The sequence below is a fragment of the Arachis stenosperma genome, chromosome 4, assembly GCF_014773155.1.
Source record: "Arachis stenosperma cultivar V10309 chromosome 4, arast.V10309.gnm1.PFL2, whole genome shotgun sequence".
Classification (NCBI taxonomy): domain Eukaryota; kingdom Viridiplantae; phylum Streptophyta; class Magnoliopsida; order Fabales; family Fabaceae; genus Arachis; species Arachis stenosperma.
The window spans coordinates 146338920-146395748 of record NC_080380.1 but is presented as its reverse complement, the minus strand read 5'-3'; the positions used below and the strand labels follow the sequence as shown (position 1 = coordinate 146395748).

General features: G+C 35.3%; 4 protein-coding genes, 1 long non-coding RNA gene and 3 pseudogenes across 6 annotated transcripts; 2 read left to right on the top strand and 6 right to left on the bottom strand.

Annotated features, from left to right (window-relative positions):
- Positions 1 to 275: 275 nt before the first annotated feature.
- On the bottom strand, positions 276 to 3636 carry LOC130975853 (C-type lectin receptor-like tyrosine-protein kinase At1g52310; annotated as a pseudogene).
- A 1288-nt stretch (positions 3637 to 4924) lies between these two features.
- On the top strand, positions 4925 to 8320 carry LOC130976745 (uncharacterized). The gene is made up of 3 exons (XR_009084744.1): positions 4925 to 5390; positions 7814 to 7970; positions 8089 to 8320. It is a non-coding gene; the product is annotated as an uncharacterized LOC130976745 (long non-coding RNA).
- Positions 8321 to 24153: 15833 nt separating this feature from the next.
- Positions 24154 to 26156, top strand: LOC130976743 (F-box/kelch-repeat protein At3g23880-like). Of its 2 annotated transcripts, XR_009084743.1 has the most exons (3): positions 24154 to 25441; positions 25570 to 25645; positions 25902 to 26144. XR_009084743.1 is itself a non-coding variant. In XM_057901670.1 (2 exons), the coding sequence occupies exons 1-2, from the start codon at positions 24372 to 24374 to the stop codon at positions 25942 to 25944; spliced, it is 1317 nt and encodes a 438-aa protein (XP_057757653.1). In that variant the 5' UTR covers positions 24154 to 24371; the 3' UTR covers positions 25945 to 26156. The 2 variants fall into 2 exon arrangements, 1 of the variants encoding a protein (XP_057757653.1); XM_057901670.1 differs by having other exon boundaries at positions 24154 to 25645; positions 25902 to 26156.
- LOC130976744 (receptor-like protein kinase ANXUR2) lies at positions 26087 to 28647 on the bottom strand (annotated as a pseudogene).
- A 2065-nt stretch (positions 28648 to 30712) lies between these two features.
- LOC130976731 (receptor-like protein kinase ANXUR1) lies at positions 30713 to 32289 on the bottom strand. Its single transcript, XM_057901650.1, has 2 exons — positions 32037 to 32289; positions 30713 to 31741 (listed from the first exon to the last, which is right to left on the bottom strand). The coding sequence occupies exons 1-2, from the start codon at positions 32116 to 32118 to the stop codon at positions 30840 to 30842; spliced, it is 984 nt and encodes a 327-aa protein (XP_057757633.1). The 5' UTR covers positions 32119 to 32289; the 3' UTR covers positions 30713 to 30839.
- Positions 32290 to 34748: 2459 nt separating this feature from the next.
- On the bottom strand, positions 34749 to 35884 carry LOC130975852 (receptor-like protein kinase THESEUS 1). Its single transcript, XM_057900578.1, has 2 exons — positions 35251 to 35884; positions 34749 to 35164 (listed from the first exon to the last, which is right to left on the bottom strand). The coding sequence occupies exons 1-2, from the start codon at positions 35882 to 35884 to the stop codon at positions 34749 to 34751; spliced, it is 1050 nt and encodes a 349-aa protein (XP_057756561.1).
- A 915-nt stretch (positions 35885 to 36799) lies between these two features.
- LOC130975850 (putative receptor-like protein kinase At5g39000) lies at positions 36800 to 38966 on the bottom strand (annotated as a pseudogene).
- An 863-nt stretch (positions 38967 to 39829) lies between these two features.
- LOC130975849 (receptor-like protein kinase FERONIA) lies at positions 39830 to 41301 on the bottom strand. Its single transcript, XM_057900577.1, has one exon. It carries the CDS (start codon positions 40832 to 40834, stop codon positions 39830 to 39832), a length of 1005 nt encoding a protein of 334 aa, XP_057756560.1. The 5' UTR covers positions 40835 to 41301.
- Between the last annotated feature and the right edge of the window lie 15528 nt (positions 41302 to 56829).

Here is a 56829-nt window from a genome sequence, read left to right as displayed (position 1 = left end):
TGTTGGTAACCATTAATAATAGTGTTTTTATACTTTTATATTTGTTACCTCTTCCTTATTTATTTATTTAGTTATTTTACAACAATAACCATATAAGCAGTTCACATTATTACATGCTATTCATATAATATTTAGCTTTTAATATTTACTTTTTCAATTCTCAATCCCTTCTCACACTTGCAATGTTCTTAATAATATATGTTTCCTCCAACCCGAGGATCAAAGGTCACAGATAACAAGTTGTAATCACCACTTGTGTTGGAATCTGCCTCCTCTTATAGTGCCAGGGCATGTTGAAGTTGAGCTATCACTTCATTCATTGTTGGTCTCTCATTTGCTTCAAACTTCAAACAGCATTTTATGACATTCAAGGATACTTCCCAACACTGTGCTGCAATCTTTCCCTTTAGATTGAGATAAATAACCCCTTCAACAATCGGTAGCTTGTTTGTTAATACCATTTTTAAGAGAATTATACCAAAGGAATAAACATCACATTTATCTGTGAAATCATGTCCTTGTAACAACTCCGGAGCAGCATAATCTTCTGTAATAAGCCACCGAATTGGCGACTGGTTAATAACAACAAATGATTAAATAAGTAGTTTTGCTTTGAGAAGATAAAAGTGAAAATAAAAAGTCACCTGAATGAATTTTCTTGGACCAGGGGAGCCCAAAATCTGAGAGTTTGGGCACCATATCATAATCCAAAAGGATGTTGCTGAGTTTTATGTTATGGTGAAAAATTGATGCTGTGTGAAGGTAGCTCAATCCTTCTGCTACTCCAATGCATATTTCTAGTCTTTTCTTCCATGTTAGAGCTTCTTCATTCCAATTTAAGTGATAATGGAGAGATCCATTGGGAATATACATGTATACAAGAATCTTCTCATCAAATTCATCACAGAATCCAAAAAGAGAGACCAAATTCGGATGGCGAAGTTGGGAAATATTCTCAATATCTTTTAAATTCCACTGTAGATCATTATCAGAAATAAATAATCAATCTAAGTTCTTTATTGCAATTGAATGATAAGCAGCTCCATTTAGTAAGATACGACCTCTGTATGCTGTACCAAAGCTTCCTCTACCGACGACTCTGTGTTCAAAGTCAGGTTGTTCGCCTAAGATCGGCTAGAGAAAACTAATGGAATATCACCTTTTCTAAATGAATATCATGCATACAAATGACTTCACTTAAGTTTATAATGGTGGTGGACGATAAGGAATAACAACCATTGTTCTTTTTGATATCTGCTTGGACCTGCAATAACAAAGCATGCTCAAGCAACACTTCTACTTCCCCCATTGTTGGTCATTCATCAGGTTCATGCTTCAAGCATCTTTGTGTAACATCCATGAACACTTCCCAGCACTCTGGTGCAATCTTTCCCCTGAGGGTTGGATCAATGATCTCTTCGATTGGGAATCACTGCATAAAGGCTATTACATTCCATGGTTGAACTTGATCATCAATGAACTTCTCTAAGTATTTGATTTCACTCTTCCCCTCCAAATGTTGGTTACCTAACAGGTTGGCCTTGTTAAGAAACAAATCCTTCTCCTTCATGCATACCATTACAAGTAGAACCATACCAAAGGAGTAAACGTCACATTTATCTGTAACGGTCGGGCGTTGGAAACACTTAGGGGCTAAGTATCCAAATGTACCTATAAGTAAGAGTATTATTTGAGTTATTTAATTACATGTTTGCAATAGGCTATAAAAGAATTACCTGCAACATAATCTACTGCAATTGGTTTTGGCTTGGAAGTAGATAGTGGTCCCTACAATGAAAGCCCAAAGTCTAAGAGCTTAGGCACCATATTGCTATCCAAAAGGATGTTACTAGGTTTTATGTCACAATGAAAGATAGAGCGCTCGGCACCAGCACGAAGGCAGTGTAGTCCACGCGCCACTCCTTTACATATCTCTAACGAGTAAATGTTTAGAATGGTTCCTGAAATTCAAATCGTTACTCAATTTAGTCCTTAACTTTTAAAAATGACCAATTAAATCCCTGAAATTCGAAAAAGTGCATCTCCGTTAGTCTCTCAGAGAACTGCCATCTAAACGTTGATGATGTGGAGCGTAAACTGACATGTGAGCATTCCAATTGTATGCTGATGTGTACCAAGCTTGAATTTGATTCAAATTGGAATCTGAAATTGCTTAATAATACCAAAATTAGTCTATCTTCCATTATAAAACCCTAATCCTCAAATTCTTGTCTTCTCTTCTTCAATCTCTCTTCTGTCTTCTTCTCTTCTTCGACCTCTCCACTATATTTCAGTTCATCTTGTTTTCTCATTTGTGTGAGTGATGATGGGTGGTGGGGAGAGAAGTCAAAGTAGCTCAAGTTGGAACAACTCTACAGGAGACCTTATGGCAGCAAAAGAATGTGCAACAGGGGAGGTAAGAAAGTTGTTTTCTGCAACTGCGGGCTTCAGATGGTGATGAAGTACTCAACGACGACAGAGAATTCTGGTAGACCATTTTATAGTTTTCTAAACTCTGGGGTAAGGTTATGGCTCTAAAGAAAATGTTAAGATGGTTTCACTTTGAGTTTGGATTCACCTGCATTTTTTACTTTGCAGTATGAAACCATTGTAATTTTTTTTGCTGGGCTGATTGATGTGAAGAACCAGTTTGTATAACACCCATTCCGCTAGAAGTTTTGCATGAGTTCAACTGGAGGATGACAAGTTTAGAGAGTGATGTTAAGACCTTAAAGATGATGACAATGGTGCTGCTGGTTTTTGTAGTTACTTTTGATGTGTGTTTAGATTTTATCTTGTTAAGTTTTATAGTCAATGAATGATGATTATGTTATGAAGTTTAAAATTCCTAAGTGTTATGTAATGTCTTGATGAAGATGCCATGAAATGAAATACTAATCTTGCATAAGTTCAACTCTTGATGCTGCACTTGTTCTGCTAAACTTGTGATCAATTAAACAAAAAAGAGATAAATCAAAACATGTAATGAAGCTAAATATGAATTTAATTTAACATAACATAACATTTTTCGGGGCATTAAACAAGTGTTATTTGTGCTAAAACACATTGTACATAATATACTATCACAACCCAAAACATCATAGGCCATAACAACATCAAAGGCCATACATACAGGTTTCAAAAGTTACATTATAAAAAGAGTAAACTACCATTTTTACCCACGAAAGTTTTAAACACTGACAAATCTACCCACAAAAAAAAGAAATTACCATTTATATCCATAAAAGGTGGTTCCATATAACAAAATTATCCAAACACTAAAAAATTATTTTAAAACCCCAAATTATCTTTTTTCTAACCCTAATCTCAACCCCCTTCTTCCAAATCTCATCCCTTCCTTTATTCTTTTCCGAAATTTCACTACCTCCTTCACCAACACCACTACCATCTCCACTGCCACCAACCGTTAACCTCACCTTTCTCTTTCTCCACAGTCATAAACAACAACGATAATGATGATCCTTTGCTTTTTGCAACCTTTGCTTCTTGCAACTGCTCCTCTGCTCTTCTATTACAAACACGCCGCCACTCATTCCTCTTCTTAACCACCTCCACTTCGATGACCACCACTCTTTTACTATCTCTTACCTCATCACTAAGTGCGGTTTCTTCCATGAAAACGCTCTCAGAGCACACAAGCGCGTTCTCTTTGACACCCCATCAAGCCAGATTTCATCATCTCTTTTTCAAAGCCCACGGTTTCTCACTCTCCCATGTGCAAGATTCCTGTGTTACTTACATGCGACCCCACCAAAGCGATCTTGCCAAAGTTTCAATTTTTAGCATCTAAATGTGCTTCTCCTTCTGACATTGTATTGCAAGTGATGGAGGAAGGGTGGTGATGGTAATGGTGGTAATAGAGTGTTGATAGGATTTAGGATTGGAGAAGTGATAATGAGAAGTAAAATTAAAAGTTAGAGTGAAGTTGTTGTTGTTTATGGCTGTGACAGTGGAGAAGGAAAAAGATGAGGCTGACTGTTGGTGACGGTAGCGGTGATGATGGTGTTGGTGAAGGAGATGGTAAAATTGATGAAAAAAATAAAAAGAGGGTTAAAATTTGCGAGAGGAGTATTGAGATTAGAGTTAAGAAAAGGATAATTTGGGATTTTTAGGTTATTTTTTAACGTTTGGATAATTTTGTCATATAGAATCTATCTTTCATGGATAAAAATGGTAATTTCTTTTTTTTTTTGTAGGTAGATTTGTCAGTGTTTAAAACTTTCGTGAGTAGAAATGGTAATTTACTCTTACAAAAAACATAACATTGTTTAACCATAGCATTCAACCACAATGGCATGAACTCAAAAGGTGACTACACATTGTGCTAACTAGACATTTTTTTTCAGTGGGTTGAATCCTAGAGTTGGAACAAACTTTAAGAAGGAGGCCAGTTTTTCAGAGGTTGTTGCACTAGCTCCCTGAATAGTCTTTCTTGAAATCTTAGTTGGATGTGGAGCAGCCGCAGAAGTAGCAGCAGTGGATGCAGTTGTCCTCTTGATAGGGAGTTCGTTATGCCTTTCACTTTTAGTCCTCAAAAGTCCTTTCTTGGCATTTTTCTGTAGTCTTTGCAGCCTGTGATAGTAATAACAACAATAACATCCATAATGCTAATAATAATAACTAGAATGAGACCCGCGCAATGCGCGGATATAACACTCCGATTCTCCACAGAGTTAATCTCAGAAATTCTGTGATGAGAAATTCGATAAATATCTAAGAATCACCTCACTATAAAATAATAAGGTAGACTTAGACTTAATAAGTAAAAAGAACAGTATAGATATATCATTAAGATTAGTCAAATATAAACCAACACACATTAAATCGTTTTTTTTCGGTTCAACCAGACCATAAACATATGCATCGTCAGAAATCTAACCATGATTAAAGCCCTAATCTTCTTCATTCTTTCTCTGATAACCGAAACAGAGAGAAGCCTCCTCCCAACCAAGGTTACACCTCTTGGTTTCCTCATATGATAATGGGCTTTGGTTAGGTATTCTCTGGAGGAAGAACCACATAACTCTCTTCACCACCTTACTCCACTTCTTTTTCTCCTATTTATACGCCCACCGCTTCTATTGGGTCTCCCTTTTTCAACGTAAGAAACAGAAGGCAGCAAAGATAGGGAGAGAGAGAGCAGAACCAAGACGGAAAGAAGGAGAGACAGGACAAGTTCCTCCACTTCTTCTTCTACTTATATGAGTGCTTGCTTCATCTGGGTCATCACAGACACGCACAAATAGAAGAAAGAAAAGAATGAAACGGAGTGAGGGAGAAGGGAGGAGTGACTGAAACTTCAATTTTGTGTGGCTAAGGATTTTTAATTCAAGGAAGAAGCACAAACAGAATTTTGAACTTCAAAAGAGGTAAGGGTTTGAGTGTTTAGAAGGATATGTTTGTGACTGATTGATGGTGCTGTTGGTGAATTGTAGGTTTGATAATGTTATTTGGGGTTTTAAGTTGCTATGTGTAGAATTTACTTGAAGGCTAAAGGCCATGTTTTATGATTGAATTAGTTGGTAGTATAAGTTGTTGTGCTTGAGATGGGTTCTGTTATAACTAAACCCAGTTGGATGATGATGAATGATGATTTATTATGTGAATGAATGATAGAAAGTACATGTGGAAATTCTGTTTTTAACATGATGCAGAAAAATGAATGTTCACTTGTGTATAAGCACTGGAAAACTTGGAAAATATTGAATCTGGATTTTTGGGGCTGTGCTAATTACTCTAGCAACTTTGGTTAGTCACAAGAAAGTTGGAATTATGGTTTTAGAGGAATTTTAGGCTTAAATATAATATTTGGTATGTGAGGTTGTTGGAAATACTTTGTGCAGAATTTCTGCAGAAATCTGCATAATCGGCAGCAGAACAAACGATTTTCTGGGAGCGGTCCAGACCTAATTTTTAAATGAAGTTATTTTTCTATAAAACTTCAGTATGTCTTGAATATTCCATAAAAATTTCCGGGAATTTGGCCAAGCGGTTTGGAAAATATGAATTTTTGAAGTTTAGTGGTTGCTGCAGATTTTTATGGTTTTCTGGTTCTGCAGTACCAACTTCCAGACGCTATAACTTTTAATTTAAACAAAATTTTGAGTTGATTTTAAAAGGATTTTAAAGATCTATCAGTCTATTTTAAGTGAGTACAAGTTTCATGTTCATATCTATTTTATAGATTTAGATAAGTCACTTGGAAGGTCGGTTATTTGCTGGAAACTCTGAACTGGTTTATGAAAACAGGGCTCCACTTCCAATTGATAATTAATTAATCAAATGAAGTGATATGAATCTGAAACTTGTGGATTCTGAAACTTACAGACATTGACTGCAATCTCACCAAAATTTAGAAGCAACGAATTAGAATCGATATTATTATGAATTTTATAAAAACGCTGCTGCTTGCTGTTTTTCTGAATCTTTACAAGTGCAGTAGCAGAATTTTAAAACCTTGAATAAATTTCAATTCTAATCCAAATGTAGTAAAATATAATTCAAAGTAAATATTAGGATCTCTAGAATTACTTTGATAAGAGAGATAGTCCGTGCGTAAGCTTTCACAACATAAAAATCACATAACAAGACAGCAAGGTGCTGTTCCTACAAACCTAGAATAACAGTCTCGGTTTTTCCTCAATAGCTGGAGATAGACTGCCCAGAAAAATATGATTTCTAGACCCTTATAAATTTGAGTTCAATACGAACATGTGGACATAAAGTTTGCGTGAATCTGAGTCCGTTTTTGATATTAATCGTTAGATAGAAAACCGGTCGCCAAAAAGGTATTAGGCTAAACAAGCTAAGAAGTGAATAAGAATGCAAGTTACCCCTAGGAAGGTTAAAGTTAAAAGGGTGATGCGGAGGTATGCTTAGTAATATGGTGATGTGGAGGTATGCTTAGTTATGTAGTGATGTGGAGGTATGTATATTTATAAGGTGATGCGGAGGCATGATGAAAAGACAGGAAATAAGAAACAATGAATGAAAAGGATAGTTGAATGTTATTTGTTTGACTGGGTCTTTGTGCCAAACTGCTAATGCAGAAGTGCCCGCCTAACTGATAGCCTAAGATTGCTAATGCGGGAATGTCTGCCTAATTGATAGTATATTGTGTGTTGAATGGGTCTTTGTGCCAAATTACTAATGCGAAAGTGTCCGCCTAACTGATAGCCTGAGATTGCTAATGCGGAAATGTTCGCCTAACTGATAGCACTGTTTCTTACTGTGATACACATTAAAATGTTATTATGATGAGGCCTAACTGACACGGGTAACCGTGATGCCAAGGTGTCTAACTGACACAGTAAAGGAACCATATTCGGGGTTCACCCCGAGTAACGTCGGGTTGCGGGTAGACAACCGACGCATGAGCTCATGGCCTGCACTAGGAACAGGCATGCATCATAAATTGTTTGCACATTTGATTGTGATTGTTTACTGTTCATTCTTTCTGCGATGTGCCATCTGCTTCTTGTTAATTCTCTATTTTCTAATTCTTGTCTATATATTAAGATTATGACGTAACTTTCTCAAAGCTTAGAATAAGGTAATAGAGTTAGGAATAATAATCATAGAGAATAGCGTGAGAACGGCATTCATCCCAAAGAAAGATGCCAAGAAAGAGTTATGTCAGAGCCCACGATACGGAAGTAGCCGAGAGACTTAGTAAACGAGTTATTACGATAGAGCCAAAACTCTAGGTTTCACGAGAGAGATGTGCTTTCACAATGTCACCTTACTGGGAACCATATAGGTTCTCACCCCTTCCTTTTTCCTTCCCCTACAGATGGAAGATCCAGACTTGATCGCCGTCACAGGAGTTATATTCAGAGAGGTACCAGAGGAGCACGTGTTGTCGGAACTTGCAGGAGATGCTCGAAACTAGTCTTGAGCTGATGGTTGCAAACTTGTGCCTCGACGGTGGAAAGAATGTACGATAGATGGTATTCATTCCTTAGACTTTGCTTTTCCTCACTTCTGTAGCATTTTTTAGGGATAGAACTTGATATTTCCTTTTCTTTTAACCCGGGTACCAGCTTAAGGGTTTTCTATATGAACCAGGTATTTGGAAAGCTGTCAGTTATATGGAGCATGCATTAGGCGGCAAGAAACTGCTTCATGCGAAGGGGCGAAGCGCTGGTTCCTCAATCGCTGTTCTCACGCGCGAAGTGCAGCAAGCAATTACGCGTTGCTTTCAAGGTTGCTTTAGTGATATCGTATTCTTCCTCAAGCTTTGAGTGGCTCTTAGCTGGTCGGGTTGCCGGCCCGCAGACCCCGTTTCGGTGCCAATACCTTAGACGAGGAGTGGAAACAATACCACTAGAGATAGCTATATATATATATATATAAGCGTGTCAAGTTTGTATGAACTAACGTAAGACGTATATATGTATGAATGCTTTTCTGTGATCTTATTGCTAAATTTAACTTTGCTGTTAGTCTGGTATTTATTTTATATTGTATATCTCTGAAGATGTTCATGGTTTTGTTAATAGGTTTGTTAAAACAACTATATGATAAAAATAAGTTAACATATGCGATCCCGTTAGTACGAAATGCTCATATGTAGTAAATATTATCGAGTCTAGAGTTTTATAGGGCTATCGGGAAGTAACACTCGACGACTGGCAGTGATCCGGACCTGTCAGAAATTGGGTTGTTACACGCGGAGCAGTAAATTAATGATAATATATAATAAATATTAAAAATTGTTATGTTTTGTAGAATTAAATTTAATATGTGTAAACTAAAGTTAAATTTGAAAGGTATTTTATTTAAAATAATTTGTGGTACAAAAGATTTGGATGTTGGAGTTGTACAAAGTGACATTTTTATTTGGTAGTTTGATTTTTGCATTTGTTTTAGTTGATGGACTTAGTCTTCTTATGTGGCGTTCGTCCTCATTTTCTTTGTTGGTTGTTGTTAGAGTTGTTGCTTTCTTCTTTCTATCGTAGGTTCTTGTGAAGGTATGTTCTTTATGAATTATTTGATTACATGTGCCACAAATTTAGTTGTCTCCTTTTTTATATACTTTTTTCTGACACTTTTCACATTCAACATACTTCTATCCAAATTTGTCATCAATTTCGTTTATAGTTGTTAAAATTGTGAAGATCTTTTCCTATTTGAATATTCAATTCATTAGGTATATGGTATTTGAGTAAGTATGAATATATGATGTATGTTGTGAATTATTTTTTGTCATACCTGATCATGAGATTTCCATTATATGGCCATTAGATCTTGGATAGTTATTAATGTCTAATCATTCTACTCTGAAGATTTGTGTTGACATTGTCTTGCCTTGGTATCTCCATTACTTCTTCATGTTGATCAGTCCTGTTTAAAAAAAATTTATATTTGTAAAATTGAATAATTAAATAAATAAATTAATTTTTGAGAGACTTATTAATTATGAAATACCCAAAAGTCAACTGTGTGAATTCTTTAATTTGTAGGTTGATGCAAATTTTTGTACTTGAAGTTGTGCTAACCGAATAATCACCTAATATATTATAATATAATAGGTTATATAAAATATAATTCTTTGAGCCAAGAAAAATAATAAATTTAAAATTTTTTAAAAAGATCATATCTTTGTATTTACTAACCTATGATGTGAGTGTAACAATTTTTTGGCCATTTATTTGTATTGTAATTTTTTTGTTTATCTGGTTTGAGAGATTTCTCCGCAACGTGACTTTCAACACGATGTTCTCAAAATTATTAATATTTTATTAATAATTAATATGTAAATAAAAAATGAATTGATTGTATATTTTTTTACTCTTTAAGTATCAATTCCATTCTTTGTATTTTTCTTGGTTTTTCTTTAATATCTACTTGTTCTTCTTCTCCTAGGACATGTAATTTTCCAACGACATCTACAATAAAAAGAATAAAAATGTGTAAAGTTTTTTTTGAATAAGTTATTTTTAACAAGAATAATTGAAATAGTATAAAGTGAAATTACCTGTTAATATTTTTCTTTGACTTACTCTATCAGACAATGTTGCAAACAATACAAATTCAAAATAGTGTTGGAAAATGTTCAAAATTGGATCTTTAATTTCTTTTACAACAGTTGTGAGTAAAAAATTTGCTTTCATTATACCTTTAATTGATCTATACAAATCATTTGCATATTTTATTTTCAAATTTTTTATAGTATAGACTTTTTTTTGTAACAAATGTTTGAATTTGTTCATCATATTTTTTTCACAATTACATGAAGAAGTGTTTCCTGCAGTGTTAGTAAATCATAGTTAATAATTAGTTAAAAAAATGATTACGCTTATTTTTTAAAAATTTATTAAAAAAAGATCAATGAATAGCATATTGAAAGAAGTATAATTTTAACGATATTAAAATACAATTATATATAAAGCATTATAAAATAATATAAAAGTATAAAAAGCAAAAATAATTTAATTTTTTTCATAAATTCAATTTAAAAATACAATAAATATGTTTGTTTTGTACCTTCTCATCTAATATAATCATTTCTAAGCAAAGATGCTCCTCTTTATTTGTGGGTGTTAATATTTTTCATAGACGAACCACGCAAACTTTGATAAACTAATTGTCTTTTTGTTTGACGATATTGTCCAAAGAATGATGCTCCAATGAGTAAGTTTGAGATGTTGTGTAGTTCGGAAATAAATTTCTTGTGCTAAATTTGATGTTATTTGAAGGAATAATGATAAGAAACTTATATAAATAGTTCAAATACTATGAAATTTGAATATTTGTAACGTAAAATTTATTACAATTAATAATATTATTATGACATTTGTAATATGGATGTTTATTACATTTAATAAGTTATTTATAGAAATTAATAAATTAATTATTGGAGTTACAAATTTGATTTTTGTATATATATATATATATATATATATATATATTGTTGATTTGGAAATAATAATTGATTTGGCAAAAACTGAGTGGTTGATTCTAATATTTTGCCAAGTAAGCGATGTTGCTGACATGACACTAATAGGAAGAAAAAATTATTTTAAAAGTAATGTGAATAAACTTATGTATCTACTTTTATATATTAAGAATAAATGATAAAGGACTTGTGACAATATAAAGTGTCATTATATGGATGAGGACACTATCCAAAATCATAACATGAAACCAAAAACATATCCTCTCAAGGGACAAAAAAATGGATTTGTTTTTAAAGATTAATCTGCTCCACAACAACTCAATATTTTTTCTTTTATGATATTTTTTTAGTCTAGTAGAATAAAGATTAATTTGTTATAGACCTAAATTTTGTTTAAGATTTTGTTATTAGTCAATAAATTATTACATATATATAAAAAAAAATTCAAACTCCCAACAATTATTTAGGGGGACACAAGTCAATCCAAATTGATTAACTCAAACTTTAATTTTGATTAGTGTTTTTATTATTATTACCTGAGTTGCAGGTTCTTGTTCAGATCTTTAACCCCCTTTAGCAACAACTTCTGTTTGAATTTTAGTTTGTCTTCTTTCAATACCAACCTTACCTTCTGCACTAACAACCTCACCTTCCTTACCTTCAACATTAGCATCACTCTCAGTTGCAACATTTTCGACAGCTTTTACAGTAACTGCTAGCTCATCAGTCTTTTATTTTTTTGCTATTTTACAACCCCTTGTTGTGTGACCAACATCTCCACATGTTCCACAAGTGAATTTGCCATATTTTCTGTTCAATTTAGTTGTAGTGCGCTCTTGGCTTCCCCGAATAGGTGTCTCACGTGCATCTTTTTTTCTTGCATAATGTGATGGCCTTTCACAGGGTTTGCTCCTTACGGGTGGTAAGCAATGGAGGTATTGTAAAGTCTCCCACAACTCTTGGCCTCTTACCATTGATATGGTACTTATAAGTCTTATTATATGATCCCATTGTTAGCCATGTATGGACATAATTCTCGGGCCTACCATTCATGACTAAAATTGTAGCTATTGCATGACGACAAGGTAACCCTAGCAAATAACGAAATTGAGTAATTAAGTATTTATGATAGGTATGCTACCATACAATTACACACAAGAAAACAAAATATTGCTTACCCGATAACTGCCAAGACCTACAGCTACATATTTGGTTTCTCAAATCAACCACCACATTATATGATTCACCATGCACTTCAAACATGACCTCAGCCGCATCTCCAGACCACATTAGTGTATGATACCTGATGTGATACCTCTCTTTCGCAAGTCTACTTTGTTGAATCGGAGGTAAGTGTCCACATGGCTCGAGAGTTTCAGTTTGTTCCTTGCCATACTAGTCATGGCATACCTTCTAACTTCCTCCAGTAAAGTCAAGATAGGCTTGCATCTGTATGGTTTGGTGGCAGCATTGAACACCTCACACATGTTGTTACACATATTGTCGACCTTTGGAAAGTCCTTGTAGTGAGCCCTGGTCCATGCCTGCCTAGAAAATTTGTCTAAATACACCCACGCCTTCTCATTTACCCTCTTTATTGACTGCATATGTCCATTGAATTCCTGGACAGTCATTGCTCTAACACACTTCCATAGCAAGCTCTTCAAGTGTGAGTCCTTCCATTGTTTCTAGAAGTTTTGCCACAGGTGCCACGCACAAAAGCGGTGATACGCGCCTGGCATAACCTCATGCAATGTCGGGATCAGACTCTACAAGGTAACAAAATAGTCATTTAATATATGTTACATTCACCGATAACATAGACAACTTAATTCAGAATAGTCCTTCAATTTTTGGTTATTAATACAAAATAGTCCTTCGAATTGTATTCATTAATTCAAAATGGTCCTTAAAATCATATATCATACTTCTAATTGAACCATATAGATTACCTTCTACATGTCAAAGATGAAGCACCAACCATGCTCTGTCTGGTCTCCAATATCTTCATGCAAGAGCTCCAAGAACCACTTCCAATTGTCTTTGTTCTCAACCTGAACAATAACCCATGCAATTGGATATACATAATTATTCGCGTCTTGACCCATGATGCACAACAGCCAACTTTCATAATAGGTCTTCAAAAAAGCACCATGTAGTCCTACCAAGAGTGTACAGCCACCCACAAAACCTTTCTTGCATCCATCCAAACAGATATAAAACCTTTCAAATACACCGTCTCCATTAGGCATCGTACTAATACCTAACTTGATAGTTGAACCCAGATTAGATCTCAACAGATCCTCTGTATAATCTCTGAGTTTAGCATATTTTGTAACTTTATCACCCCTCACTATTTTCCTTGCATCACCCAAAGCTCTTGTAATTGTAGTCCTAGACAATTGTATTCCAGTTTTTGCCTTAAAGTAATTAAAAATCTCACAGTGTCTAAATGTGGGGAGCTTCTTAACATTCTTAACAAGTATATAAGTTACCCAAGACCTAGTTGCACATCTATTCTTAAAAATTCTCTCACATGTATGATCATCATTAAAAGTCTTAATTTACCAACATCCATTCCGTTTGTTATAAGAATAAAACACCATTCAAGGACAATCTTCATTCTTGCATACCACCCTACATCTAGTAGTGTCATTTTTCTTGTATCTAACACCCCTACTCTCTTGCATCGTATAATTTCTAACCCCTTTCTTAAAAGCATCCCTAGTGGTAAACTCCATACCTAGCTATAACCTTACATGTCCAAATTTGGCAGCATCATTGAAGATGAGATTCACAACTGGGTCTACATCGTCTTTAGAGTCTGGTGGAGTCTTCAATTTATCAGATTTTCAACTATCATAAAAAAAAGATACTACTATACAGATTCATGCATTACATCATCGGAAAAAAAAAGAATAAATTAGTAATTATACTTAAATGGAATTAATTATAATAAAAAAACATAATTTACATACATAGCAAGTTTTCTTCTTCTTCGTCATCATCTACCTCCTTCTCATAATCAAATGCATCCATTGAAGGGGGACGGAGAACATCTTCATCACCAGAAGTCTTTTTCTTGCCTTTATCATTGTCATTGTCAGCCTTCTTTTTCCTCCTATTTCTAGAAGGACCAACATCATCATCGTTATCATTGCTTGAGTCTACACATCCAAGTCGCATGTGTGGTTTGTATAAACTGTCATCTGCAGACTCATAAGAATCAGATGAGCTATCAACATTCAAGTGAACTGGCTCCTTGTTTATTTGTTTTCTTCAGCCTTGTGATCATATGATATACTTTCTAGAAATTTTTGTAGATGTATTAAATTTAAAGTTAATAGGCTTGGCTTATTTCTTTGATGTACTAGATTTTTTAATTTGTGCATTATTGGTTGCGGGGTTGGGTTCAGAGAAAATTTTGTGAGATATGACTTTGGAAGTAATGGGATTTGGTTGGGATAGAGATTTAGGAGACTTGGCTTGTGAGCAAGGTTTGGATACATTTATCTAGAGGGCAGTGGATTTTAGTGTAGTGGACTTGGAGGCAATGGGTTGGGAGGCAGTGGACTTTGGGGCAGTGGGCTGAGAGGAAGTGGGCTTGGGGTAGTGGGCAATGGATAATGGGCTTGGGTCAGTGGATTTCAGTTCAACTGGGATAAAGGTGATTGGTTCTTCAAGTTGGCTTAATATTATGCTGGCTTCTTTCGCAGATTCAACACCTACTACTCTAACTTTTTCCATGTCTTCCATTCCAACCTTCTAGCTTATAGCATGATCATCATCATCTTCAGTCTCAGACAACTCCATTACATCAATTATATCAGGAATCGAAAGTCTGTGCTCAAAATAGATGTGGATGACATTGTTATTCTCATGGTAGTTCCTGATCATATTAACATGGCCCTGGTCCACTTGCAATCTCCTGAGAACAAATTCCAACCCACCTTTAGGGTCCAAAAACCAATATGCTTTAGCCTTGTCATATCCCAATTTCTTATAATAACTTGTTACCATAAACACGTCAACATAGTCTTCATCAACTCCAACCCATTCATCATACACTTCCACCAGGATCTGTCTCAAACTTTCCATCATGGTGGAAAACAAGTTTCAATTGATCAGGCATATAAAGTTTACAGCACAATGCAAAAACAGAGAGCATTAGTCATTTTGTAGCAAAACAACCATGTTGCGTAGAACAAGAAATCAACACTATATTTGTAATAAGAATGCATACATTTACTTCCTAATGATTATAGCTTAAACCACACTATGATTACAAGGTTCATATCAAAAACCCTAAACCTTAACATTTGCGCCAGTAACAACCACAGCATTCTAAACCACTCATTTATGTATACAGTGACTCATTCACATATAAGTACCGAAAATCCTCAACAAAATACAAAAAATGGAAGAGAAGGATCAACATGAACCCTTACCTCTCACCGTTGATAGTGTGCGAAGTTGATACTTCATCGATAAGTCCTTTACAGACAGAAGAAAATAAATTTTAAAGATGATCGCCAGTGAAAAAATGTGAGTGGGAAGTATGGGAGAACGAACGGATAGAGATGAAGAGAATGCTTTTTTGAGGTTTTGGTGGAAAACGTTGAAAATGAAGGGGACTAGTGGGAATTGTTTATTCCAAGGGGAGAAGATGTTGAACGATGTCGTTTCACACAGTTAAGGCATCCCTCTCCCTCAACGACGTCGTTTAATGAAATGCCCACATGGAAATTCATACTCCACATCATCAACGTTTAGACGTTAGTTCTCTGAAGAACTAACGGAGATGCACTTTTTCAAAGTTTAAAGATTTAATTGGTTATTTTTAAAAATCAAGGATTAAATTGAGTAACGATTTAAATTTCATAGACCATTTTAAACATTTATTCTATCTCTAGCCTTTTCTACCATGATAATGGTTTCTAGTCTCTATTGTAAATTTTATTATTATTATTATTATTATTATTATTATTATTATTATTATTATTATTATTATTATTATTGCAACTTTTCACTTAGTTGTTTCTATGAATTTATTTTTAAATAGATTATTTAACTATAAATTAATCTTATACAAATGTGATAGTGTAAAAGATTTATTAAATGATTATAATCTAAAGAAAGGCTCTCAAATACTATGACAAAAACATTTGTTTCACAAAGTGATGTCCAATCAGAAATATCCTTATAATAAATCAAACAAGTATTAATACTAAATCATAACATTAAACTCTATGTTACAAATAAATACTCTTATTTAATATTTATATATTTTTTGACACTTACTAACAAAATTATATCCTATAAAAAAAAACTGAACTTACCAATACTAATATCATCTGATAAAGATCTATTATCAATAAACACATTAGGAAGGAAAAAACCAAAACACATCCAACAGCCAACAATAAAAACAAATGGATCAACAAATCGCAGCAACAAAAAAAAAACACAATCAACAGTACAAATTAAATGACATGCATATTTTACTCTAATCATTTAAGTAAAGAAAAACAAAATAAGCATCACCAACAAGTAGCAACTCAACAAAAAAAAAAAGACACCAAAAAAAATTATATTCAATAATTTTTTTAAATTTACTACTTAATATATTACAACTTTTGACAATTTCAAATATATTTATACATGATTAAATAAAAAATTCAATACTACATTATTTATTACAATTACTTGATTAAATTGTTCATATAAATATATACTATTTTATTTATAAAATTTTATAAAATCTAATAAAAAATAAATTATAAAAATTATTAATCTGTCAGTTGAATATAAAGGATCAGCGGGTAAAAGAAAAAATGATGAGTGGGCTAACAATGGAAGTGGAAAATGGGTGTAGAACACGTTTCTGGGAAGATAACTGGGTCCATGGTGGTCCTCTGAAAGCGAGTTTTCCAATGCTTTTCTCTGTTTCAAACCAACAAGGATCTATGATAGGGGATTGTGGGTTCTCGGATGGGTTAGAGTGGATTTGGAATTTCTATTGGAGGAGAGAGTTGTTTCAATGGGAGTTGGAATTAGTGGACCAACTACATGAGAGGTTAAGACCAGTGAAACTATCAGCTGACAGAGAGGATAATCTTATTTGGAAATTTGATAATAAAGGTATTTTTTTACTAACTCTGTTTTGCAGGTGTTGCAATCTGAGAATCTTTCGGAGGAGATTACGAGTTATAGCTTCACAAGTGCGATCTGGAAATGGTTGGTTCCGACTAGAGTCGAGCTGTTTGGTTGGTTTGTTTTAGTGGGAAGAGTGAATACTAAAGAAAGGTTGTATAGATTAGGCATATTTCAACAGCATGATAATATCTGTGTCCTGTGTAAAAAGGAAATTGAGTGTGTTCATCATTTGTTTGTGTTCTATGAGTTTACATGGCAGGTGTGGTGCGTCTGGTTGAGATGTTTTCATAGAGATTGAGCTGTCCCAGGAAGCATTAAAGGCTTGTTTGAGAGTTGGAATGGAACGACAAATAGAAAAGAGGAGCAGAAGAGGTGGCTGGCTGGGTTTTTTGCGGTTATTTGGAACATCTAGTTAAAACGCAATAACAGGATCTTCAACAATCAAGAGGTTAATGTTGGTGTCATACAAAACAGGACGTTTTTGAGCTATAAGGAGTGGACTGATATTGATCCTACTGGTTGTTGATGGCAATGCCGGAGATGACATAGGATTGTTACCTTTGTTTTTAGATTTTGTTATGTTTATGTCTATTTTATGCTCCACTCTCATGTGTTGAGCATCCTCTGTTTCAAAAAAAGAAAATATAAAAATTATATTTCAAATTCTTCGCGCATGGCGTGCCGCTCAAAACCCAGTTACTTAATTAGTAAATTAGATTGCAATAAAATTAGCATTTATTTTGCAGTTGGGATAATAAGGTAAAGGATTTGATGGTCCCAAAACGTTTGGACCATTAAATGGTCACATAACAAAACATGTTTTTTAAGTTTTTTAATAACTGCTAAATAGTTCTTATTTAATTTTAATTATAAATTAGTTCTTTATGTTTTATGTAATTGTAAAATCTATTTTTTATTTTATAAATTATTTTTTTGTCATTTATCTATCATGTTTATTGAGAATAAAAAACTAAAACAACAATAAATTAGATCTTCCATTAATCGTAATAAATATTTTGCAATCTTAATCGATTATAATTTTATCATTGATCCAATTACATACGTATTAGGTTAGAAAAATCGTGTTTGTTAGAAATTCAATCGATTGGATGTACAAACCAAATAACCAATCGATTGAATTTTGCAAAGCATGTGGGTTTTTTCTTATTCAATCCATTGGTCATATTACCCAATCGATTGAAATCATCAAAGCAATCTGGGTTTAGTTAATTCAATCGATTGATTCTGTTACCCCCTCATTAAATTATTATTTTTGAAAACCCCATTTTTCAACTTTAATTCCCCAAATACGAGTTTTTTTATGCAAAGCAAGTTCGCCGCATTATAATTTTTTTTTAATTTATAATGAGAAAAAATCCTTGTTAAATATGGCTTATTTCTGTGTATCTGTGTGTATTTATGGAGACGATGATAATGATTGCCATTAATGTTGAAAAAGTCATGCTGGTTTTCTGTGTATTTTTGTGTACTCCTATGTACTCTTGTAGATGATCATAAAGGCTTAAAAATTCGAGTTTCATTGATTTTGAAAAAAATTCATTCAAGTGAAATTCGCCGGGGTTAGGCGAGCTCTATAAAAAAATATAGAGTGCGGCTAACTTGCCCTAAATAAAAAATCGTATTTGAAAAATTAAAGTTGAAAAATGGGGTTTTGGAAGAGAGTTAAATATCAAATTCGTCCCTGAAAGATACCTCGATCTCCATATTAGTCCCCGAAAGATAAAGTTAATCAAAAGAGTCCCCGAAAGTTACACGAGTTAATCACGTTTGTCCTTCCGTTAACTCCCTTGGTGAGCTGGCTAACGATTGCTGACGTGTGTGGTTAGATTCCAACGTGGAAGAGGCCAACGTGTCATGACCTATTGCTGACAAGGTAAGTTTGGCAAAACAGTTCAAATAAGTCCCTAAGTGTTTGAAACCTAATCCTAAATTCCACGATAAATAGGTCGCCTTCATCAATCAGATGGCCATATGCCTGGGTTCGTGTTCAAATTGCTGGTTTGGGGCGACAATGGAGGCAGGAAATGGAGGCCGTGGTGGTGGTGTGTCGTTGTTCTCGAACGGCAGTAATGGTTCCAGCGCCTCAATGCGAACCAGGAGAAAAACCCATGAGGAATCATGTTTCTGTGGGTTGAAGGCTGCGATAAGAAAATTTGGGACAGCGGAGAACCCAGATAGACTATTCCGTGCATGTCCAAGGTACCGGGTGAGTGTTGTGTAAGACGTTAAGGGTTTTCGATGTTGTTTTGTGTGTTGGGATTTTGTTTAATTTTTTATTTTCTGATTTCTGAATTTTTAGAAGGGCAGTCACTGCAACTACTTTAAGTGGGTTGAGGATGATGAGTATGAAGGGGTGGGCCAAGGTGGAACAAAGAAAGATTATGGGGCTGAGCTGCAGGTTGATAGTGACTGTGATGAATGGAGGTTGAAGGTGACATGGAGACTGGGCAGCTTGGAAGCTAAAGTAAAAGCATTGAAAATGTTAATAGTTTTCCTGTTTGTGGTAGTTGTGCTTAATGTGATTGTTTGTAGTTCGTTGTCTCGTTCCAAGTAAAGTAAATTCCAAACACTTGATGGTGTAATGAGATGAATCCATTGAATGAGAATAGATGTTGCATTTGGTTTTTTTATATGAAGACAACACAATCCAATTCAAAGGTTCCAAACCAATTCGGATCACTATTAAAGTAAGATGTACTAAGGAATGGACATAATCAGTAGTCAAAGTAGTGTTAAACATTGAGTAGTCAAAGTACTCTTAAACATTGAGTTGCCATAGAAGGCTAGATGTCACATTTTCTTAAGGACCAAAAGAAAAAGGTTTAACATAGGATACAAACTACATCAAAGTCATAAGCTTTTACATGAGGATACAAAACCTAAAAAGTATCCTAGACCAAAATAAAAGGGCATAGTACAACTTTCAGTTACATAGATAACCAAAATGTAGATAATGGAACTTCAATTGCCCTGTGCAAAAAAACATAAAGTATCCTCACACAAAAACAAATTCAACCAGAATACATTTCAACACTAATCAAAGTCATTTATCAGTCTTTCTTGGGGGCTTGAAGGCTGGAGTAGGAACGAAGGTCATAAAGTCGGCCAGTTTTTTAGCAGTGGCTGAACTAGTCCCCTTGATTGTCTCAGCAGAGATAGCGACTGGTGCGGCTACAGTAGGTTTAGGAGAGGACTGAAGCCTGGCTTTCCCTTTAATGACCTTTAACTTGGATGGCCTAGCAGTGACTTGTTCCTACACAATTTAATGGTACATCTAGATTTAGATTTAGCTTATAAAAGAAATGAGATTTATGAAATAACAAATGTTTAAAATAAATCACATATGGCAAATTACCTGTTGTGTTTCTTGGGTTGGTGGTACACTGTCACACTGGCTAATATCAATTACTGTTGGAGTCTGTCTTGGTGATGGAGCTGGATTAGGTTCAGCTGGGACAGTGGTTGCTTAAGGGGCAGCCCCTTCTGCAGCAGGGGCAACCACAGCTAGTTGCAGCTGCAGCTGCCTAGCATGCTCCTCAGCTTCGGTAGCTTTCTTCTTTGCATAGCTTCGCTTGTTGTGTCCTATCTCACTGCAATACATGCATCTGATAGGGTTATACTTCCTCTTCATCTTTGTTTTTGAACCAGTAGGTTGTTCCTCTTTGTCCCTTCTCCTTTTCTTCGTTGGCCTTCCAGGCTTTGCCTTAAATGGTGGTGGGACGGGAGCTGGGTGTGGAGTTTTTCCCATAGATCCTGACCTTTCACTGGATTCACATTGAAGCAATAAGTCTTCCTGTACGCTTCCATCTTCAACCAGTCGTGACAATAGTCTTCATCTTCAGACCCCTCATAGTTGGAATCATCAATGTCTATCTCTTTATCAGCTAATCTTTTCTTAGGGGGCTTCTGCTTCTCTCTGACTTCATACCTGCTGTCCCTTTCTCCACTTCTTTTTCCCTTTCCAGAGTCACTGTCACTGTCACTGCTATAGAGGTTGTCTCCTACAACTTTTGGAGGCCTATACAATTCATCTTCAGTACTCTCATAAGAGTCATGAGAGTCAGTGTCATCTTCCTGGAGGGGAGCTTCCTTCACTTGTCTTCCAGATCTTGTGACTCTGCAGCCACTGCTATTTTGTTTGTCCTTTGCCCCTTGTGAGTTATTGGCTGCCTCTGATGATGAATTTGATTGAGGTGGGACTGATTTGGCCTGATAATTGGTCTTCTTGGCCTGAGGAACAGGCTTCATGGGCTGAGCAGTTGTCTTCTTGGGCTGAGATATTGTCTTCTTGGGCTGGTGGGCTGCTTTATTGGGCTGAGACATGGGCTTCACCTTTAGTTGGTTGGGCTCAGATATGGGCTTCATTGTTGGATTGGGCTGTGACTTGGGCTGTGAGGTTGTTCTGTTGGGGTGAGAGGTTTGCTTGTTGGACTGAGGATCAATTGGTGTGGGTTTCTTCACAGGTGGGGAACTGCACTTCTTAGCTTCGAAATACTTCCCCTGTTTCAACCTTTCTGCTTCCACATTCACTACTTCCTCCTCAATCTGGTCTACTATACAAGGCTGAGAAATACAATTCTCCAGATAGATATTGATCAGATTGTGGTTTCTCTTGCAATCCTTGCACATGGCAACCAAGTCTGCGTCTGTGACTAAGCTTCTCAACCCTGATGAAAGGGGAACTCCAGGATCTTTCCACCAACAGTTTCCAGCTTCAATGTAACCCAACTCCCTATAATAACCCCTTACAAAGAAGACGTCAAGCGTGTCTCCTTCAACCCCCATCAACACCTCTGTATTATCGGGTTCGTATACCATATCTCCTTCCGCATTCTTCTTAAACAATCCCCCATGGTGAAACACAAAGGTCATCGGAGGACCTTCCATCTACAATAAAAAAAAGAAAACATCCTTAGCCCACACAGATTGCAACTGGCTATTCTCAATCATAACATAACAAACCCTAACCCCAAAACAAACATGCAACAACGAAAACTAACCCTCATTAACATGAAAGACCCATAACTCAATATTATCACAACGGCAGTCAAAGCAATGCATTCTGACACTTAAACAATAGTCACACAAACCCTTAGGCTCCTCAAACCCCTACCCCTAATCAGACAGAGACATACAGAACGCCACCCCTAAGTTATCAGGCTACAAACTAACTTCAAAAAAGGGAAAAAACTTTAATGCTTACCTCTAACCGTCACGATTGCTTCTTCCACAATCAATGTTGCTAACAGAGCTGACGACCACTGTTCTCAGTAACAACACCTACTCGGCTTTGATCATCAACCAACAACGAGAAACGTGGATGGCGATGTTCGAATGCAAGGTGAAGGGGTTAGGGCATGGCTTGAGGGAGATGAAACATTTTCGAGCCAAACATGGAGATACTTGTTATGGAAGAGGGTGAATCCACTCTGCAACGTTTTGAATCCACGCTGCCCACAAAACAACGTCGAATCATGTCTATCTGGACATTCACTCAAAACGGTGTCGTTTTCCTTCTCTGCCAGCATGGCAGTTAACGTGCCACGTGAGCAGACGTTAGCCATGTCATCAAGTAAATTGACGGAAGGACGAACCTGATTCACTCGTGTAATTTTTGGAGACTCTTTTGATTAACTTTATCTTCCGGGGACTAATATAGAGATCGAGGTATCTTTCAGGGACGAATTTGAGTATTAACTCTTTTGGAAAATGATATTTTTTTAAATGATAAGTAAAAATTATTTTAGTGTTATAGGACATAGTGTACTAAACATTTTTTTCATTGGTAAATTTTTAAGATGTCAAAGTATATCTATGGACACTGAGATGGATGAGCAATACTACGAGGATGATGACATTAACCAACAAGAAGAGCTGGTATGTGACCAAGATATGATGGATGAATAATATGAATCCGAACAAAATTTTAGAAATGAATTTACTAAGGAAATAACAGAACCAATCGATTGAATTAACTAAACTTATATTGCTTTGATGATTTCAATCAATTGGGTAATATTACCAATCGATTGAATAAAAAAAACCCTATATACCTCGCAAAATTCAATCGATTGTGTATCAATTCCAAAACAATTATATTTATATTTTCTTTCAAAATTTTTTACGTTTAACATCATTTTAATTTAGACCAAAAATACTTTTCAAAGCTCAATTCTACGTTTCTACAAGTAATATATTTTTTAAGTATATATATTTTTTTCCTTTTAGATTAGTTCTAGAGCATTATTATTTTTATTTTTTATGGTCGATTATGAGTTTTTTTTAATTGTAGATTTTTTGTTTCTTTCCTTATTTCCATCCAATTGTAATAAGTTTCTTTTAGTTATGTATAATTGCAATAAAAAATATTGTATTTTTGTAAAATTATGAATATGGTTTGAGAGTTTTTTTTTTTAACCAAAAATAGGGAGACTCAAATTCGCAACCTCTTAGATGAGTATGGAGAGATTATGCCATTTAAACTATAGCTCATTGGCATGGTTTGAAAGCTTTTTAAGAATAAAAATCATACGAATTTTATTTTTGGACATATCTTTTATATAACTAACAAATATTTTTTATCTAAATAAAACTAAAAATACTTTTAACATTTAGAAAAAAATTTATTACTTTTTTAAAAAATAGAAAATAATTTTTTTTCCAATAGCCCATTCAAAACTGACTCTTAGGGGTGGCAACGGGGCGGGTAGGGGCGGACTTTTGCTCTACCCGACCCCGTCCCGCCGCCTGACATAAAACCCGCATGAAACCTGCCCCACCCAATCCACAGATAGTAAAATGTTAAAACCTAACCCGTCTCTGCAGATACCTGCTCCGCCCCTATCCACCTCTATAATTATTAAATCCAACAAATAAAATAAAATTTTAAAAATTATATAACCATCATTTATATACATAACATAAATTAAAATAAAAATTTATATATAATATAATATTATTAATCATTTTACTATTATATTATATATATATATATATATATATATATATATATATATATATACCAAAGCGTTCCATCCAAGAATTCGCCCGTTAAAACCCACTCCGATGCGGGAACGGGTAATTACCCACTCCGAACAGGTAGAAACGGAGTGGATACCCGCGGATTCAGGTAGTGTTGGCACTCCTACGGACTCTTTCCTTCCCTTTGGTCCTCTGTTTCCAACGCAGCTGAGAAAATCACAAAAGTGACAAAACCTCTGGCCCTAGCACTCCTCAATTTCGAAGCACTGCATTCCATTCCAAGCAATCAAGCATGGATAAGAAGAAGCAGCAGCAGAAGCACACGGGGAACAAACTAAAACAGCAATCGACCATGGAGAAGAAGCAACAGCAGAATGAGAATCACAAGAGCAAGAGCATTCACGACATTCTCCCTCTTGAACTGATCCACGGAATCCTACTGAGGGTTCCGATCAAACATCTCGCTAGCCTCAAGTGCGTTTCGAAGCTTTGGAACACTCTCATATCCGATCCTGACTTTGCGAAATCGCATGTTCACCTCTCTGCCGCACCCACCCATGTATGCCTCTTCATAGATGACTACTCCAAGGCTTGCTCCGTTGACATTGACGCAGTATTTCACCGCCACAAGAGTGCTACTGCAGTAAAAGAGGTATCTCTCCCTTTCAAGATGAAAACACGTTATGATTTTGAAGTTATGTGTTCCTGCAGAGGGTTTGTTCTCTTACACCGACCCCCGCATTTTTTTGTGGTATGGAATCCAGTGACTGGATCCAGCAAAAGAGTATCCTACTCTCACATTGTTTCTCGTTGTAATCAAAAGTACTTTAGGTTTCCCGGTAGTGCGATTTTGTATGGATTTGGTTACGATGCTTCACAGGATGACTACTTAGTTGTTGTAGCTTCTCAGGATAAGAATGGCCAAGACCACTTTGATTGCCTGTCTTTGAGAACCAATTCATGGATTAATCTTGATTTTGCACTCTCAAAACCCTTGGGTAGGAGCAGCTGGAAATCTCGTGGGTTCTTCTTGAATGGCGCTATTCATTGGTCGTCCTGCACTCTTAATGTTGGAGTTTATAGTATTCTTATATTTGATTTGAAGGAAAGGAGTTTCTCAACTATATCTATGCCTGAACAAGTGATGGGTTATCTCAATCCCACTCATCTTGTCCTACTAGGAGGGTGCCTGGCCTTGTATTCTTATGATCGCGATAAAACTAACATATGGGTGATGAAAGAATACAAAGTGCATTCATCTTGGACTTTCTATCAGATTTCTCGTGGACAGTCTGCGCCTCTATGCTTATCCAATGGTAGTGACATTGTTGCACTAGATATATCTACATATACCAACTTAAGGTTTGTCAAATATAATGCCAGAGGAGAGCTCCTCCGACTCAATTATTTTGATTATCCTCATCTCCAACATTTTAAATTTGGTTGTCATATATTTTCTAATTACGGCACAAGCTACACTGTATACACAGAGAGTCTTGTGCCACTCCCTAGTGACATTAAGGATAAGGATAAGGACAGGGATAAAGGACAAGAAGAAGAAAAACGGTATGTAACTATTCTCCTATGCATTGCAATATGTTATTCCTCATAGTTTTCCTTACGTTGTGATTAATCAAAAGTACCAAGCAAGATGCATTATGCTTCAAGTTGCAATCAAATGAAGGGTTTGGCTATTGTTAGAATTTGTCAATGCTTAGGGAAGCATTGATCACTGTCTTGCTTCCTAAAGCCTATTCTTGTGGTGAGGGGTTTTAAGTTATTTCTTTTTTCATGTCTAATGCGGTGGTTATCTTTTCTGTAGGCCATCCGAATCAGAAGGATGTCAAACAGGGAAAGAGAACTAGGAGCGAATGACTGAACAACAGAGACACTTGATTCTGTTGTAAATAAAGTGTAGGATTGGCAAGTTCAGCTGGAAGAAGCTTCTAAAGAATTTTGTTTTATTTTGCTTCTAAAGAATTCTAAAGTATGATTTCCCTTCCATATGAATGTGAAAAATTAGAACATTTGAAAGTGCAAATAGAGTTTCCTTTAGTTAAATGCAATCTCTTATATTATCTGCTTTATCTTTATTCAATATTGCCTTGGTTGAGTTATTATGTTTACACAGAATATCACACATCAGTGTGAGATTTAATTTGTCAATTCAGTTTTGTCTTTCGTAGTAAGTATTTTAGTATTTTGTTTGTTGGGATTACAGTTGGAATATTTGTGTTTGGAATATTTGTGTTTGCCACTTGAATTCTTCACTGGTCATAGAGCATGTGCTCCTAGGTCTTTCTTTCATGGTAGGTTAATTGAACCACGTTAAATTTTCTATTTTCACCTTATCTTTTGTTCTATCTGGTAATGAAACCTTGTAGCATGTTGATATAATTGCTATAGTCGTGTAAATTTTACATTTATATGCATGGCTTTCAACTTATTTTATTAAGTTACTTCCTAGTTTATTTAATTTCTGATGCTCTCGAGTTTTATTTAATATTGCAGTGATGTAAATCACTGTACAATTGCAATTATAAATAAATTCACAAACGAAAGTGGATAATTCATTGAATTAAGACCTGATTAAACTTTATTCTAAGCACAGCTTTAGTTTGCTTTGATTTCTGGGACATTGATCGTTGAAACAAAATGCAGGTTAAAGTTGCAAAGCAAAAGTTAATAACCTGTATTAGCAATAAGTTCCTCGTATTCTTTCTTTTCTTAATCTATTTGATATGTTACATATTGGTCGATAGATCACCACAAATCAAGTGCAACAGGATATGCCTCATTTAGTGCAAACCTATGTTAGATCTATAAGTACTGTGTTTTTAGAGAGAGAATAAAGAACAGAAAACAGAGCAGCCATAAAACCTGTTGATTAGGTGAGTGTAGCTGTTGAAGACTAATGATTGGAGTATAAAAAGATCCAGCACTATCTGGGTAGTGATTCATGATGATTATATCGCTGTCGACAATAACAAGGGGTAGTGGATGATAAGGTATAGCGAGCAGCATTCCTTATAATATCAGCTTGTTGCTGCAACGAGAGAGCATGCTCAAGCAATACCTCTACTTCCCCCATTGTTGGTCGCTCATCTGCTTTGTACTCCAAGCAACTTTGTATGACACTAGTGAATACTTGCCAACATTCTGGCGCAATCTTTCCTTTCAGAATTGGATCTAGTGTCTCCTCAAGAATGTGCTCTTCATATTGAATTAAGTAGTTCAACACATTATGGCCTACCATGTGTAGTAGAACCAAACCAAAGGAGTAAACATCACATTTATTAGTAACAATACCGTGATATAGCATACTCCGGAGCCATCAATGCAGATGTAACTTCAATCTTATCTACTTTAATTTGCTTTGGCTTCGATGTAGAGAGCCCTCCCTGCAATGATATCACAAAATTGGCAAGTTTGGGCATCATATTCCTATCCAAAAGAATATTAACTGGATTTATGTCACGATGAAAGATAGCACGCTTGACTCCGGAGTGAAGGTAGTGTAGAGCACGTGCTACTCCGATGCAGATGTCTAGTCTTTTCTTCCATGACAGTGGTTCTGTCCTTGTTACTCAAGTAATCATGGAGTGATCCATTGTCTGTGTACTGGTACACAGCAATCTTTTCCTTTCCATGGTGGCAGAAGCCTATAAGAGAGATTATATTTGGGTGACGAAGCTGACATAGCATCTCGATTTCCTTCTTGAATTCAAGGGGAACAGTCATCACCTTCAATGCCACCATATAATCAGTTGCAGCCATTATTATTATTATTATTATGGTTGAGACAACCTTTATAAACCTTACTAAGGGCTCCTTCTCCAATTATTAGTTTCTTGTCGAAGTGGTTGGTTGACTTTTTAAGTTCATCAAAGGAAAAGGGACGGCATAGCTCTTCTATTACTAATGGATATTTTTTCTTAGATGAACAACTTGCATTCCCCTTCTTCCAATCACCAAAGCATAAACATTTGAGAACCATTATAACAATTTGAGACACTGTCAATCATGTACAGATAGATTAGACTAAGCATAGTTACATGAAAAGCTATACGTTTTGGTACTGTACACAGTAACCACATGTAAAATATTTTATATGAAAAATATATTTATGACGTTCCAGTACACAAATGAACTGGGAATTGCCGAATTGGTATGCAGTACATCCCCGGTGAATTCATTTAATTGATTAGTTCTGTTCTATTGGGACTCACGCACATATAAATTTGATTTTTCTTTTCTAAAATCTAATATACTTTGTGCTTTGTGAAATCAGTGATAGAAATAATAAGGGAAATATATAGAAAGGTTTCAAAGTACCTTAGAGATGGAGAAGTGAAGTACCTCAAGGCTGAACTCTGAAGACGAATTTAGAGAGAAAAATCTTCGCTAGTTTGATTCTGCTTGTTCACTACTTATGTTTTCATCATAATTGCATCTCTTTTTCTTTGCTTAACGCGGTCCGTGTCGAAAATCAAAGTCAGAGAAGAGTAGAAGATAGGAATGGAGGGTCTTTTCTCTTGCTACTTGCTACCAAACCCTCATCCTCGGGGTTAAGAATTAATTAAAGTGGCAATGACCATATACTAGTTTATTCTAAAAATAAATTAAATAAAAGTAACATAAACAGCTTAACCTAACGCAAATGTCAATGCACAAGTGGAGAAAATTAGTGGGACAAAATTGTATTCTTTGAACTTTGAAGCAGCTGTTGTCATTGGAAGCAAAATTAAGGGCGTTCTAAAATCCTTAAATATCAAAAAAGGGTGGTCTTCTGTGAGAGGTTAAAGAAGAAATTTTTCACCATGTAGTTATACATAAAGATCAAAGATAAAAATTACTAAAGAGAAGAATTTAACGGCCAACAATTTTAATTTATATTGGTTAATATTTTTAGTCAATAATTTAATATAGATACAAATTGATATATATCATTGATTAAATTTGTTGAGCTTAATAAATAATAACAAAAATTGATGATGACAAACATATTGATGATTGAGTTAAAAGTCTAAATAGGGTTTAATGAAGTTGTTTAGTGTTACAGGCCACATATCATTAATCAGCCAAATAAACAAAACCAAACATATGAACCATAGCTTCTTGGACCAAAGCTGCCAAATGGAATTGAATTCATAACCCAACCCATTGCCATTCAAGCAAAAGGAAAGCAACCCTTAGCTTTCGTCTGATGTTCATTTCCAGTAATGCTCAAAAAAAGGGAGTTCAGTTTTTTCTTACCAAGAGCCAAAGAAAAGAAAGAAAAATTAATCAAGGAGGCTATGTCAAATCAATATCAACACAAATAAGTTAAGCTAAATTAAAAGTTAAAAGTAATTTGTTTTCATTTTACATGCAAGTTAATTGTTTGATGTTTTTTCCTTTCTTCCGCACCACGTTTCGAGCAATATAAAGAAAATGGTGGCTACTTCAATCTGCTATGAATCAATGGTCAAAATTATTTTTTAAAGCCAAAACACAAGATTAAGGGTTTGGATTTGGCAAATCCATTGAAAAATCTAAGATCTATGAAGCTGCCGCTGCTCGTCCTTCACTGCATTGCTTATTTCTGAATTCAAATCCCTGATTTTGGGACTGATTGAAGAAAAAAAGATAAGATCTCAGCTGGTTCAAGATTCAAGGAATTGACTTGTGAAGCTTAGTTGAGAAAACAGAGCTTATACGAAAAGAAAAATAATCTTCATTTTTACTCAAGGAGAGAGAACCAGAAATTTGAGATTCATTGAGAGCTTTCTGGTAAGAGTTTAATATTTTGGACAGTGTTTCTACATTAAAGTAACATTCTGTCAAAATGGAGAGCTTCATCAGAGAATGCTAAATCTGGTTCATCTTATAGCGTCAAAGCTGTTAAACATCATCTCCTTCATGGTTTATCTTTGAGTATTCTGTTTGTATGTTGTATATTTCTTTGTTTATATTCAGTAATAAAAAGCATATAAGTGAGATATTAAGAAAAAGCTATTGAGAGAAAAGGCAAAGAGAGAAACTTAAAGAGAAAAGCCAAGATTTATTTCAGATCTCCTTTGATTGTATTTCTGTTTTGTTTCTGATGTCTAAGTTGTATCCCTTGCATTGCTAAGTTGAGTAAGTACTTAGTGTGTTGAGAGTTTAGGAAGTTGCCTAGCCTAAGTCAAGTTTAGGTTGAAGCTTGATTTGTCTCAGATAGGATTATGTTGAATCCTAAGAAATTTGTGTATATAATATTTGAAATGATAATAAAAATTCTACCGCTGTTGTGGTGAAGACTGAATGTAGGTTGTATTGTATGAAGCAACTGAACCAGGATACATAGCTATGTCATCTTCTTCTTTCTTGCTCTGATTCTGTTTCACACGATTTATGAGACAAAATAAAATTGTTTCCTGCATAATCCATCTCGCGATAGAACAAAAGTTAAGTTTTATTTTCTGATTTGAGGCATAATTAATTAAGTTTAAAAGAATGTCATAGATTTAATCCCTCTTCTTTAGGCCACCAGAACTTTCAAAATTTTATGTGTGTAAATTTATGTGTACAAATTTTGATAAATATAAATAAAATTATATATTTTATGTGTATAACCTTTTGTAAATATGAATGTAAAATATTACATGGTTCTAAAATGATAATATTTGGTGAATAATAACATATTGTACACAGGTATTTCTCTTGTTTAACAGCTAGCCAGCAAAGAAGGAAAGAAAAACAAGAATAGTAAAAAAGCACATGAAATTCAGCTGAACCTCTAGCATAAGCCTCCTTCCATTGGAGCATAAGAGGTTAGATCACCATTATTTATACTACCTGAAACTCTGAATATATCGGAGAAATGAGTAGTGGATAACAAAGTAAAGGGAGCAGCAGCATTGATGTTTGTAATATCAGCTTGTTGCTGCAATGAGAGAGCATGCTCAAGCAATATCTCTACTTCGCCCATTGTTGGTCGCTCGTCTGCTTCATAATCCAGGCAACTCTGTATGACACTAGCGAATACTTGCCAACAATCTGGTGCAACCTTTCCATTCAGAATTGGATCCATTGTCTCCTCAAGAGCGTGCTCTTCATGTTGAATTAAGTAATGCAACACATTATGGCCTACCAAGTGTAGTAGAACCATGCCAAAGGAGTAAACATCACATTTATCAGAGAGCGATCCCTGCAATGAAAACCCGAAATCTGAGAGTTTGGGGACCATATTCCTATCCAATAGAATGTTTTGTGGTTTTATATCACAGTGAACGATACAACGCTTGGCTCCAGCATGAAGGTAGTGAAGAGCACGTGCTACTCCGATGCAGATCTCTAGTCTCTTCTTCCATGACAGTGGTTCTTTGTTCTTATTACTCAAGTAATCATGGAGTGATCCATTCGCCATGTACTCGTACACAACAATCATATTCTCTTGTTGGTAGCAGAATCCCATCAGAGATATTATGTTAGGGTGACGAAGCTGACATAGGATCTCAATTTCCGTCTTGAACTCACGGGGAGTTTGAATGGAGTTCTGACACTTCTTTACCTTCAATGCGATCGAATAATCAGCTACATCGCCATTATTATGTTTGAGACAACCTTTGTACACCTTTCCAAAGCCTCCTTCTCCGATTTTAAGTTTGTCGTCAAAGTCGTTGGTTGACTTTCTAAGAGCTTCAAATGAAAAATGATGGCATAGCTCTTCTATTACGGTTGGGTATTTTTTTTCCTTCTTTGAATCACCAAAGCGTAAACATTTGAGAAACATTTTCCAATATAAGACGACACTGTCAAAGATTATTTCTATTATGATCTATTGGGACACATCACACATGTAAATTTTCTAAATTTAGGATAGAACAATTTCTGCTTTGTAAAATCATGATATATACAGATTCTTATCAAATAATAATTTAATTTGTATATAGAAAGGTTTTCAAATTACTTTAGAGATAGGGTAGTGAAGTACCTGAAAACGACTTTAGAAAATGGGAATGGAAATGGAATCCATTTTTCGGCCGCCGGCCTTCTGAATTTACCTGCAGATGCATACTTTCTTTTATTTACATTTTAGGGTCTTTTCTGTTGCTATCAGACACTCATCCTCATGGTTATAGAATTCAAATGACAATAACCATATGTAGTAGTTTATTCCAAAAATAAATAACTAAAAGAAACATAAACAGGCCAGCTTAACCTAACACAAGTGTCAACGCACAAGTTAAGCGGAGAAAATTAGGGGGGACAAAAGGTATTTTTTGAAGCAGCTGCTGCCATTGGAAGCAAAATTAGATGCTTGCAATCTAAATGTTTTAAAGGGACTGAAACATTATATTACCTAGACTTTGCGCCATAAGCTGAAGAAACCAAATTACATAGTATTATTTTATATAATAATAATTAGTGTGATATTTCAAGAGGATCCATCTTCCCCAGTCCTCTCTAAGAGTCTCTATTACTAAGGGGAAAAAAACTCACTTTCTTTTAAGAATAACTAGAATGAGACTCGCGCGATGCGCGGGACGGTAAATTAATGATAGTATATAATAAATATTAAAAATTGTTATATTTTGTATAAATAAATTAAATATGTGTAAATTGAAGTTAAATTTAAAAGATGTTTTATTTTAAATAATTTGTAGTACAAAAGATTTGGATGTTGGAGTTGTATAAAGTGACGTTTTTATTTGGTGGTTTGATTTTTGCATTTGTTTTAGTTGATGGATTTAGTCATTTTATGTGGCGCTCGTCCTCCTTTTTTTTGTTGGTTGTTAGAGTTGGTGCTTTCTTCTTTTTGTCGTAAGTTATTGTGAAGACATGTTCTTTATGAATTGTTGAGTTTGATACACTTTCTATTGTGTTATTTGGTTCCATCATTGTAAGAGTATGTTCTTCTTTCAAAGATGTATCTTGACTTTGTATGGTTTTCTTTCTCCTTAATCTCTTGATGGGGTGGTGCTTCAATGTCATTATTTTTCTGAAATGTCATTAGATTTGGAGCAGTTGTGCCCAATAAGTTTTTTGCGTCGCCATCAAATAGTACAAAAGTTGTTGTAACACTTTGATCTAAAACCTTTAATTGAATTCTGAACCTAAAATAAGTATTGGGTTAGCAACTAATAATTTGATAGATGAGATTATGAAAAGTATATAGAGTTACCTTATTGTTGGATATTATGGTGTTTGATTACATGTGCCACAAATGTAGTTTTTTTTATATGCTTTCTTCTGACACTTTTTACATTTAACATAGTTTCATTCTAATTTGTCATCAATTTCGTTTATAGTTGCTAAAATTGTGAAGATCTTTTCCTATTTTAATATTCAATTTATGTTATCATTAGGTATATGGTATTTGAGTAAGTATGAATGTATGATGCATGTTATGATTTTTTTTTGTCATACTTGATCATCAGATTCTCATTGCAGTTCGAAAATAATTTTTTTTTTTGCTAAATTTAATGTTATGTGAAAGAATAGTGATAAGAGACTTATATATGTAGTTTAAATGGTATGAAATTTAAATACTTATAACGTAAAATTTATTATGATTAATAATATTATTATGATATTTGTAATATGGATGTTTATTACCTTTAGTGAGTTATTTATAAAAATTAATAAATTAATTATTGCAATTATAAATTTATTGTATTATTTATAACGGTAAGATATAATAAATATAAGAATATAAATTCAATGTATTTGGATGTTACAAATTTATTGGATTTTATGTTTTAGTTTTTTATTTGTATCTAATATGAAAATGTATGTCTAATATCATTTTTTTGGTTTCGTTTTGATACTCTTTTAATAAATTTGTTTTTTTTAGTTTTCAAATATTCTTTTCAAAATTTATATTGGTAAAATAAAATAGAATTTGTTTTAAATAATAAGTAAAAACTACAATAATAGTTATTTGTACCTAGTGTTACTTCTAAAAATTAAAATGATTATTTTTTTTACCAAAGATACAGAAATTCGAACTCGCGACCAATATGAGAGACTATGCCATTTGAGGTATAACTCATTGGCAAAAATTAAAATGATTATAATAAACATAATTATAATAATAAAATATAATTTTTATTTTTTAAACTTTTAATTTATAAATTAATTGTTGTGGTTACAAATTTATTGTATTGTTTATAACGATAAGATATAATAAATATAGGAATATGAATTCAATGTATTTGAAGGTTACAAAGTTATTGGATTCTATTTTTTAGTTTTTTATTTGTATATTTTATTTTTTTGCTGATTTGGAAATAGTAGTTGATTTGGCAAAGAATTGAGTGGTTGATTCTAAAATTGTGCCAAGTAATTAATATTGCTGACATGGCATTAGTAGGAGAAAAGAAATGTCTCAAAAGTAATGTGGTGCATGCTTATGTATCTACTTTTATATATTAAGAATAGATAGAATCTGAATTCTTCTATGAAATATAATCTATCACTAAAATAATATCCTTGTTGATTAAGGTAATCATTAATATACCATTTTTCGTTATGAATTACCACAATAAAGCAGTAAATGGATGTAATTAGAGCCTTTCCAAAGCTGAATGTGTATGACAATGAGAACAGCAACAACATTATTCTGGAGTCTCCATGAAAAAAAAAGAAAAAAAAAAAGAGAAAAATTACAATATCCATCAATCATAATAAATTATAGTCAGCATCATGGTTCCGGGCATGCATCTTCATCCTCTTGTAGTGCTAGTGCTTGCTCAAGTTCAACTTGTACTTCACCCATATCTGGTCTTTCGTTTGCATCTTTACTTAAGCATCTTTTTGTGATATCTATGAATACTCCCAAACATTCTGGTGCAATCTTTCCCAATAACACTGGATCAATAATCTCATCAACCGAAATCCTCTCCAAAAAGCTAGGTATATCCACATATGGAGTCATTAAAGACAATGTCTCTTCTAAAAACAAATCTGAGTCGGCCATCATGTACATCTTCTCAAAGAAGCTCTGCTTGTGGCTAGTGGATAAAACTACCATTAAAACTATCCCAAAGGAATAAACATCACATTTATCTGTGAAGGTTTTGGTTAGGACATACTCAGGTGCCATGAAACCAGGTGTACCTAGCAAATAATAAGCAATAGTTTTAGTCAAGTGCTAACATATTTTGAAGACATCTTTGTGAGAACAAACGATTTAAGATAATTACCAATCATCATGTCCACTTTTATAGGCTTTGCCTTTGACCTTAATAATGGACCTTGTAAGGAAAATCCAAGATGTGAGAGTTTTGGTACCATGTTGCTATCCAAAAGAATATTTTGAGGTTTGATATCGCAGTGAAAGATAGGGCGCTTAGCTCCCGTGTGAAGGTAGTGTAGCCCACGCGCTGCTCCGATGCATATTTCTAGCCTTTTCTTCCATGAAAGTGGCTCGATATCCTTGGAACGCAAGCAATCATAGAGAGAGCCATTGGACATGTGTTCATACACAAGAATCTTCTCTTCTTTGTGGTCACAGAATCCTATAAGAGAGTCCAAATTAGGATGAGAGAGCTGGCAGTGGAACTCAATTTCCTTCCTGAACTTCCATTGGTCAGATTTACTTTTCAACCTCTTCAATGTCACTGCATAATCACTCACACCATTATGTTTGAGACAACCTTTGTATACTGTGTTAAATACTGATCTTCTAGTTACTTGATTTTCATCGAAGTTGTTGGTTGATTTCCTAAGATCAGCAAGAGAAAATTGAGGGCATAGCTCTTCAATCACTGTTAGATAGCATTTCTTAGATGAACTTGCATCCTCTGAATGGCAGAAGCTCAAATATTTGCCAAGCATTATCCCCAGATAATTTTTCTGTCTCTTGGAATATGCAGATGAACTCCCTATATATAGTTTGCCATTATCACAGAAAATAAAATTGAATTTAGTTTCATTGAGATTCCAAAAACCACCTTGCTCTGTGTTCTATTATTCATCTTTTACATAAAGTATTATCAAATCATTGATCATTACAGTGGTACCTAGAACATTATTATTATTTTTTACCTTCATTAATAAAGCATAAGAGAAAGGGGATGAAGGAACTTCTTTTTAGGCTCAGAATTCATTAATGGTTAAAAAGATTTAACATAAATGAACTTCATTTGATGAATAAATAACCTGTGAAAATGGAAAAGAACCTGAAGGTGGTGGCAGAAATAAAGCTTCATACAGCTCCTACCTTGATTGCTGCGGATAAATTTACCATGGCTGGTGTTATCTCTCAGATCTAGGCGTTTACTAAGTCTATAACTTTGACCACAAGAATAAAAATATTTAAATGATATTGATTTTTTTGCTTAAAATCCTCACCTCTTTTACTATATTCTTAATTTCTTTCTAAATAAAGAAAATTTTGATTATTCTTTTTCAATTTAGTAATCAAAAATAAAGATATATTTAAAATTCTACTCTCTTAAAAATTAGAAAATAATTAAAAAGATAGTTTTATACTTGCCATAATTTTTCTTTTACCTCTCTATATATTTACATTTCGTGTTTATTGTTCTTTCAAACAAAACAAAATGAATGTCGAAAACGTTTTTCTTAAATCCTGAAAGATCAAAGAAGGGTGTTCTTCTGTGAGAGGTGAAAGAAGAAATATTTTACCATCTAGTTATACATAAAGATCTAATTAAAGAAGTACCAAAAAGTATATAGACCATATAAGCAGTTCACACTATTACAGGCTATTCATATAATATTTAGCTTTTAAAATTCTTTTTCAATTCTCAACCTCTTCTCACACTTGCAATGTTCTGAATAATATATGCTTCCTCCAACCGGATGATCAAAGGTCACAGATAACAAGTTATAATCACCATTTGTGTTGGAATCTGCCTCCTCTTGCAGTGCCAGGGCATGTTGAAGTTGAGCTATCACTTCATTCAAGAATACTTCCCAACACTGTGGTGCAATCTTTCCCTTTAGATTGAGATAAATAACCCCTTCAACAATTGGTAGCTTGTTTGTTAGTACCATTTTTAAGAGAATTATACCAAAGGAATAAACATCACATTTATCTGTGAAATCATGTCCTTGTAACAACTCCGGAGCAGTATAATCTTCTGTAATAAGCCACAGAATTGGTGACTGGTTAACAACAACAAATGATTAAATAAGTATTTTTGCTTTGCCAAGATAAAAATGAAAATAAAAAGTCACCTGCATGAATTTTCTTGGACAATGGGAGCCCAAAATCTGAGAGTTTGGGCACCATATCATAATCCAAAAGGATGTTGCTGAGTTTTATGTTATGGTGAAAAATTGATGCTGTGTGAAGGTAGCTCAATCCTTCTGCTACTCCAATGCATATTTCTAGTCTTTTCTTCCATGTTAGAGCTTCTTCATTCCAATTTAAGTGATAATGGAGAGATCCATTGGGAATATACATGTATACAAGAATCTTCTCATCAAGTTCATCACAGAATCCAAAAAGAGAGACCAAATTCGGATGGCGAAGTTGGGAAATATTCTCAATATCTTTTAAATTCCACTGTATATCACTATCACATATAGATAACCAATCCAACTTCTTAATTGCAATTGAATGATAAGTAGCTCCATTTAGTAAGATACGACCTCTGTATGCTGTACCAAAGCTCCCTCTACCGATGACTCTGCGTTCAAAGTCGAAGGTTGTTCGCCTAAGATCGGCTAGAGTAAACTGATGAAATATCACCTCTTCTAAATGAATATCATGCATACAAATGACTTCACTTAAGTTTATAATGGTGGTGGATGATAAGGAATAGCAAGCATTGTTCTTTTTGATATCTGCTTGTGCCTGCAATAACAAAGCATGCTCAAGCAACACTTCTACTTCCCCCATTGTTGGTCTTTCATCAGGTTCATGCTTCAAGCATCTTTGTGTAACATCCATGAATACTTCCCAGCACTCTGGTGCAATCTTTCCCCTGAGGGTTGGATCAATGATCTCTTCGATTGGGAATCGCTGCATAAAGGCTATTACATTCCATGGTTGAACTTGATCATCAATGAACTTCTCTAAGTATTTGATTTCACTCTTCCCCTCCAAATGTTGGTTACCTAACATGTTGGCCGTGTTAAGAAACAAATCCTTCTCCTTCATGCATACCATTACAAGTAGAACCATACCAAAGGAGTAAACGTCACATTTATCTGTAACAGTCAGGCGTTGGAAACACTCAGGGGCTAAGTATCCAAATGTACCTACAAGTGAGATTATTATTTGAATTATTTAATTACATTCTTTTAAGTAAGCTTATAAAATTGAATAAATAAATCAATTACCTGCAACATAGTCTACTGCAATTGGTTTTGGCTTGGAAGTTGATAGTGGTCCCAGCAACGAAAGCCCAAAGTCTGAGAGCTTAGGCACCATATTGCTATCCAAAAGGATGTTACTAGGTTTTATGTCACAATGAAAGATAGAGTGCTTGGCTCCAGCATGAAGGTAGTGTAGTCCACGAGCGATTCCTATACATATCTCTAGCCTTTTCTGCCATCATAGCGCTTTTTTGTCCCTATTGTATAGGTGATCATGAAGAGAGCCATTGCACATGAACTCATACACAATAATCTTTTCTTTTCATGGTTGCAAAATCCTACAAGAGAGATCAAATTAGGATGATGAAGCTGGCATAGCAACTCAATTTCCTCCATGAACTCAAGGAAATGCTGGTTGGAGTTGCAACACTTGAGCTTTGAGACATCCTTTGTATACAGTGCTAAAACCTCCTTTTCCAACTATTAATTTCTGGTTGAAGTTGTCGGTTGATCTTTTAAGATCTTCCAGGGAAAATTGATGGCATAACAATTCTATAACCGTTGGACAGTGCTTATTGGATGAGCTTGTCTTCTTTGAAACAGGAAAGCTTATACACTTGGGAAGCATGATTCCAATTTGAGATACCTGTTTGGCTATCAAACACAAAACAAGATCCTACTGACATTTTATCCCGATTTTCACAGCTATTCACCTATATGAAATGAATTCTGAAGCAAAGACCAAAATTTGTGAACCAATATCAAAAGTTACCCCTTTTTTTTTAAATAGGAAAAGTCAAGTACCTGAGTACTGATCTGCTGAAGATGAAAGCAGAGACAAAATTTCAGAACTTTCTCAATTGTTGTAATCAGTAATCTACTACTCCATCTCAATGGTTCTTTTAAGGTAGTTCTTATCTCCTTAGATTCTCATATAATAAGAGAGCTAAAAAGTTGAGTTCTTTTGTTTGGTTTCCAATTCCATTATGATTCCCTGGATTTACTGCAATTGTGCTACTGTCATTTTCTTCACTTATTATGGGTTGGGTGTGACCTTGTCATGATGAACTCTCCTAGTCAAAAATGAGAATGGAACAGGACCTTCTGAATTACAAGTTTCTTGTATTACATTTTTATTTATTTATTTACTTTTTCAAAATCCACTTAAACTGTTGCTGTTTTCCTTAGACATAAATACCCAAGTAACTTTTACCTTAAATCTTCATTGGTCTATATTTGCAAGGATTTACTTGGAAAAAATTAAATTATGGGATAAGATAAGAGCACAGACAGTTACATGAAACTAACATAAGCACAAACTTCAACTCTTTTTTCTGTTTCTTAATCTGCTACATGAACAGCCACTTCAGTGACAATGGGATTGAAACAAGTGATTGATTTTAGAACTACATCTGCCAAACATATCTTCTGCAAATTCGACAAACCACTCAACTAAGGAAATCATGTTTTTTACCAGGATTATTATAGCAGTTAATTATTGGCATCAGCTTCCTCTTGCAATTTTAGTGCATGTTCAAGTTCCACCTCCACTTCTCCCATGTCTGGCCTCTCCCTTCCCTCCATAAGCAAACATCTCATAGTGATGTCAACAAATGTTTTCCAACAATCTGGATCAATCTTAGACTTAAGAATTGGATCAACAATTTCATTTGCAAATGACCTCAATGACTGACTAAAGCGTTGAAAGTGAAAGTATTCTCCGTAAATCTCGGGCGGCGGCTTTGCACTCACAACTTCTAATAGAACTATGCCGAATGAAAATACATCTGATTTTTCAGTCAACATACTTGTGTTGTAATATTCCGGATCAAGATACCCCAATGTTCCCTTCACATCTGACTCCACCCTTGTCAATGACTTTGAAGTACTAAGTGCTCCCCTTTTGGATATTAATAGGCTTGAAACTTTTGGTTCCCAATTACTATCCAAAAGAATGAGACGTGTTTTAATGTTCCGGTGGATAATAGTGTACTTGGCTCCTGTGTGAAGATAGTGCAGTGCACGCGCCACTCCTATGCAAACTTGAAGCCTCCTCTTCCATGTAAGTGGATCTATGTTCCCACGATGAAGATGATCACGAACGGAACCATTAGACATGTAATCATATACAAGAACCAACTCGGTTCCTTCAATGCAGAATCCAACTAAGGAGATGAGATTGGGGTGTTGCAGCTGAGAAAGCAGGACAACCTCATTCTTCAAGTCAGAAAGACCAAAAACTGAATACTTCTTGCACCGTTTGATGGCAACTGGTGTAGAACTGTTTTCCAGATAACCTTTGTAGACATTGCCAAAGGAGCCTTCTCCAACTTTAAAAGAATTATGGAAGTTATTTGTTGCTGATTGCATCTCTGAAAGTGAAAACTGACGGCAGAGTTCACTTATAATGGATGATGGTTGTTCTTCGAAGATACCTGTTCCTCTATCACCAGAAGAAGATTGGAAGCAGCAAGAAAAACCAGATAGAAAACCCATTTGTGCTGTGTTTTGTGATATTGAAATGCCTTCTGTACTGTATAGGCAGTAACTTAGTTTGCAATAACAGATAGAAAGTAACAAAGTTTATTGAAACAATATTAATTAATTAATTAGAATGGAGTTGATAGAATTATATATACAGAAAATTTTGATGATGATGTCAATAGAATATAGCTATGATCTCAAAATATAACAGGAATTTTTCTGATCTCCTCCTTTTCATGGTTCACATGCACATACATGTAGGTTGTTCATATGTTTCAACTGATGTGAGACAAATCTAAATAATAATAATAATATCAAGGAGTAGAAGCAACTATATGTGAAGATGTAGGTTTTCTATATGTGAAGATGAATGCAGAAGCAACTATTCAGTCCTTTCTACTTTGATGCTGTAATGTTAAGCTCAGAGCCCTTCTAAGGTTAGCTATACTTCCTTCCCTGGCAGAGTGCCGAATAATTGAGCTAAAAAAGTTAAAGTTCAGCTTTGTCAAATAATTGAGTCAAAAGTTGTTTTAATTGTAGTGGCAATTGCAGGTTTGCCACCTCCATTTTGTTAACTTTAGTCTTTCAATCTCTTTTAGCCACTCATTTTTTTTATACCATGGATGAAGTTGTGTAATACGTTGGGTATATTTTACAAGTGTGATATATAACACATCAATACAAATCGAGTTAAAACCCAAAGTAGTCCCTGAGATTCACGATTTGCACCAATTTAGTCCCTGACTTACGAATTGCACTATTTATGTCCCCGACTTTGTTAAAATTGCACTAGGTTCGTCCCTTCTCACATCTCCGGCCAAATTGACTGCCGCCGGCAGTGACATGGCGTTGAGATGCCACGCTGGATCACTTTTGGCGCTAAAAGATGGAATGACGTCGTTTGATATACGTTTAGAAACAAAACCCAAATAACCCATGATCACTTCATCTTCTTCTTCGTCTTCTGAAAACCAAAACAACGCACCATGAAGTCCTGAGTTCTGGGCACTATATACGGGTTTGAAGGTTGAAAACGTTTTGTTCCGTGGAGTTCGCTGCGAATGTGATAGTTTTGTGCGATCGTTGTCGTTGACGGAAGCAGAGGGAGTTCATTGGGAGCATACGAAGGTACGTCTGAACTCGCAAAAAACAATGCTTTTCAACAAAAAAATATGCATCAACGTCTGTGTTTGTTGAAAACTTGATTTTGGGTTGATGAAAGTTTAAAGTTTTTCATTATCTGTTAGGGTTTATGTGGGTAGTGGAGAAATTTTTTTCATGCTCTGTTTTAATGCAATTATGGTTGGGTTAGTTGATGGGTGTTTCTGGTGTTTTGAATGTGATTGAATGTCAATTTTTGTTTTTGCATGTGTGAAATCTGATTGTTTGATTCCTGAATTTGGTTTTTTGCATAATGCAGATGGAGACTTTGATGGATATTATGTTCCATCATGGGGGAACATTTAAAAAAATGATGATGGAATATTAGTGTACTCACCAGATAATAGAACTTGGTTAGGAGATTTAGATGAGGACACGTTGGATGTGTTCTTTGTAAGGAACTATTACAAGGAGCTTGGGTATGACAACATAATTCAGTGTTGGTGGCTGTCTCCGGGGAGGAGCTTAGATGGTGGACTGAGGACTCTTACATGTGCTGGTGAGTTAAGAGAGATGTGTTTTGCTGCACAAAAGAATGATGGAGTTGTTGATGTGTATTTTGAGCATGGGGTGTCCCACCAGAGGTGATTGCAGGGAAGGAAGTTGTTGTATGGCTTGATGATACTTGTGAGGGAGACTTGGTGAGCAAGAAGAACACTAGTGAGGGTCCCAAAGCTGATGGCAACACGTCAAACCCAACTATAGAACCGAATCCCATCCCAAATACAAACCCAAGTCCCAAAAATAATCCTATTCCAACCCCCCTGAAACCAACCCTGTCACTATTCCAAACCCCATTGATGATAACACAACCCCCAAACCAAATCCTGCTAAGGCTCATGACAAACCCATTCTGAAGCCCAATTCTAAATCAAAGCCCAAGCCAAAGTCAAAGCCAACCCAACATCCATCTCCAAACCCAAACTGACTGAAAAGCCCATTCAAAAGCCCAACCTAAGCCTGAAAACCAAGCTGAGGCCTGAGAGAGACTACCAAGGCATGCTCCACAGCAAAAGGAAAAGACAAATAAAAAATGAAGTCCAAACCTCAGTTCTTACCTAAGAGAATTACAAGATCTCAAGCTGCTAGAACATATAGAATGTCTGCTAATAAGGGCAAGGAAGCTCTTCATGTTGACTTAACTGTAAATGATGACTCCAGTGATGATGATAGTTCAGAGGATAGTTCCTTTAAGCCAATCCAAGAAGACAGTTCTAGCAGTGAAGACAATGCAAGTATGTCCAAACTGAGAAATAGAAAACTAAAAGAAGTCAAGAGAGGTGCATATGCTGCTGCTAAGACAAAAGAGAACATAATGCAACCAGATGATGCATTGGTTGATGATGTGTCAGATGGAGAGGTGGACTTGGGATTTGTGAGAACTCCAGGGATTGTTGATGTGTATGAAACACTTGACCCAGGTGCAGAGTCTGATGGTGCTAATTCTTGGCACTCAGAGGAGATGAAGACTTCTCCTAATTTAGAGGATGAGCTGCAATCTGATGAGGACTCGGACGAATTCCTAATCTTTAGAAATGGTGCAAGATTTGGTGAGCTACAACTACAAGTGGGGATGAAATTCAACACCAAGTATGAGTTGAGAGAGGCTGTAAGAGAGTATACTATCCAAGAGGGGAGGAGAATTAAGTTCAAGAAAAATGACAATATTAGATGCAGGGCTGTGTGCAAGGTGAAAGAGTGTGCATGGGTTATGTATGCCTCAAGGGACTGTGATGACTCATGTTGGCAGATCAAAACTTTTAACGACGATCATACTTGTGCAAGGGAGAACACCAACAAGGCTGCTAATAGGGCTTGGGTTGCTAGTAAATTAGTGAAAAAGGTAAGAAAATACCCCAATTTCAAGCAATGTGAGGCTACTTTGTACTTCAGGACAAAGTGTGGCCTTATGCTGAATAGAAATTCCATTGCAAGGGCACTGGCAGATGTAAGGAATGTAGTATATGGGGATGAGAGGGCACAATATGCAAAGCTAAGGGACTATGCTGAAACTTTATTGAAGACGAATCCTGGATCTACGGTTCAGATCTGTGTCGAACCTCAACTAAACGGAGATGTCATATTTGATAAGATGTACGTCTGTTTGCATGGTTGCAAGATGGGATTCAAGGCAGGTTGTCACCACTTGATTGGGCTTGATGGGGCATTTCTGAAGACACAATTTGGAGGTCAGATCTTGGCTGCTGTGGCACAGGATGCCAATCATCACATTTACGTGATTGTATGGGCTATAGTTGAAATAGAGAATACGGACACTTGGAAATGGTTCTTGGAACTGCTTCATGCTGATCTTGGAGACTACAAGACTAACAGATAGTGCTTTATTTCTGATATGCATAAGGTAATGTTACCTTTCATATGCCTTTAACATACTGATTCTCTAGATTTATAATGAACTGTCTTGGAATATTGGTTTTTACATATGGCTAGATTTTGTATGCATGAGGTTGCTTGTGGATAATATGCACAGTTAATTATGTAGCTATAGCAGTAGGGACGAATCGTGCATTTTACACCTAAATGAAGGGACTAAATTGTATTAAAATGCGAAAGTTAGAGACTATATTAAGGTCATTAATGTAAACTCAGGGACTGTTCTGTGGCACGATAAAAGTGTGTACATCACTTTTTGGTTCTGACACAGTGTACCAACAATGTTTTGCAGGGTTTAATTCATGCTGTCCAGGAGGTGATGCCAAGAGTTCATCACCGTTTCTATGTTTGGCACCTCTAGAGGAACTTCAACAAACAATAGAATGACCTTGAGTTGAGAGGACTGCTTTGGGAATGTACCAGATCAACAACATTCCAGGATTTCATTGATAATCTGAACAAGATTAAGAGGGTGAACGAGGAGGCTTGGGCATATCTCAACAAATGACCTAGAGAGTCATTGACAAAGTCCCAGTTCAGCCATAGGCCAAAACTGGACAACATTTACAACAACACTTGTGAGGTACAAAAAAAATTATTATTCAAGATTTTAAAAATTACATTTTTTAAATTAAAAAATTAAAATCGTGAACGATTTTGTATTTTTGTTATCCTATATAAAATCATGATTTACTGTTTTTTTTTTTTGTCTTATTAAAAATCGTTATTGACAATTTCTTTTTATCTCATATAATTATATTACACCAAAATATCGTAATTTTAACAAAAACACTAATAACAATCTAATATTAAAAAAAATTAGCCTCTTTTAGCAAACAAATATTTACGCATTCGTTTTTCAGTACTGCAAATATAGATATTTTTGTAAAAGTCAGTTAATATATTAAACATCTCCCTCATACTAAAATTTGCAAATTCAGCTTCATATAGGTTTGAGTTTTGTTTAACTCCAAAACTATATTTATAACATAAAAACCAATACATATCTATTTATAACATATAAACCAAAACGATATTTATAACATGTAAAAATGTAAGATAATAGATAAAAATAAATAAATAAATAAATAAAAATCTAACGGGCATCCAATATGTATCTATTTATAACATATAAACCAATTTTCTCTACATATAAATTATCTTTCTTTTACTAATAATGTCACATCAGCAATTTTAATGATTTAGTAAAAGATGAAAATTAACCAATCATCCTTTAGTAAAAAACTAGAATGAGACCCGCGCAATGCGCGCAGACAGTAAATTAATGATAGTATATACTAAATGTTAAAAATGACTATATTTTGTAGAATTAAATTAAATTAAATGAGAATCCCTGCATAAAGGCTATTACATTCCATGGTTGAACTTGATCATCAATGAACTTCTCTAAGTATTTGATTTCACTCTTCCCCTCCAAATATTGGTTACCTAACATGTTGGCCTTGTTAAGAAACAAATCTTTCTCCTCCATGCATACCATTACAAGTAGAACCATACCAAAGGAGTAAACGTCACATTTTTCTGTAATAGTCAGGCGTTGGGAACACTCAGAGGCTAAGTATCCAAATATACCTACAAGTGAGACTATTATTTGAATTATTTTATTACATTCTTTGAAGTAAGCTTATAAAATTGAATAAATCAATCAATTAATTACCTGCAACATAATCTACTGCAATTGGTTTTGACTTGGAAGTAGATAGTGGTCCCTGCAATGAAAGCTCAAAGTGTGAGAGCTTAGACATCATATTGCTATCCAAAAGGATGTTACTAGGTTTTATGTCACAACGAAAGATAAAGCGCTTGGCTCCAGCATGAAGGTAGTGTAGTCCACGCGCCACTTCTATACATATTTCTAATGAGTAAATGCCTAAAATGGTTCCTGAAATTCAAATCACTACTCAATTTAGTCCTTGACTTTTAAAAATGACCAATAAAATTCTAGAAATTCGAAAAAGTGCATCTCTGTTAGTCCCTCGGAGAACTGCCATCTAAACGTTGATGATATGGAGCGTGAACTGCCATGTGAGCATTCCAACTATATGCTGATGTGTACCGAACTTGAATTTGATTCAAATTGGTACCTGATATTGCTTAATAATACCAAAATTAGTCCATCTTCCATTATAAAACCCTAATCTCCAAATTCTTGTTTTCTCTTCTTCGACCTCTCTGCTGTTGTCTTCTCTTCTTCAACCTCTCCGCTATCTTTCAGTTCATCTTGTTTTCTCGTCAGCGTGAATAATGATGGATGGTGGGGGGAGAAGTCAAAGTACCTCAAGTAGGAACAACTTTACAGGGGGACCTTATGGCAGCAAAATAATGTGCAACAGGGGAGGTAATAAAGTCGTTTTATGCAACTGCTGGCTTCGGATGGTGATGAAGTACTCAACGACGATAGAGAATCCTGGTAGACCATTTTATAGTTTTCCAAACTATGAGGTAAAGTTATGGCTCTGAAGAAAATGTTAAGATGATTTCACTTTGAGTTTGTATTCACCTGTATTTTTTACTTTGCAGTATGAAATTCATTGTAATTTTTTTTGTTCGGCTGATTGATGTGAAGAACCAGTTTGTGCAACACCCATTCCACAAGAATTCTTGCATGAGTTCAATTGGAGAATGGCAAGTTTGGAGAGTGATGTTAAGACCTTAAAGATGATGACAATCGGTGCTGCTGGTTTTTGTAATTACTTTTGGTGTGTGTATAGGTTTTAGCTTGTTAAGTTTTATAGTCAATAAATGATGATTATGTTATGAAGTTTTAAATTTCTTAAGTGGTATGTGATGTCTTGATGAAGATGCCATGAAATGAAATACTACTTTTGCATGAGTTCAATTCTTGATGCTGCACTTGTTCTGCTAAAATTGTGATCAATTAAACCAAAAAAGAGATAAATCAAAACAAGTAATGAAGCTAAATATGAATTTAATTTAACATAACATACCATTTTTCAGAGCATGAAACAAGTGTTGTTTGTGCTAAAGCACATTGTGTATAATATACTATCACAACCCAAAACATCATAGGCCATAACAACATCAAAAGCGATGCATGCAGGTTTCAAAAGTTACATTACAAAAAATATATAATTGTTTAACCATAGCATTCAACCACAATGGCATGAACTCAAAAGGCGACTACACATTGTGCTAGCTAGACATTTTTTCTCGGTGGGTTGAATCCTAGAGTTGGAACAAACTTCAAGAAGGAGGCCAATTTCCAGAGGTTGTTGCACTAGCTCCCTGAATAGTCTCTCTTGAAATCTCAGTTGGATGTGGAACAGTCGCAGCAGTAACAGCAGTAGATGCAGTTGTCCTCTTGATAGGGAGTTTGTTGCGCCTCTCACTTTTAGTCCTCAAAAGTCCTTTCTTGGCATTCTTTGTAGTCTTTGCAGCTTGTGATAGTAATAACAACAATAACATCCATAATGCTAATAATAATAACGATAAAGGACTTGTGACAATATAAAGTGTCATTATATGGATGAGGACACTATCCAGAATCATAACATAAAACCAAAAACATATAATCTCAAGGAACAAGAAAATGGATTTGTTTTTAAAGATTAATCTACTCCACAACAATTCAATATTTTTTCTTTTATGATTTTTTTTAGTCCAGTAGAATAAAGATTAATCCATCATAGACTTAAATTTTGTTTACGATTTTGTTATTAATCAATAAATTATTACATATATAAAAAAAATTCAAACTCCCAACAATTATTTAGGGGACACAAGTCAAGCTAAATTGATTAAATCAAACTTTAATTTTGATTAGTATTTTTATTATTATTATTACCTGAGTTCCAGGTTCTTGTTCAACTCTTTAACCCCCTTCAGCAACAACTTCTGTTTGAATTTCTGTTTGTTTTCCTTCAATACCATTCTCACCTTCTGCACCAACAACTTCACTGATAAACCCCAATTTTGTGGTTTATCTTGTGTTGAATTTAGGGAATTTTATCAACTTTTTTCACATTTATTCAATGAAATAACATGGTTTTGTGAATTGCTCCTAATTTGTGCTTAAGAGTGAAAACATGATTTTTAGGCCTTAAAATTTCTAATTTTAATTCATTTTAATTCTATTCGATGTCTTGATATGTTTGTTAAGTGATCTCAGGATTAGAAGACAAAGATTGGGTTGAAGGAATAAAGAAAAAGCATGCAAAAATGGAAAATTCATGAAGAAATGAGGATTTGCCTAACTGAAGGCCACACACACGCATCAACCACGCATACGCGTGAGATGAAAATTCGCAAGCGACGCGCACGCGTCACCCCACGTGCACGCGTGACCAGGAAAAGTGCTAGTGATACGTACGCGTGGCCCATGCGTACGCGTGACAAGCAGCACGTGACAAACTTAAAGGCAAAACGCTGGGGCGATTTCTGAGCTGAAGGAGGCCCAAATCTAACTCATTTCTGATGCTTTTGAACCCAAGGATGGCAAGGGATTGTGGGGGGTGGGGAGACTCATAGGATAATTTTCCAATATGTTGTAGGTAGAATTCTAGAGAGAGAATCTCTCCCTTCTCTCTAGAATTTAGGGTAGTTTAGGTTTAATTCTCTTATATCCAACTTTTAATTCTGGTTTTGATTTAGTTTTCCCTTTTAATTTCTTGTTGTTATATCTTTGATGGTTTCAGTGGCTAAGAGAAGGGGGGTTGAATCTTAGCCCTTTTTTGCTTGCTGATACTTGCTGGACTTAGAGAAAGCTTTTCTGTTTTTAGCTCGTCCCTAGGCACGAGACATTTTCATTTTGTCTCGTCATTTGACACGAGACATTTTTGATGTTGCATTTTGAACAGTAAAAACAAAATTGAAGTAGGATGAGAGAGAGAAGAGAACACCCAGATATATCCTGGTTCAGCTGCTAAGTGCAGTGCAGCCTACATCCAGTCTCCATCACAACAATGATGGAATTTCACTATAATCACCCAGATTACAATTTGTAAAGTGCTAACCCAACTTACAAGGGGATTCCCACAGAATCATGAAACACAACACAGATGTACAAAGGAACTCTAAGACATCTATGGCTTTTTCTTTTAATTTTGCACTCTCTGCCTTTTTCCGCTCTATGGCTTTTTCATACAAACCTCACTGTTTGCCTTTTTCCATGAGACTCAAGACATGACAAAATTAAACAGAAAAATACTAAACAGAAAACATTGAAGGAGAAGAGAACTGCTAGCTTAGGTAGCTCTGAGAACTCTGTGCCTTGCACTCTCAAATCTTACTCCTTGAATCAAACCATGACTGTTCACTTCTTTTATAGAGAAGTGAAGCCTTCACAGTTGAAACACAAACCCGAGCTCAGCTTCTTTTCCTTCAACAAAAACCGGTTCGGCCACACAGAGAGAAGAGGTAACTCATGCAAAAACCAACATGCAAATACCTCTAGTCCTTCCTTGGTCATCACTCTTCATCAATCCGAGCGCTCCATCCTTGGCTTCCTCTCCAAGATGGATTTCTGGCCCTTGATGCTTCATGATGACGATGACTTCATCTGCTTCAATCTCTGCCTTCAACCATCACTTCGCCACTCTAGCTACTCCCTGTGGTGGTTGAACAGAATCAAAGACAAGCCATGCCTCCAAGGATCTTCCCTACTGGCCGAATCTTCTTCTTTCTTTTTGGGTATGGAGGATCCGAGATTACCTCACCAAATCTAACCATATTTGGTGATTATCTCAGCCACTACATACTTTTTGTTTTCTTGCCATCATTGTGATGGACTTGTAGCTTGTCCTCTCCTTGCTTTGGTAGCTCCATATTGCTTTCATGGAAGTCATTGTTTCCTGTGTATTAACCGAAGAGAGGAGGAAAGAGATGAGAGAGAAGAGAGAGGATGAAGAAAAGCAATAAAGTGAGTTTGAATAAATTAATCAAAATGAGTTGCTTTTACTTCCCTTTGCTTTGAGTAGTGTATAATCATAATGATTCCCATCAAATCAAAGTCAATTTCTCTCTCATAGTTCCAAAGCTAGCATATTAAATTTGAAATCCATTCTTAGCAAGCAATGGAATCCGTTGGAAGCTTCATGGATTCGGGTAATGCATGGAAGCATTAATAATTTTGGGCTTGGTTGCAATAAGAATTATTCTTGGCCCAAATAAAAGCATTTGCTTTCCTGATGCATATTGGATTCGGATCACACAAGTTGGTTATACACCAACAATACATTTTTTGGGCTTGCAAGTATAAGACTGGCCCAAACCAAATCAGCTTTAACAAAAACTATTTGTATTAATGCTGAATAATCTTTAATCAAACTGGGCTTGCTGCATGTTTTTTATTTTTGGCCCAATTAATATCCTGCATTACAAAATTATTAGTTAGCATATAATTTATGAAGATTGAACTAATAATTTTGCAATTAAATATTTTTTAATAATGTTTGTTCATCACAAAAATTAATTTGGAGTTTTCCAAACTCATCAATCTCCCCCTTGATGACAAACATTATTAAAATTGAAATGGAAAGAAATTAAAGAATAGAGTACAAGTACTCCCTTTGAGAATTGAATTTCTTCCCTTTCAAAATGTCACATGGCTCCCCCTTAATATGTGCTACTTTTACCAAGGGAAGCATAAACCTGTAACATTTTAATCAAGCTCCAAAAATAACAATGTTATTCAACATATTTATTTGAGAATGTTGAATGCTTGATTTATGAGCAGAGTTTGGTGATAATCAAAACTCATTTGTTATCATAATTGATTTTCTGCTCAAACTTTTTCATACAAAAAAATATCCAAATATTTTTCAAACATTTTCTTGTTTAGGATATCAGAGCAAAATGCCATGATGAAAAATATTTGAGTAACAAAACAAGGCAGCTTTAATACATTACACATTTTAAAGGAACTGCAAAAAAAAATTCAGCAATCATTTTATTAAGGTAAGTAAATTATATCATCAACACAATAAACATTTTACCAAGATAAAATTAAAGCATCAAGTATCAACTCAAAACAGCAAGCATCAAACAGCAAGCATCAATCCAAAATAGCAAGCATCAATCAGATGCATTATTAACATCAAACACATAATCATAACAAAATATTGAAACTTAAAACGAGAGAGATCATAAATCCTTCCAAACAAGAATTTCATCCCTGTTTTGTTAAATTCACTTTTCAGCACTTTCTTTCTCAATTTCAATTTTCAACACCATTTCTCCCCCTTTTGACATCAAGGGGCACTGCAAAATAAATGAAAACAACATACCAAAGGCAGAATATTTATTTTTCACCAAAACATAATGGTCCAGTCAGCACACATGCATTTGAGCACATGACAATCAAAGCTCAACTTGAAATCAATCTAAAGTGCTCAAAATAGAGCCATATCAGAGCATAAAATAGAGCAAAATAGGTCTGCAAAACAATGCAGTCCATACTAATTCAAGACAAGTGAAAATAGTTCCTAGAATCAAGGGATAAGGAAAGGATAAAGATTTGATTTGACAACTTCCAAAAAAATGAGGAACGGGTCAGAGTGATGTCAAAGAGATTTGGTGGGGCCCAAAATAATTAACTTCAGTTCAGTCTCCCCCTGTATCATGGCCCGTTCAACACATCCTGAAATTTGTCTCCTGCTTTCCTACGAGACAAAACCAAACAGAATCAAAAAGTTCACAAATTTTCAACAGAACTTAATTCTATCATTCCCAAACTTTTCCTTAACAAACAGAATCTATCTTCACAAAGGGGTTTTGTAAAAATATCATCAAGTTGTTCTTCAGATTTTACAAATTGAATATCAATAGTACCCTTTTGCACATGTTCTCTAATGAAATGATATTTAATTTCAATGTGCTTTGTTCTTGAGTGCAAAACAGGATTTTTTGAAATATTTATTGCACTCATGTTATCACAAAATAAGGGTATGCTATTGATCTTTAATTTGTAATCTTCCAATTGAGTTTTTAACCAAATTAATTGCGAACAACAAGCAGATGAGGATATATATTCAGCTTCAGCTGTGGATAGAGCCACTGTGGCTTGTTTCTTGCTTGACCACATGTTGAGTGAGCTTCCAAGGAAGCAACACATGCCCGAAGTGCTCCTTCTATCCACTCGATCTCCCGCATAATCTGCATCACAAAACCCTACTGCACAAAAATCATCAGATTTTGGATACCATAAACCATAATCACATGTTCCCTTAATGTACCTAATGATGCGTTTAACAGCCGTTAAATGGGATTCTTTTGGGTGAGATTGAAATCTTGAACATACACCCACACTTTGAACAATATCCGGTCTAGAGGATGTAAGATACATTAGTGAACCAATCATTCCTCTATACCGTGTCTCATCCACATCTAGGCCATCATCATCCTTATCAAGTTTAGTACTAGGATGCATTGGTGTTCCCATTGGTTTGGAATTTTCTAAGCCAAATTTCTTTATCAATTCTTTTGCATACTTGCCTTGGTGAATAAAAGTACCACTAGGAGTTTGTTTAATTTGGAGGCCAAGAAAGAAAGTTAGCTCTCCCATTAAACTCATTTCAAATTCACTGGTCATGAGTTTTCCAAACTCTTCACACAAGGTTTCATTGGCCGATCCAAACACAATATCATCCACATAAACTTGAACAAGAAGGATATCATCATTAGAAACTTTAATGAACAAAGTAGTGTCGGTGGTTCCCCTTTGAAAATGATTTTCTAATAAGAAGGCACTAAGCCTTTCATACCAAGCTCTAGGAGCTTGTCTAAGGCCATAAAGAGCCTTTGAAAGTTTAAAAACATGATTAGGAAAATCTTTATGTTCAAAACCGGGGGGTTGAGCCACATACACTTCTCTATCAATAAAGCCATTAAGAAAAGCACATTTAACATCCATTTGAAACATTTTAAAACCCTTATGGGCAGCATAGGCAAGAAGCAACCTAATTGCTTCCATTCTAGCTACCGGAGCAAAAGACTCATCAAAATCAATTCCCTCTTCTTGATCGTAACCTTGGGCCACTAATCTAGCCTTGTTACGAACAACTTGTCCATCCTCACCAAGTTTATTTTTAAATACCCACTTAGTACCCGTTACCTTTTTACCATCCGGATGAGGTACTAATGTCCAAACCTCATTCTTGTCAAATTGAGCTAGTTCCTCTTGCATGGCCTTGACCCATGATGGATCTTCAAGAGCTTGTTTGACATTGTTAGGCTCCATTTGTGACAAGAGAGCAAAATTGCTAGGTTCGGTTTGCCTTTTGGTGGAGGATCTTGTGGTTATACCTTGAGAAGGATCACCAATGATGAAGTTATGAGGATAACCCCTCATGGATTTCCATTCTCTAGGCTTTCGGACAGGTGTTGAGCTTTGATGATCTTCTGGTGGTCTCACTGTTTCAGTTGCTCGTGCCTGCTCAGGAGACAAAATGGAAGTTTCTCCTTCGATCTGACGAGACAAAACTGGGCTGACAGATTCTTCATTTTGCACAAATTTGGGATTTTCTTTATTTGTTCCATCTTCTTCATAATCTGATTCATTATCCTTTACAGTACTGGGAATTAAGTTAGAATCACAAAAAGTAACGTGTATGGATTCCTCTATGGTCCTATGCTCTTTGAGATAAATTCTATAAGCCTTGCTTGTGGTGGAGTATCCAACAAACATTCCTTCATATGATTTTGGATCAAATTTTCCAATGTTTTCTTTATTGTTAAGTACAAAGCATTTACATCCAAAAACATGAAAGTACTTAAGATTTGGAGGGGTTCCTTTCCATAGCTCATAAGGAGTTTTCTTTAACCCTTTTCTAATGATTGTTCTATTCAAAATATAACATGCTGTGTTTACAGCTTCAGCCCATAAAAATTTGGGAATTTCATTCTCACATAGCATGGCCCTAGTCATTTCTTGAAGGCTTCGATTCCTTCTTTCAACCACCCCATTTTGTTGGGGGGTTCTAGGGCATGAAAAATTATGAGAAATCCCTAAGTCATCACATAATTTTTCAAAATCTTGATTTTCAAATTCTCTTCCGTGATCACTTCTCAAATGGGCAATTTTCAAATCCTTTTCATTTTGAATTTTCTTACAAAGGGTGGAGAAGGCATAAAATGCATCATTCTTATGAGCAAGGAAAAGTACCCAACCAAATATAGAGTAATCATCTACCACCACAAGACCATAGTGTTTACCTCCCAAACTTTGAGTTCTAGTAGGACCAAAAAGATCAATATGCAACATTTCTAATGGCCTTTTGGTTGAGATTCCATCTTTTGATTTAAAAGAGGATTTTACTTGCTTGCCCAATTGACATGCATCACAAGTAAGATCCTTGTCAAACTTAATATTTGGAATTCCTCTAACCAAATTCTTTTTGACTAGCTTAGAAATTTGGTACATACTAGCATGACCCAACTTTCTATGCCAAAGCCATTTTTCAGATTCAAGAGAGGTAAAGCATGTTACATTTTGTTCCTTTAAATCCTCAAGAGTTAATCCATACACATTATTACATCTTTTAGCTTCAAATAGAACATCTCCAGTTTTCTCACAAACCACTAAGCAAACAAGTTTCTTAAAAATAACTTCAAAACCCAAATCACACAATTGACTAACACTAAGCAAGTTATGTTTCAATCCATGTACAAGAAGGACATCATTTATACAAGATGAGAGATTTTTACCCACTTTCCCAACAGCTACTATTTTTCCTTTTGCATCATCACCGAATGTGACAAATTCTCCATCATATTCATCAAGCTTTATGAAGAAGGTTGTCTTTCCGGTCATATGCCTAGAGCATCCACTATCCATGTACCACATGTTCTCTTTCCTTTTGGATGCTAGGCACACCTGATTTACATGATCTGCCATAAGGCACTGTTGGGACTTGGTTTCTGATTTTTCATCATCATCATCTGAGTCATTTTCCAACTCTTCCCATGAAGCCATTAGTCCTTTTTTCTTTCCTTTTCTCGGCTTTTCTTCCTTCTTCAACTTGGGACAATCAGATTTGAAATGCCCCATTTCCTTGCAATTGAAACAGGTTACTTTGCTAAGATCTTTCTTTATCCTCCTTGAGCTGCCGCCTTTGCCTTTGAGCTTTGCCATTTTCCTGAATTTTTTTACAAACAACACAAACTCATTTTCAGAAGAGTTATCACTGGATTCATCATCCAGGGGGTTAGTTACAGAAGAAAAGGCAATTCCTTTCTTTTTTGAATCTTTTTTCAAATAAGAGTTTTCAAAAGCAAGTAAATTTCCTCTCAAATCATCAAGTGTCATGGAATCTAAGTTGCTACTCTCAGAAATAATTAAAGCTTTTGTTTCCCACTCTTTTGTGAGACATCTCAACACTCTTCTCACTAGCACAGATTCTGAATGTGTGATTCCAAGAGCATCTAAGCCAACAGTGATGATATTGAACCGTTCAAACAGTTCATCAATGGACTCTCCTTCCTTCATTGCAAACATCTCATATTCCCTGTTTAACATGTCAGTCCGAGTTTTCTTTACAAGGGAGGTTCCTTCATGAGTGATTTGCAACTTGTCCCAGATTTCCTTTGCCGTTGTGCATCGTGATACTCGTCGGTACTCCTCAAAGCTGATAGCACAATTGAGCAGATTGGTTGCCTTGGCATTTAACTCCACCTTCTTCCTATCTTCCTCGGTCCAGCTTGCTTCTGGTTTAAGAGAGGTTACTCCTTGAGCATTTGTGGTAGTTGGAAATTTAGGACCTTCCAAGATGATCTTCCAAAGTCTGTAATCCACGGCTTGTACAAATATCTTCATTCTCTCCTTCCAATAGGTATAGTTTTTCCCATTGAAAAGAGGAGGTATGTTGCTTGATTGACCTTCAACCAGATTGTAAGACACCACGTTTGCGCCACTGTTTTCTGCCATGAGGATCTTTACTCCAAGCTGCAAAGCTTGATCTCTTTGAGACCAAGCTCTGATACCAATTGATGGTTTCAGTGGCTAAGAGAAGGGGGGGTTGAATCTTAGCCCCTTTTTGCTTGCTGATACTTGCTGGACTTAGAGAAAGCTTTTCTGTTTTTAGCTCGTCCCTAGGCACGAGACATTTTCATTTTGTCTCGTCATTTGACACGAGACATTTTTGATGTTGCATTTTGAACAGTAAAAACAGAATTGAAGTAGGATGAGAGAGAGAAGAGAACACCCAGATATATCCTGGTTCAGCTGCTAAGTGCAGTGCAGCCTACATCCAGTCTCCATCACAACAATGATGGAATTTCACTATAATCACCCAGATTACAATTTGTAAAGTGCTAACCCAACTTACAAGGGGATTCCCACAGAATCATGAAACACAACACAGATGTACAAAGGAACTCTAAGACATCTATGGCTTTTTCTTTTAATTTTGCACTCTCTGCCTTTTTCCGCTCTATGGCTTTTTCATACAAACCTCACTGTTTGCCTTTTTCCATGA

What these genes read in the sequence shown, in the direction of transcription:
- LOC130976743 (XM_057901670.1), top strand. Translation starts at nt 24,372, where the DNA reads ATGGATAAGAAGAAGCAGCAGCAGAAGCACACGGGGAACAAACTAAAA. An exon ending in GGACAAGAAGAAGAAAAACG is followed by an intron (nt 25,646 to 25,901) that starts GTATGTAACTAT and finishes TCTTTTCTGTAG; the next exon opens with GCCATCCGAATCAGAAGGAT.
- LOC130976731 (XM_057901650.1), bottom strand. Translation starts at nt 32,118, where the DNA reads ATGCATCTGCAGGTAAATTCAGAAGGCCGGCGGCCGAAAAATGGATTC. An exon ending in TTTTCTAAAGTCGTTTTCAG is followed by an intron (nt 31,742 to 32,036) that starts GTACTTCACTAC and finishes TTTCATTTGAAG; the next exon opens with CTCTTAGAAAGTCAACCAAC.
- LOC130975852 (XM_057900578.1), bottom strand. Translation starts at nt 35,884, where the DNA reads ATGCTTGGCAAATATTTGAGCTTCTGCCATTCAGAGGATGCAAGTTCA. An exon ending in AAAAGTGGACATGATGATTG is followed by an intron (nt 35,165 to 35,250) that starts GTAATTATCTTA and finishes ATTATTTGCTAG; the next exon opens with GTACACCTGGTTTCATGGCA.
- LOC130975849 (XM_057900577.1), bottom strand. Translation starts at nt 40,834, where the DNA reads ATGGGTTTTCTATCTGGTTTTTCTTGCTGCTTCCAATCTTCTTCTGGT.